The 72,089-nt window shown below is 41.0% G+C and overlaps 3 protein-coding genes across 3 annotated transcripts; all 3 read right to left on the minus strand.

The window, feature by feature from the left end:
* Window positions 1–2,043: 2,043 nt before the first annotated feature.
* On the minus strand, window positions 2,044–2,397 carry LOC135711423 (uncharacterized protein K02A2.6-like). Its single transcript, XM_065234295.1, has one exon. The coding sequence runs from the start codon at window positions 2,395–2,397 to the stop codon at window positions 2,044–2,046; it is 354 nt and encodes a 117-aa protein (XP_065090367.1).
* A 1,379-nt stretch (window positions 2,398–3,776) lies between these two features.
* LOC135711425 (uncharacterized protein K02A2.6-like) lies at window positions 3,777–4,448 on the minus strand. Its single transcript, XM_065234296.1, has one exon. It carries the CDS (start codon window positions 4,446–4,448, stop codon window positions 3,777–3,779), a length of 672 nt encoding a protein of 223 aa, XP_065090368.1.
* A 12,319-nt stretch (window positions 4,449–16,767) lies between these two features.
* On the minus strand, window positions 16,768–29,931 carry LOC135711426 (trypsin-1-like). Its single transcript, XM_065234297.1, has 3 exons — window positions 29,874–29,931; window positions 17,117–17,607; window positions 16,768–17,055 (listed from the first exon to the last, which is right to left on the minus strand). The coding sequence occupies exons 1-3, from the start codon at window positions 29,929–29,931 to the stop codon at window positions 16,768–16,770; spliced, it is 837 nt and encodes a 278-aa protein (XP_065090369.1).
* Window positions 29,932–72,089: the final 42,158 nt, after the last annotated feature.

Genomic DNA, 72,089 nt, shown 5'->3' on the forward strand with positions numbered 1-72,089 from the left:
AGGCATACTCTGTGTTGGTGGCCGGCTGAAGAGCGCTGCTGTATCGGAGCGTCGGAAACATCCCTACATCCTGGATCATCAGCATCCCTTCGCTCGAGCAATTGTAGCTTACTATCATCAGAAGCATTTCCATGTCGGTTAGCAACAAGTAGTTTCCAGCGTCCGAGAGCAGTTCTGACTTACAAGCATCAGGAAACTGACTAGACAAGTCATCCACGAGTGTGTCAAGTGCTGTTCGCGTGAAACCTAAAATCCAGGAGCAATTAATGGCAGACCTACCTCCCGAGCGAGTAACGCCATGCTTCCCATTCCAGAAGGTTGATGGGTCGATAGGTAGGGTCCAGGTGTGGGAGCTGCCTCCCTGGTGTCGGTAGCATTGGTGCTCAGCACGTAAAACAAGATCGACGGAAAACAAATCAAGGAAAAAAAAAATAGCCAAAGCACGGTTAAACCGGTTAGCCAGCAACTCCTGCACGATGGGACGCACTGTATTCGGGGGATCCCCAGCTGCCGTTTCACAACTCAAACAATATGCGGCTTGGGTTCATACCACTCTCGGTTGGCGAGACGTCTCCGTACAGCGATGTTTGGAAGCTCAACATCAACCACCGCCAGGCGATCGGACGCTTGGTCCACAACTGGAAGATCGATATTGCTGGAACCCTTCTCCATCAAACGAAATGCAGCACGAATTGTGGCTTGCATAATCATTAAATCGAACGGCAAAGTGCCTGCTGCAGCCATAATCGCTGGAATCGTACTGGTAACGTACGCCCCTGAGGCGAACCGGGCCATCCGGTTGTAGATGGGTGCAAGAGTCTGCACCACCGAATCCTTCGCTCTACTGACGAGTCCGATACCGTAGATAGGTCGCGACGTGACGATTGCTGATCCGATACACAACAGAGAATCACGTTGCCCTCGCGGAAATTTAGTCAAGATTCGCAGCCTAGAGTCACACGTAGTTTTGACTATCTTGCAATGGTATTTGAAGGACAGCGACCGCCAACAACTTTCAGTTGATTCGTCCTCGGTACAGTACGGTCGATTTTATGATTTCAGGCCTCGCGTGGTGGCTGAACTCGCGGACGCGAATACTGGGCGTGAAACCACAAATCACTCGGAATTAAACGAATTAAAACGCGCGTCTTAACGATAAAACGACATGGTTTATTACTATCTTTTCAACAATAACAAACATAAAACAAGTTGAATCGACATTTGGTTGCAGGTATGCACAGTAACGGTAGCATCATAGTGTGATAGCTCTCGCTGTCAACTCGAGCCCAGCGGCGTGTGGACTTTGTAGGGGCACTCCGCTTATTCCATTTCGCACTCCAACATCCCCCTCGTTTAATACAGACGGTACGGGTCGAACCAACGTGGCGGCCTTCGAAGTCTTCAAGAGCGACGTGGCAGTACCTGTATCGGCGTAGCAGGTCCACTGCTGGCTGATTCAAACTCTAGAGATGCTGTGGACGTTGATGTGGATGAAGACAACACTGGCGTAGACAATCTTGGGCTACGAGCTGACTGAGCAGGAACCGACTGTTCTCCAGAAGGTTCTAGAGGTGACGATTCTTCGGGAGACACACATGGATCCGGCACTGGCATTGGCGGTTGCCTCGGTGTTGACGTTTCCGGAGCCGACGAGTACTTCGGTAGATCCCAGAAGTCCAGCAGAATCTCAAGTGGTAGCTTTGTTTTGTCAGGTCCTTGATTATTTGCAGGTTTCGTTTCAGTTACATTGGAGCGGCTGCGTAATTGATTCACGTGTGCTCGTATCAACCGACGATCCTCAACCCACACCGTGTACATGACATGGCCGATTCGATCGCATACCACGCCCGGGGCCCAGCGCCACTTGTTGTTGTTGTAGATCTTCGCATACACAAGATCGTGTGTAGCTAAGCATCGCTTATTCTGGTCTTCTTTTTGCTTGGTTTGAACGGTTGATGAAACAGGCGGTGGACGAAGCAGATCCAAATTTGTTTGGATACGGCGCCCAAACATTGCTTCTAATGGAGACTTTCCATCGTCTACTTACCGATTTGACGTTGTGCGGTAGACCAACAGGAACACGTCCAATGCTTCTTGTAGCGTATTCTTCCCCTCTTGAATTTTCTTCACCGTTCTCTTGAAAGTATCCACGAACCTCTCCGCTTGTCCGTTGGATTGTGGATGAAACGGATCCGTGGTTACATGTTGAATTCCATTGTCAGCACAGAAATTCTGGAATTCCGCGCTCGTGAACTGGGTGCCATTGCCACTAACAACCACCTCTGGCATTCCAAGGCGGGCGAAAAGGCTTCTCAGGATGCTGATCGTTGCTGCTGATGTAATACGTCGCGTTTGAACAATTTCCGGCCATTTGGAGTACGCATCGACGGCTAGCATCCTCCGTCGATCGGTCCTGCGTAATCGATATGAAGCCGCTTCCATGGACCCGTTGGTTTTGGCCACGGATCTGGCGGTGAGTGGGGCGGTGACTTTGCCACAGATGCACAATGCTTACAGGAATTGACGTATGCAACGATCTCATCGTCTAGGGAAGGCCAGTACACAAAAAACTCTTAGCGATGGCGTTCATTCGCTGAATGCCCGGATGTTCCTGGTGAAGCTGTCGCAGGCATCGACCTCGATGTTTCTCAGGGATCACAAGACGTTCTTCGAACAAGATGCACCCGTCTACCGTACTTAGTGACTCCTGACAACCATGGTATCGCAAAAGCTCTGCATCCGCAATGGTAGATTTTTGCGGCCAACCATCTTGGAGGTAACGGTAAACCTTTCGAAGCTTTGGGTCGGATTGCGAGTTTCTTTCAACGACCCTGAAACTGAGCGGGAGAACGTTAATAACTTCATTCGCTACTGACCTAGGATTACGCAGGCGATGACATAATCTTCCTCGGGCTTAGCGTGATTGTCTATCAACCTTGAAAGCACATCAGCATGACCGAATTTGTGTGTGGGAACATGCTCGATGACGAAGTCGTATAGCAGTAGCGTTAGCGCCCACCGTTGCAGCCGGTTCGCTGTGTATACCGGGATTCCTTTCCTTGAACCGAAAATTCTTAAAAGGGGCGCGTGATCCGTCTGTAAGCGGAACTTCCGACCGAAGATCATTTTATGAAATTTGGTCACAGCAAAAATGATTGCCAACCCTTCACGATCCGGTTGGCTATAACCCTGTACCGCTTTCGTTAGCGCCCTGGCCGCATGCTGCACAACTTTTATAGAACCATCAGGAAATTTATGGCTTATCGTGGCGCCTACTCCAACCGACGATGCATCCGCAGACACAATGATCTCGCGATTCGGATCGTAATGGGTCAACAGTAGATCCGAGGTCAAAATCTGCTTAAAGCGGTCGAACGATTGCTGGCACTCTGGTGTCCAACGAAATTTTGCACCTACTTTTAGCAACTCGTCGTTCGGGAACGCCAGCGATCGCATTTTTGGGACGAACTTACCGTAATAGTTGATGGCTCCCAAATACGACCGAACACCACTGACATCCGTAGGCACTGGAAGCTTCACAATGGTTTCGATCTTCGCTGGATCCGGTCTGAGCCCGTGGCGGTCCAGTAGATGTTCCAAATACCGGATATGCCCTTGCCCAAACGTACACTTCTCCACACGCACATTGTATCCAAATTCCTTCATCCTCTGGAACATGGCATCCAAATTCTTCTTGTATCATCAGCTCCACCGACAACTACATCATCCAGGTACCCGCAAACACCTCGTAGCCCAGCGAGCATCGTGTCGATGATCTATTGAAATGCTCCTGGTGCTACTTTCACACCCGGTGAGAGACGGTTATATTGGTAGCCACGATGCGTGTTGATGGTTAGCAGTTGACGTGACCGTTCGTCAATCTCCATCTGCAGAAAAGCGTCTGTCAGATCGATCTGGCTAAAAACAGTGCAATTAGCCAAACTGGTAAAAATGTCTTGCGGCAGGGGAAGCGGGTACTGATTGGGTCGCAGCGCATCGTTCAGACCCGTCGAATAATCACCACAGATACGTATCGATCCGCTCGCTTTCCAAACCACGACGATCGGAGCCGCCCACTCCGAGTAGTCCACAGGTGAGATGATTTGGTCTTGTTCCAGCCGATACAGTTCGTCATCCACAGCACGGTACATAGCGTATGCTACTGGACGTTTCAGACGAAACACAGGACTCTTTCCAGCCTTCAGCTCCAATTTGACTTTCGCCTTCGTGCAGAGACCTAACTGCTCTGAAAACACTTCCGGGAACTTCGTTTTCAGCGCGTTCACACTCACCGAACCACTGCCAACCTTGTTGCAGATCGTGTCGAAGGGTACCGTCACAGACGACGGATTCATTTGAAAGCTTCCAATCTTCCTCCACGTTCCAGTTGATATTATGGTGACGTCAGAACCGGTGTCCAGCTGCATTCGTGCCACACTTCCATTCATTTCAACTGGTATAAACTTCCGATGCCCACGAACACTGCATGCATTCACCGTCACCACCTTCGCAGAAACATTCGCCTTACGCCGACCAAATCTTCCGAAATTCACTTTCTCGGCGCTCCGGCAGTAGCCCTCTTTATGGCCGGTCTTGCCACAATCGCCGCACTTATGGTTCCTATATGAGCATTCCTATGCGAGGGAATGCTCATATGCATCGTTCCACACACCAAAAAATTATGAATTCTAATGGTGATATAAATATCCATGCATGCTAAACTTGAAGCATGTAAAATTCCTTTTCACGTAAACTACCAACTTGCAAGAAATATTGCTTACAAAGATGGATGGTTGCATACAATATTTAGAACATTTCATTCAATGACTCATAAATTTACACGATCTGTAATGTGAATTTGTATGATATGTGACGCTCCAGTTATGTGCATCATAATGACAAAAATATACACTACTTTTTCGAACTGTGCACATAACCAGCACGCTACTTCCGAACTACCCCTGTTGCTCCCGAACTTTTGCTTTCCGGTACTGGAACCCGACTTGAACTCCGACGAATTTATTCTGAACTGCTGCTTCCTCAATCTTATAGCGTTCACTGATGCTGGGTTCTCAATCATTTCCGTGTCGTGCCGTAAGTTGATGAGCCTCTGGCACTCCTCGGAAAGTTGCTCCAACGTAAAGGGTGATACGGTCAAAATTTGGTCAAGGGAAAACGCGTGTAAATCGGTGAAATCGTTTATTTAAAAATCAAATTAAATTTCTTTTTCAAGTTCAATTAGTATAAAATTCAGGAAAAATATTCAGTTAGGCTTCCGCTTTTCCAAATCCGAATTGCCGGGCCTTACGCTTGACCCCTGCCATCAGATTTTGTACAGCCACCTTGTCCACCTTCTTCGCCGCAGAAAGCCAGTTTGCCTTGAACTGCTGCTCGCCCTTAGCAGTTTTTTTGGTCTTCTTTAGGTTCCGCTTGACAATAGCCCAGTATTTCTCAATTGGGCGGAGCTCTGGCGTGTTGGGAGGGTTCTTGTCCTTGGGAACCACCTGCACGTTGTTGGCGGCGTACCACTCCATGGCCTTTTTACCGTAATGGCAAGATGCCAAATCCGGCCAAAACAGTACGGAACAACCGTGTTTCTTCAGGAAAGGCAGCAGACGTTTATTCAAACACTCTTTCACGTAAATTTCTTGGTTGACAGTCCCGGAAGCTATGAAAATGCTGCTTTTCAAGCCACAGGTACAGATGGCTTGCCAAACCAGATATTTCTTTGCGAACTTTGACAGTTTCATGTGCTTGAAAACATCTGCTACCTTTCCCCTTCCTTTTGCCGTATAAAACTCCTGTCCCGGAAGCTGCTTGTAGTCGGCTTTGACGTAGGTTTCGTCGTCCATTACCACGCAGTCAAACTTCGTCAGCATCGTCGTGTACAGCCTCCGGGATCGCGCTTTGGCCGTCGTATTTTGTTTATCATCGCGATTTGGAGTCACTACCTTCTTGTAAGTCGATAGTCCGGCTCGTTTTTTGGCTCGATGCACGGTTGTAGACGATACACCCAGCTTATTTGCGGCATCTCGGAGAGAGAGGTTAGGGTTTCGCTTGAAACTACCGGCAACTCTCTTTGTCGTCTCAGCGGCTTCCGGTTTTCGATTTCCCCCCGATCCAGACTTCCTGGCTGTCGACAAACGTTCCCCAAACACTTTAATTACATTTGTAACGGTTGATTTGGCAACTTTTAGCGATTTTGCCAACTTTGCGTGCGAGTAGTTCGGATTTTCGCGATGCGCGAGCAAAATTTTGATACGCTGCTCTTCTTGCTTGGACGGCATTTTGACAACTGAAGAGTGAATTCCAAAATCAAAATAGGAGCAACATTCTACACACACACACCTTCAAAATGAGGGGTGTTCAGGTTTTTTAAATGCAAAATTGAAAGAAATACGTCAAGTTGATATTGACCAAATTTTGACCGTATCACCCTTTAACATCACTGCGCTCTTCGATGCGACTCAGCAATCGGGTCCTCACTTCAGCATCCTTGTCCGACTTCAGCCCACAGACGAAAACTAAACATTTGAACTGCTCTTCGGTTAGTTGTTTCGTCAGCTCGAATTCAACGCACGACTTGTTGATGCGACAAGCGTACGTGACGAAATCCTCAGTGGGCTGCTTCGCTATTTGTAAACAGCGATATCTCCGGCTGATCACGGTTTCTGAAGCACCGAATAGCGAACTGAGCTTAATCACCGTTTCCGTAAATAGAAAATCCCTCGGTGATTTTGGCAGTATGAAGCTCACATATCACTCATGTTCGGACCTTCCCAGCTTCCTCATTATTTGACCACTATCCCCACTTTTATGATTTCAGACCCTGCGTGGTGGCCGAACTCGCGGACGCGAATACTGGTACCCATTTTAGCAACCGATTAGCACTTGTGTTTATGTCAGTTACTGTGAGGACGTAAATTGTATAATTCGACAATAAGCTTGCATAAGGGCAATGATCGATTCTCTTCATCGATTTTTTCTATAAATTGCTACAGTTAAACGGAAAATAATTCTGAAATTTGACTAGGATAGATGGACCAGTTATAGCTACTAGGTGGGGTGAAAAGTAACCTCCTTGGGAATGACTTTTTTATTTAATTTTATTATTCAATATAGTCCCCTTTTAGCCCGATACACTTATTCCAGTGATTTTCCAACTTCATGATCCCATCCGAAAAGCAATTTTCCGGAAGGTCTGCAAAATACTCCTCCGCGGCGTCGATGATTTCCTCACGTGAGCTGAATTTTTTATTGATGAGCTATCTTTTGAGGTTTGGGAAGAGATATTTAATAATCAGAGGGAGCCAAATCGGGCGAATACGGTGGATGCGGAAGTAATTGGCACCATAACCTTTTTTGCAGTAGCAGCGCATTCTGGCGGTCAAGGAGGTTACTTTTCACCCCACCTAGTATAGTTCCAATTATGGCTATAGTGAAGACATTTTACTAATTATCTGAAGAAAAAAAACTGCATATGATCAATCGACTAATACTTACAAATATATGTTCAGTCATATGTTCGGACTTTAATTGTGTAAAAATATAAATAATGCACATTACAACCCGATTAAAACGTGTTTGAAAATATACTTGCTTGCAGAACTAATTTTTGTTAGCCCAGCCATGACTAAGAAACGTGATTAAAATATTGTTTTTTCTTAAACAATAAGCATTTTTTACCATTTTTCAAGAGCAGACTTTGCATGCACGTGATCGTTATCAAGTGGGCGACACATCTAAATCTCAATTCCAGATGCTCAAAAAATCTCACACTAGCAAATCAATTTTTGAAAAATCAGTGCCAACATTTCAAAGGGGCGTAATTGCTTTTGTAAACAATGGCTTTAGACGTCGATTTATTGCAAATGAAACCCCACACCTCCAAATTACAAATGCTAGCTGATACAGGAAACATTCCTCTGCGTGCTGGTGTCATTTATTTTCATGAGTGAGCTTTCATTCGCGAGAAATCGACGACTAAAGCCATTGTTTACAAATGCAATTACGCCCCTTTGAAATGTTGGCACTGAAATCTTCTTTTATTTTTCGCATCTACTTGCATAGCTCATAAACTTTTTGCAAGAAATCTTCAAAATCGTCATCAATCTTCTTTCTATGTACTCAGCGTGCGCGCAGCTAGCCACAGCAAAATACAATATTTCCTGCATTGTAGATAGAGTTGCCCCCTCGATCGCTGCTGAAATTTTCGCTCCACAGTGCTCTCAAACGGTTTCAAATCAGGTCCTGATTAGCCTCCCAAAATTTAAACTCATTTGGTAAGAAACTGACTTGGCACAAACTATTCGAAGTTTATATGGAAATTACAATGCAAAAACCAAACTTTTTGTTCATTATCTTCTACCCATTTTCCATATTGCTTTTTCGAAAATTTCTATAACTATTCTTACGGGAAAATTTCTAAGCTACAACTTTGCGAAAAATAGTTTTTCAGCGAAATGTCAAATTAAATTGTTATCAATTGTTAATCTTATGGCATGATCAATCAGCTGTTCTGTGGGCATCATTGCATTCTGCAGTGTGACATAGTAGCCATGATATTTGTGCTCTTTTTTTTTGAACCAGAAACACCAATGTTGCCTGCTCAACGCAGCATAATCATAAGACATCAGTGACTTGAATCATTAATAACTTTTGTTCCTTACATTTGATTGAAAAGTGGTTTTCAACAAAGTTGTAGCTGAACAATTTTGCTGCAATCACTGCTATAAGCTAAAAGCATAGTGATTTGGTGAATTGTTAGATAAATATGAACAAAAACATAAGTTTTCCCATAGTAATTCCCATATAAACTTGAAATGGTTTGTGCCAAGTCAGTTTCTTGCTTAAGTAGTTCAAATTTTGGGAGGCTAAGTAGGACCCAATTTGGAACCGTTTAAGCACTGTGGAGCGATAATTTCAAATTTTGCATCAGTCTATCAGTCATCAGAAAAAAATAAATTTTGTCGATGAAATATAATTTTCAAGTATAACCATAATAGGTACCGAAAGCGAAAGTACCTGTAGCGATCTGTCACTTTAAGCTATAGCTCCATGTTTACATGATCATTGTACTAGACAAGGTTAACGTTTAGTTGAATTTTAAGCGATTTCGGATTTTTTGTACAGATTTTTTCCTCTCAGGTATTAATAAACATTGATTTTTCACCCTAATGAGCATAATTACCTACAGACAACTGTATTTTTTGTATCATATATAAAATGGCGAAAAAATCAGGGGAAACATGTCAGAAGGGTTTAACTGGAAACATAGACAATGACTGGATCGTCGGTTTCTTACGAATGCTTCTTACGCTCAAACTAACTAAATCATCTGACAGAGAAATGTTTGTTCTATGAGCTTGTGTAGTCAGATTCCGAGGGTGTATGGTCATTAGAGTGGGTCATCGTTATATGGAAAAACGCAAACTTTACCCCACCAATCGAGAACAACCCTTTTTTGGTTCCATTTGGAGTCCCAAACAACTGTGTAAAATTCGAGGACGATTGATTGTAACTCGGCTTATGGCATGGAAACTAGTATGGGAAAACCAAAACTTTTTTGTATTTTTATCCCTAGAGAACACAAGTACAGTTCTAGAATGTATCTAAAAAAGTTGTAACTATTCAAATCTTATCTTGCCGATTTGGTTTGTTCAGATGAATTATTCAAAAACAATTGATCTATCTCGAATGTGTAGTTGGTAATATACTAAGCCCCTCACACATATCAATAGAAGTAAAGTTTCAAACTGAAATACTTCGGAGTTTCTTATCTTATCGATTTGTTATGTTCAGGATGGATTATTCCAAAACATTAGCTCAATCTGATCAGCGTAGTTAGAGAGCAGGACGAGGGGGGTATACTATATGCAGTTTTTAAAACGAAAATTTTTGTAGTGTAAATATTTAATATCCAGGAGCAGGCATGGAAAATCATTTGCATTCATTTCGTACATTCATTTACATTAATTTGCCTCTAAATTTTTTATTCAACAGCATTCCGCAAAATGATGTAAAGAAATTTTGTAAATTTTGATATAAGCTTCAACTTTTGTAAACAAGTCAAATCTGTTTCTCTTATGCATGACGAAGCAGAGCGAACAGAATCCACTACTGTTTTTCAGTGAATGTATTTTACATTCACTGAAAAACTGTAACAAGTTCTGCCCGCTCTAGTTCGTGATGCATAAGAGATACAGATTTGAGTTATGAACAAAACTTGTAGTTTATTATAAAATCTATAAAAGCTCTATACATCATTTTGCGGAATGCTGTTGAAGAAAAAAGTTAGAGGCAAATGAATGTAAATGAATGTATGAAATGAATGCAAATGATTTTCCATGCCTGTCCAGGAGATGTTATTTGAATTATTTGTCCAACTGCTACATTATTTCTATATAAAGCTTTTATTTGAAATATTAAACTGTCATTAGGGACACCCGCATATAGAAAACACAGAAGTAGTCGTACGTCTAAAACCAAAAACAGGAGAAAACGAAAACTGTCTTCACCCGTTTCGTCTCAGACACAGGTACAGCCGAATTTCGCTTGTTGGGCCAACTTTAAGTGGGCTACGTTTCAGTTGGGCTCCCAAGTCAAACGTCATTTCTATCAGTACTGATTCCTCATCGAAATTTCGACCGGCTTCATGCAAAAACCGGAAAACAAGTGGAGTAATGATACAGATTATTTCAATGCGATACAACGAGTTGCTTCCTTGATGGTTGTCAACTATAGCTGAATGAGGCATAAAACTAATTTCTGACTTATCAAGAAATCTACCCGAAACCTAGTTCAACAGCAATATTTGCTTCAGCATCGAAAAGAGTACCCTGAGAAATTGTAGAATATTTTAAAATTAAATATAATCATTACAATCCAATGACGTTTGTGTGAATATATCTGACATTGTAGGGGAAATGTAGGTAATGTCGGCCTACATGTCCCTAATTTGGGCCCATCGCTAAAAGTATGCTATTTATCAATTTTATCTAGATGAACGCGTTATTGGGATGTTACTAATGGATATTTTTGGTTGCTATTAAAAATTTAGTTGATTGTAGAATTTATGTATGGGCCCAAATTAGGGACACTTAAGCCGATATTACCTGCATTCAGGGTTGCTTCCACTCACTTGCTATAAAAAATGATTTCCTGAATTTTGAAATCATCAGATGTTATAATGATATTTTGTACTTGTTAGATACAAGAAGAGGTTGAAAGCCAAGTGTTTGACTCATCAAATCTGTCAATTTCGCTACCAGAGTGATGACTATCTGAAAGCAAATTTGTCAGGTTTCATGTGTCAAGCACTTGCCTTTCAGCCTCTTCTTAACTCTAACAAGTACAAAATATGATTATAACATCTAATGATTTCAAAATTCAGAAAATCATGTTTTTATAGCAAGTGAGTGGAAGCAAGCCTGCCTGCATTTCCCCTATATTACACCAAAAGAGTAGGGAAGGGAATGGAGGTACTCGCTTTACAACTGCTCTTATAAGATTGAGCAAATATTTTTGAATAACCCATCCGAACAACTCGAGAGATGGGAAACTCCGAAGTTATTTTATTAAAGACTAAATTGATATAATTGAGGACCGGAAAGCATACAGTAAGCCTCCCCATATCTAACAACGCTTATTAAATGGAGCACATGTTTTTGAATACATCTGAACATAGCAACTTGACAACATCAGAAACACCGAAGTTATTGCAATTTGAAGCTCTACTTCCATTTATATGAGTGAGGAACGCGAGATGAGATTGAAAAATTGTTTGTGAATAATTCATCTGAACATACCAAATCGATAAGATAAGAAACTCCGAAGTTATTTCAGTTTGGAGTCTGACTTTCATTGGTACACCGGCAGTGTCGAAACATTGATCTTTGAACAGCTATAACTTTTTTTAGGGACATTCTAGCAAAACACATCCTTGGGCAAAGTTGTTAGGCACTTCCTGGACCATACTTAGACGTAGATGCGTGGTTTTCCCATACAAATTTCAAATATAATGCGGAAAGGCGGGCTACAACCTTTCGTCCCCAAATTTTGCACATTTGTTTAAGACCCCAAATGGAACCCAAAAAAAAAACATTGTTTTGAAAAAATGATCATGATGACCCATCCTAATGGTCATTCAAGAGAAATCGACATTCAAAGTAATTGTTTACGTTTCGAGATATACCCTTCTGACATGTTTCTCCTGAAATCATCATACAAACAATACTCCGAAGAGACTATCACATCATGCATTCGAAGTATAAAAGCAGGAAAATCGGTATATGCAGGATGCAAACAATTCGGGATACCCATCTCCACCATTCGATATACACACTTAGTTTTTTCTACCGAGCTCGGCTGTGCAAATCTCGCAAAAAAAAGTTTTACTGAGATCTCAACAAAAGTGACATTTGATTGCTGAGTCTCGGATAATGCTTAGCTGAATCTCAGCAAACAAATCAAATGTTTGCTGAGATCTCAGTAAAACTTTTTTTGACGATCTTCGCACAGCCGAGCTCGGTAGACAAAAATAAGTGTGTAGGCTAAGCGGACATGGCAACAAAAAATTAATCGTGGTCCACACTCGGTTTAAACAACAAAATAAGAAAATAAAGCACTGATCTTCAACAGCACAGAAATTGTGTCCGTGAAGTTGCATGAGAATAATCGACCAGGTATAATTTTATTATTAGACCAGTGATTACCAAAATGTGAAATTTTCAATGTTGCAGGACGAAATGGCTTTTTTTGCGATGCAATCCTGGATTTTCTCTCCTAACACCGGAACAAGTGTCATCAACAACTGGGCGAGTAACCGAAAATGATAATCGGTGTTGGTGTGAGTCAGTGGACAATTGATGGTTGATGAAGAATAACTTGTGTGAAGTACTGGAGGATCCGACACCAGTAATTGAAAACAACATTTCACCTAAATGCACATTTTAAATAATTATTAGCGCTCTTGAAATGTGTAATGAAGTCGCGTTTATCGAAAAGTTGAAAATATGTATTTTTATGTTTATAGCGCACCATTATTGTATTTTTAAATTTGTCTATTTTAATTGTTTCATAAATTGCAGCTTTCAGTAATCTCTATAACAAGATATAGAAACGTATGTAAATTAATAATCATTATCATTTAACCAAACTAATTCAATGTTTTGGTCATAAATCAGCTTCGTTTGCTATTCAGAATGACTATTTTCAATGTACAACCTCAGTATAACCATATTAGGATCACACGTGAAGCGAATAAAGGAACCATATGGCTATAATAGGTACCCTGAAGAAGTATAATTATCTTTATTATAAGTCAGTTTTATCCATCAATCCTTTATATTAGATAGGTTTATTGAGACATTCAGCTTCACTTATTAGTATGATGTATGAAGTCTTACAAATTAATGCAATAGATTGGTCTAATTATTTGATTTTGACTGGCATACTATAGCCATAATCATGCTTGGCATACACAGTTGTAAACACCAACTGCTCATTTATTAATAACTTTTCTCTCAGTTGTTGAAATTTGTGTTTCTTTAAAGTAATTGGTAGATTAGGATCATAGTTAACTATAAATATGCAAAGAGCAGGTAAATCTTAACATTTGAATCAACGCCAATGATTTTTTACATGTAAAGTACGAGATGTGCAGCGAGCATTTCTCACTTCATTTTTACAACGCAAAAACAAATACAGTTTATTACTAGAATCAAAATCTACTTGTTTTTACGTATCTATAACAAACTTAAACTCTATTCTATCTACTGCTTCAAAAATAACTATGTTACGTCAACTGTGTGCAAAGTTATCAGCAAATGAGCAGTTGGTGAGTGCTAGAAATACTCAGAGGGAGAGATGGGTGCAGAGAATGTTTTGAGCCAAATGAACTGTCAAAATCTGAGCCAATCGAACATTCCAATTAGAATTTTCCTAGGATTTCTTATTCTTACTAAAATAAATTTGAGAGTATTGCAATCGAACAGAAATTCAATCACGTTTATGTTTTGTGTGCTTCTCAAATTCAACTAGTTTTTGGAACTAAAAACAATATTCTAACTCTATTGTTTAATTGATATTCGTTAGTTAATTCATGGCATCAAGAAATGTGCAAAATATTGCGATTCAATCAATTATTATTTTGCAAGTTAATCGAATCAAAAATAAAAGTCATTTGAAATGCCAGCCTCTAGCAAGGGTTACAAGATAATTTAGGAATAAATCCCTGCTGCCGAATTGTATTTTGTTTTCTCCGCCTATCTCTCCCTCTGAGTATTTCTACCTAAAAGTAAAATAGTTGTAATCGGTTAGGGGAAAAGTTGGCTTCGGCAATACCTTAACCTATTATCTTCAGGGGGTAAACAACGTCCTTGAGAGCTCAATTTTGGCATGTGAATACATTGTGTTTCAGAGCAACTATTGGCCAAATTTGAGTGCTCTAAGACTTTGTTTACCCCCTGACGATAATAGGTTAAGGTATTGCCGAAGCCAACATTTCCCCAATATCATGCCGATATAAGAATTAACTTCTCCAAAGGATCATCACCCGTCGTTTCAAACCTGTTCTGCACTCTCATTGGTGGAAAAATAACAGCACAGTGAACAACAAATAATCAATTAGCTGTTATCGAGTAATTAAAAAATGTGTTACCTCTGATTTTGGTATGATTGTTTTGATAAAAAAAAGCGCAAAATTTCAACTCTACCGAAAGAGCACCATAATCACAAAAACACCTAGCATACGAGCATACGAGGGTATTCATTGTATGATAGGGACCGAAAAAGAGGACACTAAAATCCGTTTCATCTTAGTATTCTTCTTTCAGTTTAGTGCAAAAGGGATCATTTACCAACCAATATGCCATACCAAATCTGAATAATTTGCTTCAGTGGATAAAGCAACCACATTTTACCGTCATAGGTAGTGCTATGTAAACAATGCCTTCTCTCGGTGATTTCTAGAAAGTTAAGGCTCGCCCACGCAAATCAACATCATCATGGCTTTAGAGGAAGATTTCCCCTACCCGATGGTTATGATGATTTGCGTGGACGTGCCTTGAATTCTTAGAAATCACCGAGAGAAGTCATTGTTTACAAAAGCTGTTTCGCCCTAATTCCAGCTCTATCTAGAATTCACAGTGACTGTGATCTCTATCGGTGGAATACATGTGATAATAAATATAGATCGGCTAGTATCTAATTATCAACTTAATCCACTACCATAATCGCTTTTCCTCGGCAGATACTCGTGCTGATTAGTGCAATGACAACAATGCCCCTTTCCAGAAGAATGAAACAGAACAAAACCGTAACCACACCATACCCACTCACACTCATCTTGACCGCAAGCAACTCAAATCATTATCGATCTCACTCTTCCACACTCACTCACCTAATTGTTTCTCAGCCGAAGAGTGTGTACACTCGTCGTATCACTTCACATCCCTATGGCCACCAATTGGAAGAGAACCCCGCCAACCATGACCATCGGCAACATAAAATCGCGAGCGCAGGGGCCAATTTCGACATCACTCGCTGGGGTGGCAAGCCTAGGGCAGCAGAACTGCAGTGAGGTAGCGTCCGTCCGTCGGTACAACGGTACCGTAAAACATCAAACAGATCTGCGCGCAACCTGTTTTCTCTCTTTCAAACGAAATGAACTGGCAAAGAACAGGATGGCATGGCAAGCGTGGAGGTCTGCCATCCGTACGTTTGCTGCTACCAGGTCTTTGAACTCGAGCGGCTGCCAGGCAAGAAACGCTTCCTACGATGTCTGCTCTTTTGCTAATCGTCCCCGGTTCGCGAAGTTCAAGTAGAAGAGTTTCGTCGGTTTCGGCCGAGAAATTACCGGAAGTCGAGCTGGTGTAGAGCTGTATCATGAATGGCGTCCTTAAGTCGGTTTGTTGACCCTTGGCTGCGGTCGACGCGACGGCAAAACGTCTTTTGAGAAAGAGAGAAGTGAAATTCATCCCCTCCAGATTGTAACAGAGCGTCAGAAGTGCGTGCAGGTTGGTGGTCATCTCGAATTTCGGGGTTCGTTCGCGTTCGGTGCTTTTGAACTCAGAGTGGCGTGCTACGATGGTAGTCTTCTCGAAAATGAGCGTTATCGGTGGCAGCCACCCATGAACCTGAGAAGGTATCCCTGGGCAACGCACTGGGCTACCGTGAGTTACGACACCATGCTTCCCAGTGTCCATCGTATGGTGATTGTGGTCTGCTAAGAACTTTTAACGTGGAAGGCCCCCTCCTGAGACGAAAAGTCTCGCAGAAGAGTGGTCCCCTTGAGCGACTTGATTGGACGCCGCCTACTACTAGAGCGAGTACGCACATGAAACCAACAAAGTAGGATTGCCGCTGGTTCGATAGCCATTCCCGAAAGATCCCATCGCTTCGTGGGATGATTCATTTTCCAGCAAATTTAAAATCGATACACCAAGAACCAAGAACGCCGTGCAGGTGGAATTTCATGGACGGATTCTAAAACTGAAGACTGGCTAGTTGGTGATATCGAAGCGGAACCGAAACCGTTGCTGTGGTAGAAGAAAATAATGGGAAGTTTGTTTTGCTGTTCTTTTATCGGTGACCTTCTATTTTGTTAATTGTGTGTACCTCTACCTACCTCTGAGAATGAATGGATTTCGCACGGTTGGTTGTAAAAGAGTGTTTTGAATTTACTTGGTAGGCAGAATTTTAATTTTGATTTCAAACGGGTGTGTTGTAGTTGTGAACTAGCCATTAAAAAACGTTTAAAATTTCAGATTATCTCATATTCTCCTTGATCCAATCGACATAGCTGGCCACATTTGTAAAAATGGCCGGTTTCTCCTCCATTCCGCAAGGAACCGCTCCCCACGAAGCCACACCAACTAGCACCGGATTTCCGCCTTCCTCATCGAACTTGACAAGTGGGCCACCGGAATCTCCAGAGCACACGCTTCGAGATCCATCCCGCGGTCCAGCACAGATATTGGACAGGGCGTCTGGATCACCTTCCTGAAACCAGTATTTGTAGCACGTTCGGAAATCCACTATTGGGAGCACTGCTTTCTGGAAAGAGCAAAAAAAAACCTCACAATCTCAGTCTACCAGAAACTTCCCAACAACTCACCATCAACCGTTTCGGATACATTGGCCTTTCGGTCGTCGAGATAGAACCCCACCCGCTAGCAACGCAATCTCCGGAGAACTTCTCGTACTGCTTAGGAAGCTTAATCGGGACAATGAATCGATTCAACTCGAACGGTTTGTCAACCAGAATCAATCCGATGTCGAACGGGCAGACTCCACCGCAGTAACTGCGATGATTGGTATACTTGGTGACACGTCTCCGCTGTTCGTCACCATCGTTCACCGTAGTGTCGTGCTCCCCGGCGACGACCTCGATCCAGCCACGTTTGGTGTACCGGACGCGACAGTGAGCCGCCGTAAGGACCCAGTTCCGGTTCAGCAGAGATCCTCCGCAGAAATGGATCGGAGCACGGGGGTGGTTCGGTCCCAGGTTCCACTGGAGGGACATTTGGTACGGGAACTCGTAACGGTTGGCTTCCAGTCCGCCGATGATTTTATCGATGGTTGAATTTTTACCGGGATCAGAGCATGCTGGGAAATATACAAAGCCCATTATTCGTCGTTTTACGCGTTATTCAGTTATTCAGTCAAGAAAGCTGCTTTTAGTAAATCAATATATTTTGGTTAAAAATATGACATGTAACGGATATATTCTGGTTTTTCGGATTGATCATGGCTACCAGTCAGTGTAAGAAATATTGATCTGGATCATTATAATTTCGTTCAATGCTATATTTGCATAACGGCCGTTTGAAAGGATGTATGCAAACATATCGGAAAGACTAAAATCATGATACGGCCACTTAAGGGACACCAATTATAGGATTATTATTGAAAAATAATTTAGCTGTTTTTTGGATTTTATTCGCTCCCTGCGCCGCACCGAGTGTATCGCTCATTGTGTGGATCGATTTCTCTAAGATAAGTTGTAAAAGAGTGTGCGAAGCAATTTGGAGAACCAGACACTCTTGGTCGAGTGTTGTGCGATGCATGCCCAAAATTGCTTTGCAAACACTCTGAGACGCTCTCCAGCGCTGGCTATAAGTATTCAACCTAAATGATTAATTGAAGAAAATGCTATTAAGTTACGTGACCCAAATTGATAAGGAATACCTACTTTGTGAATTTAAAACCAGTTTTCTCAACAATTGTGCGTGTTTTAAAAAATCTCACTAGACGTATGGATTCAGGAAGCTCTATTCAACAAAATTCAAGCCTAGTATTCAAAGGAAGGAGCCAAAATCCATCTTGGCTGAACATAAAAACCAAACTTGCTTAAAGAAATAATCATCACGTATGGATTCAGCAAAAAGTCCATTCAATGAAATACAACATTATTTTTTAAATATATGAGCCGAAATGCAATTTGGCAGAACTGAAAAACCAAATTTCTATAAAAATACGTATGGATTCAGCAATTCTATGAAATCTACGCCTATTTGTCAAGGAAGGAGCCAAAATTTAACTTGGGTGATTAAGAAACCCAAAATTTCTTTAAAAATACGTATTTTTATGGGTGTAAACCCAATTTTCTCAACAAATGTGCTTGCTTAAAAAAATCTACCATCAGGTATGAACACACGAAGATCCATTATATAAAATCTCAGCGTAATTTTCAAAGGATGTGAATCTCACAAGAACGAGGAAGGGGTCTAGGGGAGCGGAATCTACGTTAAAAGTCAGTTAAATCACTTCAGTATAGCCTAGGCAACCCGGCAGCACCAGCAAATCAGCCAAGCAACTAACCGACCCAACGACGAGCAAGCAAGCCCTCTCCTTCTTCTGGAAGTGAGAGTCCCCAAGCAAGCCCTCTGTCGACGGTAACCAAGGCAACCACCGAGTACCGATCAGCAAACACCATCAGCCTACTACTTGGCACGGAAAGTCCTCTTATTTGAATAAGTAGTGCAATCCAGCCAAATCTCGAGTAGGATGATGCTCAGTTACGACAAGTAGCACTGCAGCAGATTTGAAAGTTAAGAAATTTAGATCGAATGCGAAAATCGGGCGACTACTGTGGGCTGAGCACATCGTAAACCTGTCGGATAACGACCCAATGAAAACGGTTCTTGGTAGCGACCCGACTGGAACAAGACGAAGATGTGCGCAGCGAAGGGGATCGATCAGATTGAAGGCGACTTACCTAGTGAGTTGCAAAATAAGATTAGGAATGATGTTCGATAAGATCCGTTTTCACCAACTGAACCGATTTCAAGGACCTGACATGCCGTACCGGTCTAGTACCAATTTATGTAAAAAATCTATAAAAGAACAAGGTGATATTCTACAACATAATAAGCAAAGCGAGTATCCATCCCCGAAGGCATTAGCGATACTCTATAGCAAAGGAACGATCCTGTTTTTACGATGGGAGGCAAAATCGGAGCAGCTCTAGGAGTCCGTGATGTTCCGTGATATTATTATACGATGCTTTCCGAACGCGAATATTGTTCTACCCGACTTAGTTACAAATAAAATAAAAAAAACAATTTATCACAATTCAGGGTAAACATGTCAGAAGGGTCTAACTCGAAACGTAAACAATGACTTGGATCGTCGATTTCTTAAGAATGACTACATACCCACTCAAAGTAACTAAATCATCTGACAGAAATATATTTGTTCAGATTCCGTGGGTGCAAGAGAAATCGACGTTCAAAGTCATTGTTTACGTTTCGAGTTATACCCTTCTTCTTTTTCATTTATTTAACGTCGGTCTCTGTTCCGCAATCTAGTGCAAATCCCCGAGGGTCATCAATTACCATCCATTGACGGCAATCGAATGTGCAGGAAGGCAGCTTCCACACCTGCGTAGGATATCGCACCCATTCAACATACATGGGCCGGGACCAACGGCTTTATTTTGTTCCGAAGGAAGACGTGACCAGAGATTTTTATGCCCCAGAAAAATCCCACCGACCTCGGCTGGGATTGAACCCAGACCCATTGGGGTGACAAAGCAGTCACGCTTACCACTACACCACCGGCGCCGGCTATTTCGAGTTATACCCTTCTGACATGTTTCCCCTGAATTGAATCTACACTTCACGGCGAATGAGAACGACTCAAATTTGAGTTTAGTTCACTCATAATCGCCAAAAGTGCAGGAACGCAGCGATGAGTTAAATTTGTCTTATGGTTTCCTGTGGAAAACCTAAAAAATCTGCCGGAAAATGAGGAAATTGACGAAAATTTTATTCAGTCTCGGAGTAGTACCAATAGACTGAGTGAATCCAATCTTTACTTTTCTCACCTTCTAGCATAGAGGTAACTCTAAGACTAGAAGGTCCCGAAATAACGTGCTCAACTTTTTGGCTCAGCTCTGGTACTCTCTTCGGTCCCAAGCTAATCGATTCACCCCTCGAAACATAGGAAAAACCAATAACCCCTCATTTTATCTGTCAAACTTTCATAGCGAATCAAAACAAACATAGTGTAGTAATAGAATTTCAACTAGAATAGGGTACGTTAATCGTTTGCTTGGGACCAATAGGCTACTAAAGTGGTGAGCCAATTTAAAATCGTAGTTTCGTATTGATTGTTGCTTGAACTCTTCAGCTAGCTCTTTTATCGGTCATTTGTGGTCCTGAAAGAACCGATGGCTTGGAAGCTTGGAAACCAGTTTAGAACAATGCTATGGAATTTTTTTCCTCAATGTTCTTGGATATGATAGCGGTGCGGAAATGAAATATGTGTTAGGGAAAACACATCAATCACAGAAACTGAGCATGTACCGTCCGGTTCATGCTTTTTATGCAAATTTTAAGCCTCTTCTATTAAGAGAATTCGACAAGAGGGCTTAAAATTTGCATCAAAAGCCATAAAGATAGGTACCGTCTGGCATGTTCAGTGCTCGGTATCAATATTCAGCGACTGTGTTAGGGAAAACACCAATGCACAGTGGTCCAGAATGCAGATTTAGGTGGAATGATATGTTTTGAGCCTGAAATTGAAACTTTAGACTAAAAGTCTCTTCTACAAAGTTGTTCCTTATAGTTAGGCCCTCATTTTTATGACAATGAATTCTAGGGTGGTTCCTATTATCATTAAAATAAAAAATCTAACTTTTTTGTTTGAATAAATTAAGGTATACATTCTTCGGCAAAGTTATAGCTGAGCTAATTTCAAGCAACTTTGTAGAAAATTACTTTTTTGTATCTCTTAAATTGGCCGATTAAGAGCTATTTTCTTGAATTGAGTTAGGGTGGCTCTTAAAAAAACAGTTTTTTTTGCTCTATTTTTCTTATTTCGAATTTCTCAGCAAAGGTGTCTTCAGATAACTTTTAGATCTTAAGAAGGCGCAGATTTTTGCTGCACAAAGCTTGTCAATATCTTTCGCCGATCAAGAGTTATTGACGTTTTTATACTAAAAATATGCACTTTTCAAATGTTAATATCTCTGTTTGGGACAAACAAAAAAAAAGTTTTTTTGCAGCATTTGAAAGGGCGTATGTTATTCTCAATAATATGAAAAAATTGGAGGTATGTTATTTTTTTAAACTCGTATAAAATCAATTTGAATTTATTCATATTTTTTACTATATTTGAGTATATCTTTTTTGTTAGAAAAGATACGGGCAACAAATCCAGCTATAAAACATTCGTCTTAAAGAGTTTTAAAAGTCTTTAGAAGATGACTTTCATGATAAATTTCAAATAAAAAAGTTATTGGCAAAAGATGGATTTCATAGGACCACTCTAATGACAAATTTGTATAAAATGTGCTAGTACATTTGTTTCAATATTTGGACATTTAGTGTCTTCGAAGAAGTTTTTGTTCTTAAAAATTCCCTTCTTTTGGTGTTTGCAAATGTCAGGGTGGTCCTCAAACTAGAGAATTTTTAAAACTAACTTTTTTGTTTTACAAAATAAAAACATGTACTGTTTGAAAAAGTTGTAGCTAAATTAATTGCAAGCAACTTTGTCGAAGAAAATTTTTTTCTATCTCTTATCGTTCTCATTTTAGAGTATTTTTTCGGAGTTGACTTAGGGTGTTCCTGGAAAAAATAGTTTTTTAGTAATAACTTTTTTATTTATAATTTCTCATGAAAGTTATCTTCTAGAGACTTTTAAAACTCGTTTAGACGAATGTTTTATACCTGAATTTGTTGCCTGTATCTCTTCTAATAAAAAAGATATACCCAAATATAGTAAAAAATATGACTAAATTCAAATTGATTTTATACGAGTTTAAAAAATAACATACCTCCAATTTTGTCATAATGTTGAGAAATACATACGCTCTTTCAAATGCCGTAAAAAAACTTTTTTTTTTGTTTGCCCCAACCAGAGATATTAACATTTGAAAAGTGCATATTTTTAGTATAAAAACGTCAATAACTCTTTATCGGCGAAAGATGTTGACAAGCTTTGTGCGGCGAAAACTTGCGCCTTCTTAAGATCTAAAAGTTATCTCAAGACACCTTTGCTGAGAAATTTGAAATAAGAAAACTAGAGCAAAAAAACTGTTTTTTCAAGAGCCACCCTAACTCAATTCAAGAAAATAGCTCTAAATCGGCCAATTTAAGAGATACAAAAAAGTAATTTTCTACAAAGTTGCTTGAAATTAGCTCAGCTATAACTTTGTCAAAGAATGTATACCTTAATTTATTCAAACAAAAAAGTTAGATATTTGATTTTAATCATAATAGGAACCACCCTAGAATTCATTGTCATAAAAATGAGGGCCTAACTATAAGGAACAACTTTGTAGAAAAGACTTTTACTCTAAAGTTTCAATTTCAGGCTCAAAACATATCATTCCACCTAAATCTGCATTCTGGACCACTGTGCAATGTCTCGTGACAAAACGCACGGAATTTTTGGCTTATTCAATTGATAATAAAAAGCAAAAATTGTTTGAATTTCTTTGCTAATTTTTTTCATCGCGAGATATTCGCGATCAACCATATAAATTCGTAAATCTGTGTCTGGAATGCGCTGTTCTCAGTCAATCGGTGATAATGTTCAGTATTATAGCAACAATTGCACATTCGTGCAATTTTCGATGGTGACCTTTTGAATATTGATAAAGTGTTTATTTTAGCAGAATCGTAGATGACAGTCCAATCGATTAACTTGTTTAAAATTAATATCCATCTGCTATTGACAGAATTATAAGTGGTCAAACCATGACCACTTTTCGTAACGCGGTCGATTTTGGTTTTTTGAAATTGCACCCCCAATACGTTGCCGAAAGACGTAATCCTACGTCTAAAAATATTAATTCAAATTAAAATCATTCATGTAGCATCAGCACAATTAATTACCAAAAATTCGGGGAGCTCTGACATCTTTTGTTACAGATTTACCACTTTTACGGATATTCTTAATATTCCGGAGGCCAGCAAAGTGCGCATGCTAGTTCTAGATCGAAACTTATTCATGCAACATCACAACGAGTGCATTAAAAAAACAAAAGCTTTAGAATATTTTTAACGAATTGCCCACTTTTAAGGATATTCCAGATCGTCCGGACGACCGTTCCGTGGCCAGCAGAGTGCACATGCTGGTCTCAAATCCAAATTCATTCATATAGCTTCACAACACATGATTTAAAAAAAAATCGCGGAGGTCTAAAATATTTGTTACGAATTGACCAATTTTACGGATGTTCTGGATCTCATAATTACGATAATCACGAAGCTCTGCGATCAGTTTTAGCTCGAAGTTCGATGATAGATTTAGCAACTAGTGGTCTAAAAGTGCCAAAACGTGCGTTTTTTAGTTTATGTAAAAACGGTCCATTTAAGCCATAAAGTGTCTTCGGAGAAGTTTGTGCACTAAAAAGCCCCTTCTTTTGAGCTTAGCCATTTCAATATTAATCCACCTAGCAAAGAGATGAAATATTTATCTTTTTTGTTTTTTTTTTTAATATTCCATGTATTTGTCAAGGCTCAAATGCGTTAGCTTTGCGGAGCCGAATATTTTTTACATTATTGTGTGTGAATATCATTTTCTTACAACTAATGTTAGTAGAACGGGGGCCGATAACACGCGGTTTACTCGAGATTAGGGATTAAATTTATTGATCATTTGGAGGGAGGACAAGGGAAAGCATTTTGAACTAATTTAAAACTTAAACGTAAAGGATGACTAAAACACAAAACATTAAACACATACATCAACAGCTTTAAGAAAGTCGTAAATAAGCTTCATAATGTCGATATCACGGCAAGCCAAGACGCCTCTAATTGGCTTAAAGGGTTGTTTTCCTCGGACCCTAAGGGAATCACACAGAACGGATCTCGCCTCATGATGCAAGGAGCAGGACCAAACAACATGCTCGATGTCGTGATAACCGTTTCCACAGGTGCACAAGTTGCTGTCGGCAAGCGTAATACGGAAGAGGTGGGCGTTTAACGAACGGTGATTGGACATGAGCCTGGACATTACACGAATAAAATCACGACTCATATCCAACCCTTTGAACCAGGGTTTGATCGACACCTGTGGGACAATAGAATGTAGCCATCTTCCCAGATCACCATCATTCCACTTTTGTTGCCAGTTGGCGAGGACTTGCTGACGAGAAATCGTGAAAAATTCGTGGTAGGCGATTTGTCGCTCGTAAATATCGCCTTCCATAGCACCCACCTTGGCCAGCGAGTCCGCTTTCTCATTGCCCGGGATAGAGCAATGAGAAGGGACCCATACCAAGGTGATGACATGCGAGCTGTTTGATAAAGCACTCAATGACGATCGTATTTCCTGGAGGAAATACGCCGAGTGCTTTATCGGCCTCATTGAACGCATAGCCTCCAGGGAGCTTAGGCTATCCGTAAAAATGAAATAATGGTCAGGTGGAAGTGAGGCAATACGCTCTAATGTGTACGATATAGCTTCTAGTTCAGCAACGTATACCGAATACTCCAAAACCAGTGGATGCATTTATCACCGACCCATCTGTGAAAAATCTCTTCTTGGTGGGGACGTGGCGGTATTTGTTCGCAAAAAAAGTTGGGACAATCAGGGAACGGTGAGGCTCTGGAATTCCTTGAATCTCCTGCCTCATTGTGAGATCGAATCTCACGGAAGAACAACTGAAATGATGGGAGACAGCGCGATTGGGGTTGAACGAGGAGGGGCCGATGTCCAGAGTCATGTACTCGTAGTACAAGCTCATGAATCGTGTTTGAGGATTCCGCTCTAGCAGCTTCTCAAAGTTTTCGATCACCAGCGGGTTCATGACTTCACAGCGGATGAGGAACCGGAACGATAAATCCGCAAAACGATTTGTTAAGGGGAGGACGCCCGCAAGAACTTCAAGACTCATGGTATGCGTCGATTGCATACAACCTAGCGCGATTCAAATGCAACGATATTGAATCCTTTGGAGCTTCAATATGTGCGTCCCCGCCGCCGATTGAAAGCAAAAGCTACCGTACTCCAAAATCGAGAGAATGGTGGTCTTGTAGAGTCTTATCAGATCTTCCGGATGGGCTCCCCATGAAGTGCCGGTAATGGAACGAAGGAAATTGATTCGCTGTTGGCATCTCTGCCTCAGATACGCTATGTGTTTTCCCCAAATGCACTTGGAATCGAACCAGACACCTAAATACTTAAACGACATGCTGTGAGTGATTGTTCTACCCATAAGTTGAAGCTGAAACTGTGCTGGATAAAGCTTACTAGAAAAAAACAATCATCTCTGTTTTCTCCGGAGAGAATTCGATACCCAGATTTATTGCCCAAGTAGACAAATTATCCAAGGTATCTTGCAATGGTCCTTGCAGGTCCGGTGCTGTTGGTCAAACCATGGAAACCACGCCGTCATCTGCAAGCTGCCTTAGCGTGCAATTTTCGACCAGACATTCATCAATGTCTTTGACATAGAAATTGTACAGGAGGGGACTTAAACATGAGCCTTGTGGAAGACCCATGTTGCTGATTCGTACAATTTCCGTGTTGCCATGAAAGAAGCTCATTCGTTTCTCGGACAACAAATTAAACAGGAAATTGTTGATAATCGGAGAAAGCCCACTCGCATGGAGTTTGTCCGAAAGGATGTCGATGCAAACAGAATCAAACGCCCCTCTAATGTCGAAGAAAACTGAACCCATCTGCTGTTTTTTAGCATAGGCTAATTGGATTTCAGTTGAAAGCAACGCAAGGCAGTCGTTCGTCCCTTTGCCCCTACGGAATCCAAATTGCGTATTTGAGAGTAAGCCATTCGCCTCGACCCACTTGTCCAGACGAAGAAGAATCATTTTTTCTAACAGCTTCCGAATACACGACAGCATCGCGATGAGACGGTACGAATTATGATCCGACGCGGGTTTACCGGGCTTCTGGATGGCGATAACTCTCACTTGTCTCCAATCATCCGGAACAACGTTGAGCTCAAGGAATCGATTGAACAAGTTCAACAATCGCCTCTTTGTGACTTCTGGGAGGTTCTTGAGCAGGTTGAACCTTTTTTGTTAGTCGAGATAGCAAAATGGTGTCTTGAGCAAAGTTTTAGACAATATTAAAACAAACATTTTTGCTAAATACGTCAACCCTATATCTCTTATGTTTACAGAAATATGTCATTTTTTGGTATGAGCCTTCCGAAAAGCATTTTTTGCAAATAACTTTTCAGGAAGTAATTTTTTGACATTAGTATGTTCTACACTTATGTTTATGTTTTTTTTTTTTAAATACGCCATTTTGTCTTGGGAAGCAAGTCCCTATCTTCAATCCAGTATTTTAGGATCGTTTATGGCCGCCACTATCTGGCTGATTTTCTGGTAGGGAACATAAGATTTGAAGTTTGGGTTGTGTCGTTTGACGTGTAAACGATCAAATTTAAACGTTTACACGTCAAACGACACAACCCAAACGTCAAATCATATGTTCCATACCAAAAACTCAGCCAGATTGTGGCGGCCATAAGCGCTCGTAAAATGCTGGATATTTCTTGAGATATACAAGGTTTTGATTCAACATTAGCACTATTTGCAAGGCCAATAGCTCGAAGTCGGGCAAAATTGGGCAAACCAGGTTGATTACATTTGAAAGTATACTTAAAATGCTGCCCAATGCATACCAAATCATTAGTATTCTTTAGTATTCTCTGCTGATCTGCCTATTACCAAACTATAGTAAACCGTGTACAGATAATCGTTTTCTTGCATTTATACATAGAGGCTCCTTCATACGTCACTTACTATTGGTGTTGAAGGAAGAAAATTAGAATTCGGTTAAATCGAAGTACGTGCAAAAAAGAGCAGGCGTGTGGTAAAAGTTTTGATACCAAATTCTAAATTGTAGTGAGCGGTTGACAGGACAAGGAAGTGATTCTTAGTGTCTATTGTAGTGATTGGTTGACTGAATAAACAGTGGTTCTTGTGGCAGGTGAGTCCCTGAGTCTATTGTAGTGCTAAAAAATTACTGTACTACGATTGGTGATTCACAGTGTCGGTAGTTGTGACCGATTGATTGAACGAACAGTGGTCCTTGTTCTTCCCGTAATGTGCTTTTCGGTGTTGGTTGTAGTAACCGGTTAACTGAATGAACATTGGTCCTTGTTCCTCCCACTATTTGAGTCCCGGTGTCTGTAGCAATGTGTCATTTTCTTTCGAACGTGACCGGTTGTATATAATTACGACAATGAGCTCTGGAATATCTTTTTTGGTTGCTTCAGGTAAGTGCAATTTGTTTTGATCACTATTTGGAACGTTTGAAAATATGTGTTTTACTTTAAATATTTAGAAACTATTGACAAACGTGAGTTGTTTAATATTTGGAGGAGAACCGTAGGGAACCAAAATAAAAATTGGGTTGCGTAGCTTCTAGTTCCATCTACCGATGCACGATCCGATGGTGAAACAGAAGTAAGCGACAATTCTGAAAGTGACGAGGAAATGGGTAACGATAAAAAATTTTTCTTTGATATCATATGGAACGGTTGATGAAATATAACTATATTCTGATATAGTTAGTAATTATTTGAAGTAGTAATATTGTTTTTAATGTTCATAAAAAACAACAGTAGCACAACTATACGGGAAGTCGTGACCCTATAGTTTGGTAATAAGCAGATTGGCAGAGAATACTAAAGAAGGCTAATGATTGGGTATGCATTGGGCTGCATTTTAAGTATACTTTCAAATGTAATCAACCTGGTTTACCCAATTTTGCCCAACTTCGAGCTATTGACCTTAGAAATAGTGCTAATTTTGGATCAAAACCTTGAATATCTCAAGAAATATTGAAGATAGGGACATGTTTCCCAAGAGAAAATGGCGTATTTAAAAAAAAAACATTGCTTCCTGAAAAGTTATTTGCAAAAATTTATTTTCTGAAGGCTCTTACCAAAAAAATTACATATCTCTGTAAACATAAGAGATAGAGGGTTGACGTCTTCAGCAAAAATGATTGTTTTAATATTTTCTAAAACTTTGTTCAAGACACCATTTTGTATACAGCTTTCCCCCGGAGAACGCGTTACCCACTGAGTTGCACCCACCGCTTTTTCTCGGCGGGGTTTCAACCAGTCGGGCTGATTTTTTGCATGTGGGTAGGGTCAATCGAGAACTAGTCACTCGCAGAAAATCAGTGCGCTTGGTTGAAAACGCACCGAGACAAAGCGGTGGGTAGAACTCAGTGGGTAACGCGTTCTTCGGGGGAAAGCTGTATACTTATTTTTCAAGCACTGGGTGTTGCGCCGCTTAAGCAGTGCTCCCTCGCCCGTTCCTTTAGACCACCCGATCGTTGCGTTACTATTCAGGTATCTCAGTATTCAGTATCTCGACAAATAAAAAAAGTAAATTTTTCATCTCCCTGCTAGGTGGATTAATCATGAAATAGCTAAGCTCAAAATAAGGGGTTTTTTAAGTGCACAAACTTCTCCGAAGACACTGTATGGCTTAAATGGACAGTTTTCGCACATAACTAAAAAAACGTACGTTTTGCCACTTTTAGACCACTGTGTACCGGTGCGAAAGTTAAAACATAAATTAACAAATGGTGATAGTTGCTAACTAAAATAGCAACGGCTAAAGTTGTCAAACTAGCAACCTGAATAGCAACGCAACGATCGGGTGGTCTAAAGGAACTGGCGAGTGCTTGAAAAATAAGTATACAGCTTTCCCCCGAAGAACGCGTTACCCGCTGAGTTCTACCCACCGCTTTGTCACGGTGTCACTTGTTACGTAGCATCAAATTTCACTCTCACCATAAACAGAACCATTCCTTAACAATCCATAAATTAAACGGTTATGTTTATCACCCAAATTTTTAACCTACTGAAGACTGCTCAGTCGGCACCCGAAACCTTTTCCTCGTTTAGTAACCTCCTTTAATTGTTTTCGTATGTACACTTCACGCATATTCAACCTAAGTAAAATAAACACAACTCGCTGTGTCGCTTTGACCTCAATAGCCTTCTCCAAAATAAAGACACATTCAATGTTCAACCGTAGAACGTTTAAGATGATTATCCGAAGTCCACATGCCACAGCTTACAGTAACAATTTAAGCTGACCAGTAAGAACAGATGCTGATTATTGGTTAACACCAGGCTGAACATAAAGTTGATTAGTAGTGCATAAAGCGAATTGTATCCCCATAATTCAACCTCAATAAGTTAGCTGATCTAAAGACAGAACAATACTACTCCACAAATCAGAAATTGTACCTTTATTGACTAGACTAGCGGATTTGATTTGGAGGGTTAAGCAGAATTTACTGAGAAGTTTAAGCACAATTGAATTAATAGAATAATAAGTAATTTTGAATGATGACTAGCAATTCCTTCGTATTCCACATTTTTAATAAACTAAATTGCTGCTACTTTTAACTTTGCTCCTTACCACCACTAGATATCCATAACGTCAAACAGCAAACCGCTATCCAATGGATCGATGCCATATTATGCAATATTCAGCGAACCACAACCACAATCCGATTCTGCTCCTTTCCAACTCAAACCTTTACCGATGAACTGCCCCGTTAGCTCCGGATCAGGTCCTATTTATAAGCTATCCTAGTTCCTATCTGCCACTCCGTACAGAAACCAGTAATGCACACAGCCAATTATCTTCATTGATAAATTATTAGCCAACCGTGACCCTAACCTGTTCAATAAGTTCTTAACCCGTCTTCTGTGAACCTACCGCGGCCACCTAACGGAAACTTTTCCCGGTCTCATCCAATCCACTCAGGACGACCAACCCAACTCTCACTATTTCGTTCTCCTCCGATGACTAGGCTGCAATGATTTCTTTGGGAATTTTCTCCGTCCACAAGAGGACCGTTTTGCCACTAGAAAAAGAAAATCGCGAATGAAGCATCTTTCGCCGTTCCCCTCTCAACTGCTGTGGAGACCTACTACTAGACCGCCAATTTAACCGCCTCCAAGTTGTACCTCCCATCAGGCATGTGCCTTTGATAGCGGCGTGAGCCGTAAAACCGCACCGGTCTTATGCGCGGTCACGGCAAGAAGACGAAACGAAAGTGTTCTACAACCCTTTACAGGAAGCTGCTCTCTCGTGAATGACCAACGGATTAAGCCGGTTCCGAGTAGCTTCACTGCGTTAGCGACCACCTCTTGACGACCATGGCGCGCTGCTACTCGGGGACGATTTACGAAATCTCGAGAAAAAGAACTTCCCCACCGTGGAGAGGGAGCTGTCGGCATCATTGGCCTTCGGACCCGCGTGGCTGGGGATTATCCCCCCTAAATCCAATTGAATGTTCATGATTGTTTCAGTAACGAGTAGTTCCCCTTTGGGAAAAGAGATGAAAAATGATGGATTGGTACGATTGGTGTTTTGTGAATGAGGAATAAAAAAACCACGTTGTTATGATTTGCCTGGGTGCATTTTTATACGCGATATGATATGGTTTCAGTTTTCTACATTTTCTTCAAAAATTTAACCGTGCTTCACAGGAATGGATGAGCGCGAAGGAGCAAACGGTGAACGGTGGCAGATGGTTGCTGCCATCCACGCGGGACTGCACGCCACGGATGGGAAACCTATGCGGTGGCTGGGCTGTGATGAGCGCAGGTGCAGCAGCGAAAACATCCGACACGTGGTGGTGAAGATGGTTCTTTCTACCTCTATTCATAGGTTGAGGTGGAAATGGAAAGAGTGAGCGATACTGCGAAGATGCTATGCTGTTCGCTTTGGAGCATATCTAAAAGGCATCGTACAGCCTCGTTAGGCAATTGCAAAGCTGAACTATAGTTTAAATTTTACTGGATTTCCACTTCATATAACTATTTGAATTGGTTCTAAAGGACTTGATTTTTTTCATTAATTTTTATTATAGAATGCTTACATTAAATCCAGCTGAATTTTCAGTTAACCCATTGTAAAGTAGATAGTTTATTGCTATTGATCTCCCTATCCAAACGCAAAATTTCCGCACCGCACCTTGTAATGGACTGTTGAGTAAAACTTTCACGAGATGATTTTCTAGATGCAATGCATTTGGGGAAAAACATTGTTCGAAAAATTAGCTAAGGATAAAACTACAAAACCATGTTAAAAACCTTCCGGCGACCACAAGTGTAATAGAATCTTACATTTCCCGGTTGGCTGCATGATAGTGTGTATAATGCAATTCTTCTTTAAAAAACATTTTTTGTAATTTGCCCAAAAGTGCTTGGTTCCTTCTGAGGCCATACCTCAAATCCCTTCATCCATCAATGGACTGAGCTAGGTAAAGGAGCGTGTATTTGATTAGCACTGTTGCTTTACTAGACCTTCGCTCAATTTCAACTTCTGTTCAATTTTCGCACAGAACATTCTCTAGCTAATAAATTATCGCACTAAATTTTTATGTTTATTTTATTTTTATTTTTATTTTTATTTAATACATCCATCTGACAATAAGTCTTAATGAACCAGAAGCCATAACAAATACTAAATGTATCTGGAGTTAATAATACGTCTCTGGAATTGAGCAGCAGGTTCCCTAAACTCGAACAACTCTTCAACTGTAGAAAACGTGCGAATCAGACTCGTAACAGGTTCATGTTGTCCAAAAGAAGAGCGGTGTGAGTCTTGACGCAATAGGAACGTTGAGCGTAGAAATCTGCTTGGCGCACGAAAGTTCAAGCAAGAGAGTAAGTGGGTAGAGTCAATTTCACCACTTAATAACTTCGCGACGAATGTTGCCTGTTGAATTTGTCGCCGTCGTTGTAACGTGTCCATGCTTAGCAAGCGACATCATTCAGCATACGAAGGTAAGTTTAGTGGATCTCTCCAAGGAAGTTGTCTTAATGCTCGACGAATGAATGTTTTTTGGATACGTTCTATTCTGATGTTCCAGGAAAGTTGGTAAGGAGTCCAAACAACAGATGCAGTCTCGATAATCGGACGAACGAGTGAACAGTACAGTGCTTTTAAACAGTACGGATCCGAAAAATCTCTTGAGATTCTTGATATAAAACCAAGCTGACGATTAGCCTTAGTGATTACCATTGAACGGTGTAAGTCAAACTCGCTTACTTGATCTACTCTTTCTAGTACAAATCCATCAATTGAGTAATCGAATACGATTGGCGTTCTTGTGCGATTAAATGTCATGACCACACATTTTGATATACTGACGGAAAGCTTGTTTAAGCGGCACCAATCAACAAATTGGTCTAACATTGCTTGGAGCTGACGGCAATCCTCGACGTTCTTGACAACAATGTATAGTTTGAGATAATCGGCGTATATGAGCACACAACCACTCGGCAAGAGGAGCGTCACATCGTTGAAGAAGATTGTGAACAGCAATGGTCCTAAATTGCTGCCCTGGGGAACACCGGAGGTTGCAGCAAATGGTGATGAAGTGCACGAACCCAGCTTGACACGAAGTGTTCTGTTGGAAAGATATGATTTCAGTCAATCAACCAAACCATCCGAAATTCCCAGGCGAGACATTTTCCGAAGAAGAATACCATGATCGATGCAATCGAATGCCGCTTTCAGATCGGTATAAACGGTATCTACTTGAGCCCTATTTTCCAAGTGATTTATACATGTTGAGGTGAACTCCAGCAAATTTGATGTAACTGAGCGTCCTGGCATAAATCCGTGTTGCGTTGCTGAAATGTAGCTCTTGACATGAAAGAAGATAGCATCGTTCACAATGATCTCGAATAACTTTGAAGCTGCAGATAGACTTGTTATGCCACGATAATTTGTCACGTCACGTTTGTCGCCCTTCTTATAGACAGCGAACATAAAGGAATGTCTCCATATTTCGGGGAAAACTCCTTGGTGCAACGAAGCGGTAAAGATGCGAGCTAGGGGATCAGCTAAAACAGCAACACAGCGGCAAAAAATGATTGCAGGTACACCATCAGGACCCGGTGAAACAGATTTCTTCAACTTCCTAACAGCTTTAACGACATACATATTGCTAACCACAAATGTACGCAAATCGATGAGACCCTCAGGAACATTGCAAGCCGCTCTTTCTACTTCATCTGCGTTGGCGGCTGAATCCGAAAAAACAGAACTGAAGTGGCGGGAAAATAGATCACACGATTCGAGCATAGAAGTAGACTCCAAATCGCCAAAAAATACGGATGAAGGAATATTCGACGATTTTCGCTTGGAGTTCACAAACTTCCAGAAGCTCTTGGGATTTCTATGTAAATTGGTCTGGACACGCAAGACATATGACTTGTATAGGGTTGAATTAAGCTTACGATAGGCGTTGCAAGCGCGATGAAAGTTGCGTTTCGTTTCAGAAGTTCGATGTCGGCGAAGTTTACGCTGCCAGGAATTTTTATCGCGTTTCAAAAGCCGCAGGAGAGGAGAACTCCAAGCAGGAGATATAGGAGGTTTTCGTCTTGGAGTGTTATCGGTGAACCAATTGCAAATTATGAAGCAAAATTGTGCTGCCATATCGTTGACGTCATTTGTTGCCAGAATACTGCTCCAATCACAGCTCATCAGGAACTCGTTGAGCATGACGAAGTCGATTTTTGAGTAGTCGAGCGTATGTTCACCAGCATCAATGGATTCCACACGGTCAACACAATCGGATTGAGTTGGTAAGGAGAATAAAATCGGTGGATGATGCAAATCAATAGCCAGCAATGGGGACACCGCTTCGTTAACTACAATGTTGCAATCGGAATCACAGAAAACCAAATCTAGGATGCACCCCAGGTGATTGCGAATAGAGTTGTATTGCCGGATATTCAGGAAGCTCGTTCCATCCATCAGAGCAGCACTGGCAGCAGACGTCGTGGAAGGATCAAGGTTTAAGATTCCATCATCAAGACAATCCCATGCTATGTGTGGTTGATTGTAGTCACCACAAGCAAGCAAAAGGTCACCATCTGGAGTTGCATCACGTAATTCACGAAGAGTAGCTAAATGGGCATCGATAACACCTACGTCCCGACTACGATCTGGAGGAATGTATACAGCGCAAAGCACGAACCGCTTTCCGCGAATACAGGCAGACACACTTACTTGTTCCAGGTTGATCTTAGTATAGCGTTTTCATCCAACTCTGCAAACCTTTAAAAGGGCAGTTGCTGGTTGCACACTTAACTTATTTTACCAGTATTTTTTACTGGGTTTTTTACTTGCGGAAAAGTCGGTAACACTTCAAATTACCGTTATTCGCTAATAAGTCAAAAACTGAAAAACTGAAATATTTTACTTTTTATCAACAAATGGTGTCAACAGAATTCATCGTGTAAAATTTCGGAAATAATTATCCAATTTTTGATTTTTTTTAAAGATTTTCAAAATTTTACCGAACAACTGGGTATAAACAGTTAGTACAATAACACAGTAGACATCATACGAAAGAGACAGACTAAAAAGGTACAAATTAAGAAAAAAATAAATAGATACTAAAAACCTAAATAAACTAAAAACCAATAACAAAAACATAGCTCCACTGTAGGAAATTCGCCGCCTTGAAAAAGCCGGGGCCTCCCTTAGCTCAGTCGTTAAAGGCGCAGCTACAAAGCAAGACCATGCTGGAGGTGGCTGGGTTCGATTCCCGGTTCGTCTAGGAATTTTTTGGGTTGGAAAATTTCTCGACTTCCCTGGGCATAGAAGTATGATTGGACTTCCCACACAATCATATCAATGCAAAAATGGTGCAGGCATCGAAAGCTCTCAATTAATAACTGTGGAAGTGCATCTAGAACACTAAGTTGAGAGCACGCAATAAGCTAATATACAATATGGATTAAGCTTGAAATGCGAAGAAGAAGAAGAAGAAGAATCCTTTAAAAAGCGCAGTACTGCTGCTTGGGTTGAGGTGAGGGCACATCTCCTAGCATGTCTCGTACGCTGGCGGGCAGACCGTGGAGGCAACGAAGATGCTCGAGTTGTGGGCATACGCATAACACGTGCTCCACCGTCGAAGGAATATGGCAAATTTCACAGGTCTTCCTGAAGGGTCCTCCGCTGAAATCCCGTGAGATTAGGCCGTCTCGCAGGTTCGCAAGGTCCGTCCACTTTCCGATGTCGCACGCTATGTCTGAAGGCGCTTTTTTTGCAACATTCATGTACCTCAGATTTTCCTTGACAGGATGTTAGTATTGATCCTAACAATCAAATCTGTGATGGTTTTAAAATATTTCATCTTGGGTTTTTTGAGAAAAAGTGTTTTGAAGTTTACAAAGCCGATTATGAAGGCGTATATGGACTATTGACGATACAAAACTATTACGAATTGAACAAATGCAGTTAAACAATGTTCAAATGATGATTGAATTAATCTAAATGGCATTAAAGAGTTCTCTTTGACTCTCAAGTAAGATCCTTATTGATTATGTTGACTTTGACCAAAATCAATTAATAATTGTTGCTAGAACAACTTTTTAATTAATTTCTTTTCCCTCATAAGAGTAGAAGAGAAAGAAACGAGCAGGACAGTCTGAGGCAGCCACGTAATCATAGTAGGCATTGATTTTCGTCCTGTTTCGAGTGTTTTTATTTTTATTGGAGATATCGTGTAGAAAATCTGGAAAAATAAAAAAAAAACTTCATGAAGAAAATAGAGAGTTTTCTTGTTGTGCTTCGAAAAAGCGACTCTGTAAAAAAAAATCAAGCCACTTTAGAAGCGACGATCGTTGAAAGATTTTTACTCCATGGAGTTCAATAAAGGAGATTGTAGGTATCCAAAAGTGTTGTGCCCCGTACTCAGCAGGTGGTGAAGGTGGCATTTGCCACCAAAACATCCTGACAATTTGATTGGATTTAAAAAAAATAGATATGTTTGACTCAATGGCGAGATCGAAAATAAATTCTGGCAACCATGACGAATTGGTTTGAAAATCGTCCAACCGATAATACAGGAATGAAACTCACATGAGGTTAGCTACTTTTGCCCAGTGAGTTTAGGTAGTCCTAACCTTGAATTACTACAGAATTGCTAGAGCTTCATTGCAATTCCCATATTTTGAATAAGAAAACATTCAGGAAGGTTCAGCGACTTTCTAGGAAATTATGCGAACTATAGGGAACTGTAGTGATTTTTTTTTAAAGTTCGGCAAACTATAAATAAGTTCCTCCAAAGAAACAGAGAAATTCAACAACTTTCAGAGAGTTTATTGAACTTCAAGAAAGACTTCAGGAAAATTCTTCAAACTTTAAAGGTGTGCTTCGCTCTCCAGATCTGTCAACTTCAGGGATATTTTGTGAGCTTCAGGGGAGTTCAATGCTATCCTGGTAAGTTCTACGAACTTCAAGAGAGTTCTGTGAACTATAGCAACATTATATGAATTTCAATGATGTGCTGCAAACAGTTCTTTAAACGTGAGGAAATTTTTGCAACCTTTAGGATGATCTGTGAACCTCAGGAAAATTTAATAACATTAGGAAAGTACTATGAATTTTGAAAAATATCTGAGCATTTCAGGAAAAAAAAAACAAGAACATTAAAGAACATCATGAAAGTTTGAAGAATTTTATCGAAGTTCAACGAAATCAAGGAAAAACATATGAACAGGGATTTGAATTTGAATGTTACTTCTATAAGCTGTCTCATCGGGTCGTTGGTGGAACAACTCCCACTCCATGTCTTAGAAAACAGGTATAATATTGAGAATTTGTTGCAATATCTCTTTCTCTTTTACGCTTCCTTTATAAAATGTGATCGAGGGCATGAGCAGAGTGAAAGGGCGTAAAAATGAGAGTTTGCCACCTAAAAAAATCGTGAGTATGGCTGACGCATGTTACATTGCCGTTTAACGGTATAATAAAAAGGGAGCAGTTTATGAAAATTGAGGTTCATAAATATCCAGAAGACCAAACTCGACAGTCAAAGTTGTGCGGGTGTGTAGATATTTGTAAGAAAAAAACACCACAGAAAAAAAAATCATAAAAAATTTCAAATTATGTCGAACGCAGGTTTCAGAATTCAGACTTCAGAATCTCTCCAAATTGACAGATGAATGTAAGCATCATTTTGTTGCCAAAAGCATTAGATAGTTAGCAGGCAAAAAACTAGTCTAGGTTAGTTTTTCAAACGTCGCAGCAAGACCAATGCGTTTAAATTTGAAACAGTCAGGAAACAAATCTAAGATTTCTCACGAAGATTTACTCAGTTTTAAGAAAGATCTTAAGCTGAGTGTTAATAAGGTCAGTATGTAACAGTTATCTTTATAACTTTATATTTTACATGACTTTAAACTATACTTTTGTTATATTACAGACGCTAAAATTGGCCTCAAATCAGCTATGAGGAAAGACAACGCGGCCAAGAATGATCCCAATAACGCAATATGGTGGCTGCAGCAAATGCAACTCAGCATACGCAATTTGGATTCACTGGTCGCCATTGTAGGTGCTTGATAAACGCCATTGCCTGATTGATAATCGTGCAGTTTTTGAAGGATGAAATTGTAATGAGCAGCTAATAAAAAACAACACATCGCTGATTTTTCGATATGTTGTGTAAAATAGTCTAAATTTTTTAAGAAAAATATAAAAACACCCTCCATCTACAAACCATGAAAACCATACTAAACGAATACAATCAATGTTTTCAGATATAAAATCCCAATTTTTTAAAATCATTATATTGCATCGTTACAAGTACTTTTAATTACCATACATTTGATATTTTGATCTTTAAAATTGGCCCAGTTGTTCAAAAGCTATAAATTAAAAAAAAAAATTCATTTCTGAAAAAAATAAAAAATAAAAGTTTTTTAGGACTAGCCTAACGTTGAAATAGTCACCCTAATGACAAAATGAAAAAAATATTCTACGATAAGGCTCAAAACTACCATTTCCTACCAAATTCTGAGAACCACTATATCGTTTTGCAATGGAATGGCTCAATAATAATAAATTTAGAGACTAAACCATTGTTTTAATTATTTTATTAATTTAAACATTCTGAGATCATGACATTGTTAGGATATCTGACGGTACCGGAGAGGGAATCTTACTGTATCATTGAAACTTAGTGTTTTGACAACTTTAATCCCCTTTTGAATCATTTTTAGCTGAATTTGTTTCGATCCGTAACAGTTTTGTATCATCAATAGTCCGTATACGCCTTTGTGAACAGCTAAGTAAACTTCAAAACACTTTTTCTCAAAAAACCCAAGATGAAATATTTTAAAATCTTCGCAGATTTGATTGTTGGGATCAATACTAACTTCATGTGAAGATAAAACTGAGGTACATGAATGTTGCAAAAAAAGCGCCTTCAAACATAGCGTGTGTCGCCTTTGATTTTCCTAATGAAAGGAAGTCTGGCGCTGGACCATTCCGTTGCCCACGCTGTCTGCACTCTGCAAAAGATCCATCTCTTCACGTCCTGAAACGGCACCTTGTGCGAGTACCGAGGATCGGATGGATCTGACCCAGCTAGGTTGTCCGCCTCGATGTTCCCCGGGAATCCATGTGTAGGTTGTGTTTGGAGGCACAACCTTTAGGATGCCCTGAATCCAGGGGTGAACCGGGACCTCCGACGAAAGGGCCTGAATAACACTGTGAGAATCCGACAGGATCAGGATGGGACATCCGCAGGAACCGGGACCGCATGAAGAATAGCTGCTGCTTCTGCCGAGAACACCGAACATTGTTTTGGCAGACTTCTGCTCGTTGGGGAAATGTCACCCCACAGTACGAAAATGACATGTAAATTTCAGTGCCCTGAGACTGACACATGCAAGCGGCCCTTTTGACATAAGAATCAGTTGAAAAGGACGAGAAAATCAATGCAATCAAACACACTTTTCGTCGAGTTGCATATGTTTCAGTTTCAGCACACTTAATTTTACATGCCATGTTTGTTTGCGTTCCATGATTTACGTCAAAGCTGAATTACGACTCGTGTAAAAATAATAATTTCTAAGTGTGCAGCGATTCCCATTCCAACTCCAGCTATCGATCTTGACCCGTCTGTGTAGCGATGTATGTAGTTGGGGTACGATCCGGTCAGCTCTGCTACCGATCTCCAAAGGGCTACGGAATTGTCCCCGGCTCTGAACTTCTCCTTTATCCGGCTGTCGATGTTAGATGCGGGAGAATGCCAACTCTTATCTCCGTACCAGTGAATATTGGACACTGGGGGGAGCACTGCGTTGGCGATTGTACGGAGTACTCTGTCCCCCTCGCTGAGGAGGCAGATTCTGTGGTTTCCGGCGGTATTTGCTGAAAATTCATTAGCTTTGTTGGCAATGGCTGGGTAGATGCGGTACCGGAAAGGGAGAGTACCGACTTCGACACAGCTGGCATCGGCTGGCGTCGAGGGCACAAGACCGGACATTATGCGCATGTGGTGTGTGGTCATGCAGGTCAGCTCGAGCCCGTACATCAGCCGGCTGTCTACGATGGCCCGAGCAGCACGGAAACGTACTTATCTGTTGTTGGAACGGTGGGGACGGGGGATTGTGTGGATGAGGTTGATCCTTCTGCGACAGCTGGCCTTGACCCCTTGAAAAAGCTGTACAAAACTCAGCGACCGGTCAATGACAACCCCCAGCAGTTTCACAGTTTTCTTCAGTGGGATGGCTTGATCACCTATCTTTATGGAAGGTCCGCAGACCCGATGTCGGTACTGGCAAACGTGGCACCTAACGCTCTTTCCAGCAGACAGCTGAAAACCTTTCAAAGCGGCCCATCTGGCCACGGCGGAAAACCCTGCTTGGGCCCTGATCCTCGTTCGTTCTGGAGTCTGACCTGTGGTTACGAGGGCACTGTTCATGGCTACCAGGAACAAGGTGACAGCGATCACTGAACCAGTTCCTATTACCTACACAGACTCGGAAGGATCTGCCAGTCATGAAATTTCGGATATGACCGCTAAGACCCCAGCTGACGGGTTGCTTCAGTACCGAGGGCGTCCATGTACGGTTGAAAGCTTTCGCAATGTCCAGGGAAACCAGCTCCGTATGAAGACCGTTATCCTTGGCGTCCTTGAGAAGCTCTCCTAGCGTCGCAAAATACGTGGATGTACCGTGGCCTTGCCGGAATGCGTGTTGTCGATGGTCTAGAAGGCCGCCAGCCTCGAGAAACTGCTTCAGGCGTCGGTTGACCATGCGCTCCAACACCTTTGCCATGCAGCAGGTGAGCGCAGGCTTCCAAATAGTACAGCCTTCTCGCGACAGTTGGTTTCTACCTGTATTGACTGATGCTTTGTGTGCTTTACTACCGCTTGCTACAGTACGTTCAGATCTGAATTCGAAGTGTATCGGCAACAGCGCACGCACGAAAGATTGAAAGCTGTATGTATTAGAACAGTGGCATCTATACCCGCTTTGCAAAAATCATCGTGCTTGCAACGTAGTGAACCGACCATGTTTTCAATGTTTCTGTCGTCGTGACAGCCTTTACAAACCGACGACATCCCTTAGCTGTCTCGAAAAGGCTGTCACGAGACATTATAATCAATTCTAGATAGAGCTGGAATTAGGGCGTAACAGACTTTGTAAACAATGACTTCTATCGATGATTTCTAGGAACTCAATGCACGCCCAATCAAACCAACATAACCGTCGGGTAGGGGAACTTTCCCCCTACCCGATGGTGCTGTTGATTTGCGTTGGCAAGCCTTAACTTTCTATAAATCATCAAAAGAAGTCATTGTTTACAAAAGCTGTTACGCCCTAATTCCACCTCTATCTAGAATTGATATACGGCAGTGGAGTATGGAAGAAACCCAGAAGAATGATCCCAAACAGACATGTCGGCCCGATGTCGGATCAATGTAAGGTCAATTTATGATCGACGTCAGCCAAATATCGGGTCAATGTCGGGTCAATTCTGTGTTTATGTCGGGTCAATGTCGGGCCAACATCGGGTTGGGGTTTGGTAGAAGTCAGGTTGGTGTCGGGTAGGCTTATATTTTTCGCTGGAATGTCGGAATGTCTGATCTGCTCAAGACGCGCGTTTTCAAAAAAATATCGGATGCAAATTTTGCCATGGGGCAGCAAGAACGTGATAGCAACCGAACGAGCTTCGGCGTCACACTGGTAGTGTAGTAGCAGTCTTAAGCAAACCCCACACGCATCAATATATTGACGCGAAGGGGAATTATTGACAATAATATTGATGATGTGAATTCAGAAATATTGTCAACCTCGATATATTGACGTCAATATAGCATGTATTGACAATACGATTATTGTCAATAAAAGCAATCGTGTAGGGTTCACTTTAGACATACAAACAAAATTTCAAAGACAGCAGCAACGAATCGGCAGTTTGACGGACTGCTTGTTGTATGTACGAGGAACGTTACGACAGACCATCCGAGGCTGTCATAGCCGTACGAACAAAATAACATGACTAAGAACGAGCTGTCGTGTACTGCACAAGACGGCAACGTTGCATGTCGTATAACAGCCTCACTGTGGGCTGTCGCTTATAGCTCAATCTCAAGGCTGTCGTAGGAAAAAGAAAGCGACAGCCGTTGAAATACTGTCATGAGGCGGTACCTTTGGTATGCCTGGGTGAGCGCAATGGGCCGGAACTTCGCCACGTCCCATGTTGGCTCGTTTGCTTTGGAAATGGGAACAACCAAGTTCTCCCTCAAATGCTCTGGATACGCCAAAGCTGGTTGAAGAGTTCCAGTATTTTTACTTTACCCGGAGTAGGTAGGTTCTTGAGCAGCGGGAGCCAATCATGCCAGGTGAAATCCTGGTTGATCTTCAGGTTGTTCGTGTCCGGAGAAACGCGAAAACTGCTTACGGATGAAGTTGATGGGTTTGCTAGTCCATCCAACTGGATCGTTCGGCATCTCAGACCAATTGGCGACACTGGTTGTGCCGTTCTCGATAGGTACAGAGGGCGTTTTCCCTATCCGGATCATCGATGGGAAGGTTTGACTCGCCGAAGGGTTTTTCGCCGGGCCTCGACTGCCTTCTTTGTTTCCTCGTTCCACCATATGAGGGCTTTACGCCTCGGAATGCTGTTGGTTTTCGGGACGGTTGCTGACGCAGCGTTTATTGCTTCAGTGAAAATCTCAATGCTGTTGAAGGAGGGACTGGAAGGTTTCATCGTAGCTCTCCCAATCGGCTTCGTCATAGCGCCACCAAGGTCTACGCGTTGCTTCCGGTATGGCGGCGGCAAAGAGCTGCACCTGAACCGGGTAATGATCGCTACCGTAGAGGTCCGGATTGACGCTCCACTGCATCATTTCAGTTGCATTACTAATAGGAGGAATTCATATTAAAGGTTTTCATATTCAAGCTCTGTCAATTTACAGAGGATTACATTTACAGGAGGATCGCAAAAGAGTTGAAAATGACCAAAACCACCGTCTATGCAGTGCTGAAACGTTTCAAAGAATGTTTCTTTGCTTCCCGGAAGGAGGAATCAAGATGATGATGGTCCCACCTCTTACTCCTACGATTTATCTTTAAGATGATTAAGTAGTTAATTACTTTTCCTGGTCCGACATTCCTCAGGATTGCACCTGCGTCACAATGTTTTGCCAACTAACTCGGTTCGTGGCTGCTTGTCTTCGATTTATTGTCCGTCCCGCACTTCCTAGATCTTGCTAAACTGCTCTAGATGACCTGAGATGCAGTAGCTACAACATTTGCGGGTAGATTTTACCACGACGGTCCTGGTTGGTGTAGCACCAGAAGTAGTAGCAGCCGCCGCCATGGATGTCTTAAAGCAGTTCCAATAGGCGAGGTCGGACGGAATAGTTTTTGCTTGGTTGTTGACTTTCCGACTGCTTGTCGTGAGCGGACCGAGATCTCCAGCTTCGGCCACGGCTTCACAAATAAGCTATGCAGCTCCCACGACTGCTTCCAAAGTTGCAGATGTTCTTGCGGCTGTTGCTTTAGTTGCTGCTGCTGTTGCTTTTGTTGCTGCTGGTCCGTCAAAATAATGTTGAATGAGACGGACCAGGAGCAACAAAAGCAATAGCAGCAGCATTTTTTGAAGCAGCCGTGGAGGCTGGAAACCTTGATCCGGTCACGACATCACTGTCAGCTGTTCTTTGTCTTCTGTTCATCTAATGAACGGGTAGAGTTAAGATATGAAGAAATGAAGACGGGGCCGACGACGGGACTGGCATTATTGGAAGCAGCCGTGGAGGCTGGAAACCTTGATCCGGTCACGACATCACTGTCAGCTGTTCTTTGTCTTCTATTCATCTAATGAACGGGTAGATTTAAGATATGAGGAAATGAAGACGGGGCCGACGACGGGTCTGGCATCACGGTAGTCTGTGTGATGATTTTGATAATGGAGCTGGAGGATATCATGAACCCGGGGGGATGAAAACTTTGGGTGATAAAGATGAGCCCTGATTTCTTCATGCTGGGTGGTCGGAATGATTGTATGCAGTCCGGCGCGAAATGATGAACCTACTTCTTGGATAGGCATCAGGATGTGTGCTGACAATTCGATTCAGGAGTATCCATGGCGAAACTTGGCATTTTCTTATGACAAACATCAATAACACATTTTGACACATGCACACTGCGCAGGCGCATAAAAAGTTCAGTGTTGCCAGTAACTTTAAAGACCAGAAAATTTTTAACCATGGGTGCCAAACAGTGACAATGACTGTGCCCAGGTGTGCCCAAGCTTGTTTTTGGCACACTGTGCGGAGTGATCAAACTATACCTTCATTATCTCTATAAACTGAAGTCATGGCAACTTGGTATTAGTTTTCTGAAGTTCAGTTGCACCTTGAGAAAAACTTAAGGTGCATATTCCAAAAGATGCGAAAAATAAAATTATGAGTATCTTCTGAACACACTTAGGCTGTGAACCATTTGCCTAGTTAAATTTAACTCGTGGTTGAAAGTGACAGTTCGAAAATTATTTTCTATGTTCGAAAATCTCTGTGCTGTCGATCGATCGGTTTTCGAGAAGAACTTAGCCAAGGTTATCAAAATTTAACTTCTTGTCTGTCAGAAGTAACCGTGCTCAGATAGCAGGGTTAATAGATAACTTTCCATCTGTCAAATTTTAACCAAAAGTCAAAATAATTCGCCAAATGGTTCAGAGCCTTAAACGACAAAGTGTACGCATACGTCAGAAATCAATAAAGATCACGAATATTCACTTTTAAACGTGCTCCAGTTTGGCATTGTAAATTATAAAATATGTGTATCTGTGCTGTGTAGGAGTCACCAGTTATCCAAACCAAATTCAAATTGAGTCTCGTTCTTTGCAAAATGCAGCTTTCAAATTAACAGTCGATCGAAGAACAATAATTCAAATCAATCCAAGGAGCTTTAAAGCTTCAGTAAGCTGGAGATCGTAAAGACAAAAAGCAGCAAAGGACAAACGCTTGAATGATTGATGTAATTCTTCACGGAATGGCAAAATCCTGAATCGATGCATTTCACCTCTTTTCATCATTTCTACCAGTTCAATCTAATGCAACCAGTTCGACACGGAGCAACGGCTGCCCGGCTAGGGCAAAACTAGCTGCATACCATTGGGAAAACTCACCCGTTATCTATAGGTGCCTCGGCTGTGATCGAACACCACCGTGGATGGATGGAGTCTGTGCGAAAAAAGCAAACCAAGAGAAAATTGCATCCATTTGAAGAGCCCACACCACCTTCCTCCGTCGGGTGCAATCCATCGAACTGACCAAACTAGTTGAAATTGCATCTCGAGCTGGCTTTGGTATATCTTCTCTTCCTCCTTCTAGCCTTATCAAATGTTTTCCCCACTCGGGTATTGGCCGGCACAATCCACGGCAGCACAGCCAGTCAGCCGTCTCGGGTGGATATGCACCACCAAGCGCGCGGAGCATATTTTCGGCCCGGCAGATGAGCAAACGATGGCGTTCGTGCCTACCTAGCTATATGAGAAAATGAAAAATCCATCTAACCGCAACCGGAAAGTGTTCCGCTTTGGCGCACTATGTCGAGGAAGTGGCTGGCGAGCGGCAAGTGGCCAAGAAAAGGCAAACTCAAAAAGGCCATTTTCGAACCCGCGGCATGCTCTCTTGATACAATTTCAGAAAATGTGCAGCTGAAATAAACAACAGATGTTGTTTCGCTTTGATCGAGCTCGAAGCGAAACCGAAAGAGAGCATCCGGACTTGAATCCTATATTTAAGACTGGCTCATCACGGCCTTCGAGAGAGTGCAGCAAAAAATCATCGCGAAAGAAGGAAGACGAACGGGCAAGAACTAGTCGTGTAGCTTTGCAGAATGGTACCGCATAAGGGGGATGCAAAAGTGGCGTATGGGATTTTTTGAAAATTGGCAATAGATGTTGAGAATTGAAGAATGTTAGCTCTATAGAATCCATAGTATGAATTTCATAACAGGATATATGGCAGAATCCATACGGAGGAGTTCCGTCACTTTCGATTCAAGTGATGCAGCAGCAGTTGTATAACCTGCTATCGAGAAAGAGATAAAGCTTGAAATCATCCCATTTGGATGCATCCCAATACTATAGTGCTACCTCTCATGGGTGACGACGAACAAACGAACGAACGAACGAACGAATGCGAGACAACGATAGCCATAAACGGGCTCGCTGGTTGACCGCGTGGAAGAAAACGGAACGGAGCTGCGCTGCAGAGAGCTGTTGTGCTGTTTTGTTTTGCTGCTTTGTTCTGTAGCTGAGGCAGCTCATAGTACTCATAGTAGGTCAGTTACAAGTTACAACTGCGAGAGTTGTCTTGACGGCGAGGCTGACTTCGTTATCAGAACAGTATTGCCACTAGCAGTGCGTTTATTTGTTACTGCAATCGATGAGTCATCGCTGAAGGTTTAAGGGCTACAGCGGAGTACACAGATAACAAAATTTTATAATTTTCATGTACCAACTAAAGCAGGGTTTCTAATATAAAATTACACGTTTAACGATCTGCAACTCAATTAGTTAATGCTGAAATTTACACGTTCATGGAAAATTAAACCGAGCTTTACATAGAGTTGATATCTCCGGTCTACGGTAACTATTATGATTTCGAACAATTTTTCCTAGTTTCTCACTTTCCGGCAGGCGCTTCCAAAAATTTGGTATTAATCGTTAAATTGAACATATTTGTAGTTCTGTGGTGAAAGCTTTAGCTCAATTGATCTTAAGCGAACATAGTTACAACATGTCAAAGTTGTCAATTTTGTATGAAAATTGGCATGCAGTGATGTTATATCGAACAACACTGTACATCGGAGCCATTTCCCCTATTAAGTATTTTTAGAAACCATCACAATCGAAAATCGAATAATCAGAATATTTTAACGAACTAGCAAGCATGGGTGGGGAGTTGAGAGTAGATGGGCTGAAAACCGCCTGAATTCGATAGGCCTACATACTGGACCGCGTTGAGTCATTGATAGCACGATTTAAAAAAACCAATAAGGTATGAAATCAGCATTTGATTCACATAGTTTAATCCAATAGCAAACTAACTTAAACTACATCCTACCCTTCATACTGTTTCACTCGTTCGCGGAGCAAAACAGGGACGACTCTTTTGCCTCCCGTGCACACTAGCAGTCGATTCCTTCGGCCCTTTTGAGATTGTGACGAGAATTCTTCCGTCGTCGTCGTCGTCGTCGTTTTCTTGTTATCGCCCTTATTCGGATCATCGTCGTCGTCGGAAAGAAAAGGAGAACCTCACGACGATCGACCGAGGCAACCGACGATAGCGACGGCGAAGACGAAGACGAGCATTTCCATTTTCTGCTCTTTTCAATAGTTTTGTTCCCAAGGAAGCATGCGAGTTCTCGAGGAATTCTGGTGCAATCGTGCAATCTGCTACAAAGCAGACGTTGCAGTTCCTGTTGGCGCAGTTGGTTGCAGGATGATAATTTCTGAAAGAAGAAAGAGAGCAGCAATGTGAAAACCTACATCAGTTTTTGCTGCTTGCTTTTGTTGTTCTTGTGAGATGGTGGCACAGGAAAGAGGAGAAGATAGTTTCGATGCGGATGGAAATAGTGATGAACCACGTGGCACGAAGAGCATGGTATGAGCTCTAAGTAGTCCTAGACATACAGCATTACATACTATGGTTTACGGTGTTCATAAAATTGAACTTAGAACATGAGAAATTTATTACGAATATGAAACTAAAATTGACACCTCAGTTTGAATCAAATTTCAATGTCACTTTGTTGTTCCATACAAATTATCACAATTTCAAAATATTGATAATTTTTAACAGAGGGTCCTTCGTTTAGCATGAGATCATTGTACGTCATATATCTTATTTTACAGAAGCATTGTTCACGATATTTCAATTTCCGAAAATTCCACACTTGGAATAATTCATGAAAATTTAGGTGCTCTGAGACTGACATATACGAGCGTCAATTTTGACATAAAATTGAGCCATTAAAGACGCAAAATACAACTCAATCAAGCGTACTTTTCGTCGAGTAATGAACTGTTCAGTCTCGGAGCACTTAATTATATCTTTTTTTTTTCTCTTTGATTTTTTTTCCGTCGATCTTGTTTTCCGTGCTGAGCACCAATGCTACCGACGCCGGGGAGGCAGCTCCAACACCTGGACCCTACCTATCGACCCATCAACTCATGAACCGGGGACCAACGGCTTTACTCCGAAGGAAGGCGTGATCAGAGATGTTATGCCTCAGAACCAGTGCTGCAATATTTCGACAATCCAAACCGACTATCAAAAATGGAAACATTTCAATCACCTGCTTAACTTGTTTTCTTCACAATGATTCTTGACAGCATCGCATTTGACATTTGTAAATATGTATCTCTTTTACAAGACCATAAATAAATGTCATACGTTTCTCTCACTCACTACTGTTGCATCTCAGTTTTTCCTTTCTCATTTTGTCACTGACATAATAATGCTTTGAAACTCATTTTCATCATTGCCAATTTCGTTGCCTTGTTTTGTCATTTGTTGGTCATTTACTAAAACCTACTCAAGGAATCGAAGTGATAAAAAAATGGATGTACCAACAACGTCTACTGGAAAATCGCGGAAGCGCAAAGTAGACAAACCCTCGTTGACTGATATTGCTGCCAAGTTCATAGTTCGAGACAACAACAAGGCCATTTGCCGAATCGATGTAGACAGTAGGTGTAATTACACCCAAAATACATTCGATATTGGTAATTTTATCAGACACTTTCGAGCCCGACACTCCGAGGTGGCTAAAACAAAACATCTATTCCTGGACCCGGCAAGCACCGTCAGGAAGCCTCGGAACGTATCAAAACGACCATTTCCTATCGACAAGCAGCTGTATGTTGATTCTGCAGTTAAGCTAGTTACTTACCATAACCTACCGCTTAGTTGTTTCGAGTGGGAAGGTTTGAAACAGTTATTCGATCCTATCGAGTCATAAAGGATCACCTGAAAAGTGTTGCGGACAAAATTCGACTCTTCTTGACTGAAGAAATGAGAGGAAGATTGATTTGTCTAAAGGTTGATTCCGCCTCAAGGTTCAATCGAAAGGTTTTGGGGATAAATTCGCAGTATGAAGTGGACGAGAAGGTTGTCATCCGCACTCTCGGTACGTATAAATTAAAAAAAAAGTGTTTAAAATTCGTATTTATCATCTGTTCTTTTCTTCATAATCAGGCATGCTGGAAGTTAATCAACGACAGACGGCGAAAATGCTGAAGGGAAAAATTCTGGAGGTCATAAGCAGTTACGGGTTAACCCTTGACCAAATATTTGCAATAACCGTGGATAACGGAGCGAATATGGTTTCAGCGGTTAAGGAACTGAAAAAGGAGTTGGAGAAAATTTTTATAACTGGTGAGACCGAAGATTATGAGGACCATTATGCGACCGAGCAAAAGCTGACCTATCAGAGGAATTCCAAAACCAGATAAATCTAGTCAGATGTGCAGCCCTACATTGCAGCTCGCCATACATGATGTTGTGAACAAATCGGACAAGAACGTGAAAGAAATCACTGAGACCGCTAAGCGCTGCAAGAACATCAAATATAAAATCTCTTTTGAATTTCACGGTGCCGCATTTCCACCCATCTGGAGTCAAACTCGTTGGGCTGGAATCTATAAAATGATTGACAGCATTAAAAATCAAGAAATTTTCTTCAAAAACTTGGCTGAAGAGTTCCCTGAGTTGGGTAGGATTCCTTAAATGTATTAGATAAGCAGAAACTGATTTTTTTTATTTATATTATTACAGATCTCTCAAATAATTGGACATTCATCAACGATTACCACGCGGCTTTTGGGCCTCTGTACGTTTTCACAAAAGATTTGCAAGCTGCCCATATGTCACTGTCGGAATTTTATATCCGAGGGCTAAAGGTCATTAGTGATATAAAAAGACAAGTCTCGAAACCATTCATACACGAATTAACACAATCGTTGACTAAAAGGTTGACTGGATTAAGAGAATTTCGAGCATTTAAAATGTCTCTTTATCTCGATCCCAGATTTACATACCTCAACAGCAAAATATTTAATGCCGAGGAAAAGGATCAAATACAGGTAATAACTTCATGTTTAACACAATAAATACAACTTTATTCTGATTCACCTATTCATTTAACACTTTTATGTTTGAATTTATCATAAGTGAATTGATTGTACTGTCTTTCTTTTTGTTAAAAATAATTTATTTTCGTCTATAAATTCTGGATACTTGGTCAAGAATCTGGCAACTGAATCAACCCGAGCCGATCGAGAAACCGATCGAACAGGTGATGAACACAAGTCACGAATTTGATGATTTCCTGACCGAAATGTATGGTGGCTCAGTGTCTAATAATGAGACGGAGAACAGGTCGTTCATTCAACAGCTGAAGGCGTTGGATTCCGAGCCTCGACAGTCTCACGATTACAATGTCTGGCAACACTGGCTTGAACGTAAAAACACACATCCAGAGCTTTACGGTGTAGCAATGGTGGTCCTCTCAACTCCATCTACACAAGTCTCGGTTGAGAGAAGTTTCAGCGCTCTTGCCCTTGTTCTTTCTGACCGTCGAGTATCACTTGGAGAAGGGACACTAGATAACACCTTGCTTATCAAACTCAATAAGGAACTACTCGAGCGAGCGATGGTTGTTTTGTATGGCTGCAAGGATAACCCGTCGGTGACCGTTGGACCTATTATTTGAACATTCTTACCTATTCGAAATTTTCCATTGAATCTTCCTTTTGAATATTACTTTCTATTTCAAAAACAAAAATTTAATCAATTGAACGATTAATTTCAAGAAAACAATTTCCAAACAGATCTCAACATAATATTTAACTTTTTAGAAACTGAGAGCAAGGGTTCATCACTTTGAGTTCAATCCTTTCAAAGCTTTGCTTTCCTGACTAGGAGTGAATGTAGCATTTCTTCGTCATATGTAACTCATTTCTGTCATGCGCCTCGCAAATAATGAAGGCAAACAACTACATTGTACATATCTGCATCAAATTCTTCGCTTATGAGCTAAATTACGATTGATGTAAATTCTGGCAAGCAGTTAAATTCACAATTGAGAGGTGTGCCAAAAGTAAAGCTCATGACGAATAAGTGCCACACCCTTTTACTCAGGATTTATTCTCAATAGATTGGACATGGAATCGTAGGTTCATATGTATGTTTTTTGTATTACAATATAGTGAATGATGAACAATGAATCAAATTAATATTACAACAAGGAACAACTTTCTCATGCAGGCGTACAAAACTGTACTAAAATGCATCTTCCATGATATGTATCAACATGTGTGTAGACACAACTAGTTTCACTACTAACTAGGATGAGCTATGTCCTATGTATGATCTTTTTATTGTTTTGTCAATGAGCCAAATGTAAATACTGACATCAAACGTTTATTTCTCACGAATCACAAGACACCCACGCAATCCAACTACACTTTATGATAGGGCAAGCGTCCTCTCCCAGATGTTGCTGTTGGATTGCGGTTTGTGCATTGGTTGGTGTTTTGTGATTTGTGAAAAATCGACGTTTAAGTCATTGTTCACACTTGGCTTAATGACCTTTTTCACTTGTTTGTCGAGAATGGTAATCCGGTTTGGTTTTCCCCTGATTTGCACAGCTCACGAATATGGTCACATGGTAGATGCATGCAGATGATAGAAGAAACTGCAACTGTAAATAAAAGGAAAATATGTATAAGGGTACAATTCAAGCAGAATATTTCCAGGTTTATGCTTTCTTAGGAAAGATCTGATACATAATTTCCACACAAACTTCCAATTTGCGTACTTCCTCGCAAATCGCGATTCACAGTGCCTTCTCAAGCCATCCCCCGAGGTGACATTTTGGTAACGATGTGCAGGTAGAAGGGCTAAATTCGCCGTACATTTCGTCGTCCAGCGAGGAGGACGAAGGTGTCTGGAATCCAACCGTGTCTCCAGCTGAAGCACAGGTTTTAATGTCGTTCGGTATGTACTCGGACGTCAAATGTCGATTGTTAAATTATTACATGGATTATTCTATGAATAATCATGGCCTTTGGAACAAGAAAGACGTTTGAGGAATGTGGATTAGTTGCTCATTCGAATCCTTACTTACATTGAAATTACGTCCGGTTCGGTTTTCCTTATTATTTCGTGGAAAATTGTATAATGGAGGTGTACCCTACCAGATGGTTACCGACATTATTTAGACTCGGCCGAATAACAGCGTTGAATTACAAAACTTGGCCGGGTTTCCCGCAGTAGAACCAGGACATGTCCGCTGTGTTGAACGGGACTCCGCTTGGCGTTGATGTTATTTGCGATGGGCATGAACTCTGTCGGCCTTAAATAATATATAACCGGCACCGGAAAAAATCACTTTATTCATCAGCGTTCGAAAAAATTCCTTGCCTGCTAGATGATTTGTAACACACACTGTTGACGCAGTTGCTTATCAACGCTGAACACTGTTGCCTTTTCGTTGGAATATTTCGTATTTTTTCGTTCAATGTTTACTGTTTCTTATTGATGTTTATACCTTACACGCTATTTCTAAACTACCCAAATTTGAGTAGCATCACCTCATATCCATCAAAAGTAGCGCTACCCAAAATTAAAGAAACAAAGTTGGACTGACAAGATGATGAATGGACAATATCGACCTGAATCCAAATGATGTTGTTAATTCTTCATGTTGCCAGTTCCAACTTTGTTTACTCAACTTAATGTAGCCCTACTTTAGACGGATATGAGTAGATCCTTCTCAAATTTGGGTTGTTTATAAATAGTGTGTGCATGATAGTTTTATCATTTTTTAACCTTCTTTCGGGTATAAAGGGTGATACGGTCAAAATTTGGTCAATATCAACTTGACGTATTTCTTTCAATTTTGCATTTAAAAAACCTGAACACCCCTCATTTTGAAGGTGTGTGTGTGTGTAGAATGTTGCTCCTATTTTGATTTTGGAATTCACTCTTCAGTTGTCAAAATGCCGTCCAAGCAAGAAGAGCAGCGTATCAAAATTTTGCTCGCGCATCGCGAAAATCCGAGCTACTCGCACGCAAAGTTGGCAAAATCGCTAAAAGATGCCAAATCAACCGTTACAAATGTAATTAAAGTGTTTGGGGAACGTTTGTCGACAGCCAGGAAGTCTGGATCGGGGGGAAATCGAAAACCGGAAGCCGCTGAGACGACAAAGAGAGTTGCCGGTAGTTTCAAGCGAAACCCTAACCTCTCTCTCCGAGATGCCGCAAATAAGCTGGGTGTATCGTCTACAACCGTGCATCGAGCCAAAAAACGAGCCGGACTATCGACTTACAAGAAGGTAGTGACTCCAAATCGCGATGATAAACAAAATACGACGGCCAAAGCGCGATCCCGGAGGCTGTACACGACGATGCTGACGAAGTTTGACTGCGTGGTAATGGACGACGAAACCTACGTCAAAGCCGACTACAAGCAGCTTCCGGGACAGGAGTTTTATACGGCAAAAGGAAGGGGAAAGGTAGCAGATGTTTTCAAGCACATGAAACTGTCAAAGTTCACAAAGAAATATCTGGTTTGGCAAGCCATCTGTACCTGTGGCTTGAAAAGCAGCATTTTCATAGCTTCCGGGACTGTCAACCAAGAAATTTACGTGAAAGAGTGTTTGAATAAACGTCTGCTGCCTTTCCTGAAGAAACACGGTTGTTCCGTACTGTTTTGGCCGGATTTGGCATCTTGCCATTACGGTAAAAAGGCCATGGAGTGGTACGCCGCCAACAACGTGCAGGTGGTTCCCAAGGACAAGAACCCTCCCAACACGCCAGAGCTCCGCCCAATTGAGAAATACTGGGCTATTGTCAAGCGGAACCTAAAGAAGACCAAAAAAACTGCTAAGGGCGAGCAGCAGTTCAAGGCAAACTGGCTTTCTGCGGCGAAGAAGGTGGACAAGGTGGCTGTACAAAATCTGATGGCAGGGGTCAAGCGTAAGGCCCGGCAATTCGGATTTGGAAAAGCGGAAGCCTAACTGAATATTTTTCCTGAATTTTATACTAATTGAACTTGAAAAAGAAATTTAATTTGATTTTTTAAATAAACGATTTCACCGATTTACACGCGTTTTCTCTTGACCAAATTTTGACCGTATCACCCTTTAGATCAGTGCACGGTCCCTAACCTCACTTTTTGCTTCCTATCATTTTGTTTCTGAGTAAAAGAGACGGCAACGAATGGGAGTCAAAACAAACCACCCAAAACTGTCAAAATTTACGGATGAGATTAGAGTGCGGCAAATCTTCGCGAACTGATCAATAAAACAAATGAGTGCATGGGACGGCACAATCGTTGTTGTCGTATACCCGGTGTGCGAAAGAAAGAAACAAAATATTCATCACCAGTATCACCAACGAACACTCTTAGCTACGATTACCTAAAATTATCGGTATTTTTTACCGATAAAAATCGTTACTTTTTACTTTAAATATGCTATTTTTTACTATACATTAGGTAATTTTAAACGTTAATTATTGGTAATCCATGATTACCGATAATTTAGGCATGTGCACTTTCTTCGATTATCAGTAATTTTTATCGATATCTAGGTAATCTTTACCGACTTTAAGGTATGTGCATCTTAGCGTGAAGATAACTGATGCCTGAGTCCAACGTTAAAACGAGTGTCAAACGCATATACAAAATCAACAAGTGAAAGATTTCAATATCGGTAACGAATGAGTTCTTTACGCTGGTAGAGCTTAGTCATTCACGACTGACGAAAACTGTTTTGTCAAAGATATTTTTGTTATTCTAAGATCGAGGGAAGTAGTGTTGTTTGATATGTGACAGTAAATGTTCGTCATTGTCGTTAATATTGAGGCCTGCTGGGGTGAGAGGTAATCACCCTTACCACTACACCACCGGCGCCGCTACACTTAATTTTACATAACATGATTGTTTACGTCTCATCCTTTGTGTTAAAGATGGATTCCGTCACGTGTAAAATCAGGTATTTCTAAGTGTGATCGGTTAAGTCATCGTAGCAAATTTTCTCATTTTATGCTATGTCTAGACCAACAATTGAAATAGGCGGAACAACTGAACGTAAACGCAATTTTCTCAAGAATCAAACCACACCCACGCACAGTGGTTGAAAAGTCCATTTTGACGCTCTTAATCAATAGCACCATGGAGAGTAGATTTAGAGTAATGACTTCTTGAGCAAAGTTGATGAATATGACATGCTTCATCTTTTGAACGCATGGGTTTTGTGAATAATGTAAAAAAGTGAAATGAAAAATTGCACAATATCGAGATAAGATATTGACTTCTTCAGCAAAGTTGTAGCAAAAATGGTTACAAACAACTTTGCTGAAGACATAAACTTCGTTAATTCCACTCAAATCGAGGTTGAGAGCGTTGTTTGACTCCGAAAAATACATTTTTCATCAAAACACATATTTTTTTAAATTTTAGGTCTTCACTATGTTCACCAAAGTTGATTGGTATACTAAAATACACATCTTTCTAGAACATACTATACCTGCATTATTTTAATAGGATGAGTTAATCATAAATTTCATCTTCTATTTTCCTCATATTTTGGACTTGTGTATCTTTCTTAGGTGCAAGAAGATGCAGATGAGGTCAAATGCATCTAAAACCGTTCACGACCGTCAGCTGGAGAGTTGTGATCAAAACAAACACCCGTTGATAGGCTTTATAGAAGTAATGTAAACAACAAAGGGATACAAAGTAATACAAACAACAAGGCGATACTGTGTTTTATACCGCGTAATAAATTCATTTCCATAGTAACTGGCTCCATAAACAAACTTCCCACTTCTCAGAGCTTGTAAAATTCAAGAACCGCACATTTTCTTTTCAAACGGTTCCCAGAAGGCAAAACTGAAGCATCAATAACGAAAAAAATCTGTCAAATTCAGTAAAACTTGTGAGTCGATAAGTGTTTTTCCATAGTGCTCATCACTGTTTTTCATCAAGCGTGAAGCAATTAACCACTTTATTCGAGCACAAATGACGTTTACTACCACTCGAACTTTGGAATAAAACATTATTTTGAGATGTTTTCTTCTAGAACCTCGGGAAAAGAAGCCAACATTTGTGCGTTTCATAAAAAAATAGAAATTATTTGGTCCAGTTTTGTGAAATCGCTGGTAGAAAGTCACGCCAAAACTGCTTGACAAAGGGGTCAATTGTGAAAGTTAAGCTAGATTCAAAGTAAATCTGGACGCACGGTTTAATACACCACCCCGCCCCTGGTGGTTGGAACAAAAAACGTTTGACAGGCATTTGTTGATGTTTCATTGGCGAAGAAATTGGTGAAAAAAAACTTTGATTGATCGACGCATCCCGAAATTACGGATCATGGAACATGAGAAAAGAAAATTATTTGTGCACAAGCATCTAGAGAACCCTTCGTGGTCTGCCTCAAAAATAGCAAAAGTGTCAAAATTCCCAAAGTCAACGCTGAGTCTTGTAATCAAACGTTACAAGGATACTCTGAGTGTGGATAGAGCACAGCGCATCTATTATAAAAGTGGCACTAGCGACAAAGAGCTGAGGAGAAAGGTGTTGAATTACGTGAAAAGCAACCCAGGTGTCTCCATACGTGATTTGGCAAAGAAATACGATTTCAACTTTTCCACCGTGCGTAACATCCTTTCAAGAGAAGGATATAAGTCTTTTTGTGCCAGTAAACATCCGAATCGATCCCTGAAACAAAATTTAGTGGCCAAAAAGCGAGCACGATTACTATACGAACGAGTTTGATGAAATTTGATGGCTATATTTTAATGGATGATGAAACATATGTCAAAATGGATTATAAACAAATCCCCGGACGAAAATTGTACCTGGCAACTCGTCGTGGGGTTGTCCCTTCCGGGTATAAATTTGTTTTTGCTGATAAGTTTGCTCGGTAACTAATGATTTGGCAAGGAATCTGCAGTTGTGGCGTTAAAACCAAGGTTTTCATCACATCTCACACAATGACGTCGAAGGTTTACATTAAAGAGTGTCTGAAAAAGCGGATTTTACCCTTCATTCGGCAACACAAGACCAACGTTATGTTTTGGCCGGATCTAGCCAGCTGCCACTACTCTAAGGAGGTACTAGAATGGTATGCTGCAAACAATGTTAATTTCGTCGCCAAAGAGATTTATCCTCCGAATTGCCCTGAGTTCAGACTGATCGAAAAATATTGGGCAATTGTCAAGCGAAAACTTCGAGGGTGCGGTAAAGAAGTGACAAATGCACAACAAATGCGTTTAAAGTGGAATAAGTTCGCCGGTACAGTGTCACCAGCGACTGTGCAGATCATGATGGCATCGATCACAAGTAAAGTGCGACAGTTCTTTCGAAACGGTGAAATGTAATAACTTTTTTTTTCTTGATTTGTTTTCCGTCGATCTTGTTTTCCGTGCTGAGTACCAATGCTACCGACGCCAGGAAGGCAGCTCCCACACCTGGACCCTACCTATCGACCCATCAACGCATGAACCGTGGACCAACAACTTTACTTCCCTTGATCAGAGATGTTATGCCTCAGAACATCTCGGTGGCGCCGACTGGGATTGAACTCAGGACTGCTGGGGTGAGAGGTAATCACGCTTACCACTACACCACCGGCGCCCGTTGATGGGCATTATCGATCCAAAGATTAATGATCCAAGCAACTACGGCCCCATGATTCAACTGTCCTGCAGGCAACACTGGTGTTTCAGGCGCGTAGAATAGAGCACAAAATCATGGCTACTATGTCACACTGCAGAACACAGTGTCGCGCACAAAATAGCAGCCCCATGCCACAAGACTATCAATCCCTATATTCTGCAAAGTTGTAGCTGATAAAATTCTCCACAAGAACAGTTACAGAACTTTTGAACAGTGCAACACGGAAAAGGCCAGAAGGCAATGAACAAGAAGTCCGGAAACCCCACAGCAATCCCCATACAATCCTCCAACGGCCTGCGCCAAGGCAGTTCCTCACTAAACGAGTCCAAACCCCAGGAGGCCAATCAGGACCCGACTCGGGACCGTCCGAACACTGTGGAGCAAAAATGTCAAACCCATCATGCAGAAAGAGCTGCGATCCAAAATCTTAGCGATGCACTCTCCGAAAGATAGTGAATATGCTGTTGAGTTTGATGTGCTGGTGGTTAGATAGAGATGTATCCTCATTCGTCATCTGTTTCAGATTCGGGCAAATTGTATATTTCTTTGAGTTTCGTATCCAATTTCTCTTTGTCGTCTGCCAATTCGTACCATTCCTCAACTGGTATGTTCTCAAATCTCCACATACTCTGAGCAATCGTATTCCACCAAGTAAAAGCAGGTCTACCTCTCTTAGTAAATAGATAAATTTTCTTCATGTACAAAATGTAAAGTCTTTGGAGTATTGAGAACACCTTGGCTGAAGACCGGATGTGAATCTGAGTCTACCCCGAAAAGCTATTAGCGTTTCAAATGAATACCACCTGCCAAGAGGCAAGTCAGCTGAACTCAGAGCAAATAGTTTCGCAGCGAGTAGATTTGAGCAACTCATAATTACTCAAAACTGATCAAAGTAGTCTCGCTTTGTTCAGCATATACAAACCTTTAATGAAAAATCGAAACAGACGTCATCTATCTACTCGAGATTTTATTTATTTGCGTTGAAATCATGCATTTGTAAAAATTTAGTGACCGATAAAATTGTATGAGATCACGTGCAGGACGGCTCATATCTGATAACATATTGATCGGTGCTATGTGACATCAATCCGCATTAATCGTCAAGATATCGTAAACAGGGATTTGATTCTTATAAAAATACAGGATTTATCATAGCTAAAGCATTTTTTATAGGCGATGACGGAGTAATCTACCATCGACTCGTGAACCTCAGCTGGTGTATTCGTTTCTGTCTGGATGCACAACCAGGTACAAACCATACGATATCTACTGAAATCTTATATTAATGGGCTGGTTACCACTTATTACGACAGGAAGACGTATGCGGCGAAAAAGTTCCTTATATCTAGAAAGTAATAATTGAGAAGGAATGTTATTTGATCGTTAAAATGATCAGCGGTTTTCCAAAACTAGTCGCGACCATCGGAAGAACAAGACCGGGGACGCCATCAAGAATGGGTTGGCGAGATGTCGTCAAAAGGAGATTGGCAGGAAGTGTAATATTGTGCTAGAAGTGGTAGAATACGTACGATATTTAGACCAGAACGGGTTTGCTTGCGGCAGGACTCATGTTTTTCGCTGAAAGTGATATAACTATAGATATGGTTTGCATTATTGTACTATATAAACAAATACCAACTTTCCAAAAATTATTAACCCAATTGTGTTTTTAATTTTATTAAATACTCCAATTAACAAAATTGTAGAAATTATTTCTTGAGTTCCTGTATTTTGTTACAGGAGCTACATAGGCGGACGCGATTCCACTCAGACGATATCCCATAAGCCATAGAAGGTGTTACTTGCAGCGCTCCTCTAACCTGGAAATCCCTTAGGACGGATTGTTGGTTGGCAGTAGTTTGAAAGTGACAAACATCTCATCGATAGTAGCCTTTTGAACACCTGGAACTTGAAGTGATCGCTCAGACAGAGAGTTTTGATTCTCCTCGGGGACTGCTGTTGTGAAGTGATGGCCATGTAAATCAAATGGGAATCACTTCACCGTTAATGATAATTTGTCACTTCACCGTGAAGTGACATCGGTAATAAGGGCCATGGTCATTGTTTTTCTGAGTGATATTCGCAACGCCGTTTCCATCTTAAGCAGTCTTAATAAGACTTCTATTTGTATTGATGAAGATAGTTCAAATATTTATTGCACCAAGGCCTTGCTCAGATTGTACCCGGAGATATTCGATTTGTGGCAGTTGGGGACAATCTTAGCCCTTCTTAATTAAATCATGACGTTTTTGTTGCTCCTACTTCGTGGCGATATTCCTAGTACTTGTGGATGCTGTTAGCTTGAACAACAGTTTCAGACAATTTCATTTTCAATAGCTGGACAGACTTGTTGATGGATACCATCATGCTACTCATGGAAATTCAGCAAAATGCTAAATACTGGGAGAAAGAAAAACAAATGGCGCCACAAGCCGCAATCTCAAAACAGCTTAAATTTTTTCTGGAAATATATCCTTCCGATCGGTGATGGTATCCGTTCACTCAAGCCTGGTGGTCGTCTTGAATCATCGTTACAATCCGTGCATTCTGTAACACCGGACAGAATTATACAATTCAGTAAGTCCAGCATCACTAGTATCTCATCCGCAAGAACTTCAGCACCAGTTTTCAGTTGCGTACGAAATTATTGCAGAAAAATATGTCAATCGGTTTCAGTCCACCGATGATGACATATTGCAACACAAAAATCAGATTGCATTGTTTATTTGATGTTGATCAACGCGAGTTACTCAGAGCGGCTCAGAGTTACTCAACATTAACTCCGATTTTACTCATGATCAAAAGCTGTCTTGCCTCTTGCCACCTGCTTTACTTTAGGTGAGGAACAGGCATACGAATAGCAATGTTTGCTATACCCACTTTCCTACTTTCTTGTTTAATAATGCAAATGGCTGAAATATTAACAGTAAGTGAAAATTGGAACAGATTGCTTCTGGTTTTATTCCGGATTTCCGAAAGGCTATTGGGGGAGAGAAAAGGTCTAGAACAAGGTGATGCTGGAAAACCACAGGGTAGTGCTGATTAATATTTTAACGAAACCAACCTTCAACCTGGTTCTGATTGTCCACCGGAAAAATCATCCGATATTGTTGATCAAAGTATGCCTCGATTATTCTCTGCAGCTATATGAAATGAAGTAAAACGGTGATTTTTGATATATAAGCTGATCATGCTGATCAAAAAACTGTGTAAATTTAATCAAAGTATGCCTTGATTTTTATCTGCAACTATATGGAATGAAGTAAAGTTATTATTTTTGACATTTAAGCTGGTCATTGGCTCCCAGTGGTCACTAAATGGTCCACCAGAAGATTTAGAACATCTGTAAAATTGGTTGCTGCGTAAATTTAATCTGTTCGGCTACTATATGGAATTTAGTAAAATGGTGATTTATAAAATATATTAGCCAGTCATTGCTTCAAAGTGGCCGCCAGATGGTCCACCGGAAAATTTGGAACATCCGTAAAATTTTGTAACGAGGTTACAAAAGTATCCCACCTATCCTTTATATAATCTGGCATCACTTATTTTAAAAAACCGTTCTTGGTCACTGAGTTCAGTTGCGGTTGGTAACTCACGGCAGATCTGTCAAACAGATTAAAAATGGGAGTTTGTTTAGCCCACCGGAAAAATACGTCCGAGTCCGAGCCGAACCAACGAATGCCCGGGTATTGTAGCTCCCTAGAGGGTAGAGCCATGATTGTTCCAGATGTGTTCTTAAAAAGCTTTCCAACCACGAGACAGTGAACAAGGTGAACATAGGACATAGTAGATCAATAGTAAGGTGGCAAGTAGGGAAGGTATAAGTTAACGAATAAAATTAACGGTCAGACAGTGAGACATACCAGGCAGTTAAAGTGACGTAAAAAGCATACACGGAGGTTTGTAACATTTAATGTGAAGTTAGACAAGGACAGTAACAGTGATATTAATTACAGAGCGATATATATACATATAACTTCAGGAATACTAGCACCTTCGTTGTTTAGTGTACCACCATACTCCAGGTAATAACAGTCAGTAAAAAACACATAATATGTAACACTAACACGCTAAAATTCGCTTGAAGGAAAATCCTTCAAACGAAGGTCCTACCCTTAGGCCGTAAAACCCTACCGTCTACCCTCGGTGGAAAGTTGTGTGTTGCACGTGTCGACTTCCGACGTGCAACCCCGCTCGACAGCGCTCTGTCGGCATAGCTGGTCGAATCCCGTCGTGCACGAGCCTAAAACCCTGCCACCTCGTTGTCACCGCGCCAAGTCGGCATATTTAGAAAAAAAGCTCCCTGCTGCGAGCCATCCATCGACTAACATCAGTCTCGCCATCTTGTGCTATCCCACAAATAAAAGCAAGTTAAAAAGGTATTTGCTACACCTACCTGTCACCATCATCGCAGACACCAACCAACATGCAACAACGCGCGCAACGAACATCACCCAGCAACATTGAACAGTGCCATATCCAGTAAGTGAAGCCCACTAACCCTAGCTAGGAAGCAATAAATAAATGTTGAAACGAATTCGTTAATTTAAACTGCATGTCCTTAGTAAACCGCGGAATCTGTGTAGTGCGAGGCTGGATTTGAGACACATTTGGAACAAATAGTTTTTTTTCCGTTAGTAGATCCCTGTAGGTAATGTGGGGAAAACCATCATAGGAAACCCCGCTTACCGATGATTTTGTCTTCTCCCTGTAGGTAATTTATTCGTTTGTTGGGTTCAGTGCAATTCTTGCCGCCATTTGTAGGATTTTTGATAAACCTGCCCTGAGGTCTCTAGCCGGAACGGGATTCGGTTTCTGAGAACTTGCCCCTTCACGGTAACCTAGTGTTACCTGGCGCTTAAGTGAAGGCCGTGATTTTCCTCTTTCGCTAAAACACTCCCGACCCGTTACATTTTGGCGCCCAACTAACGGTATTTTTGATCGAATGGAGTTGAAGTTATTGAAAATTTTAAATTTTGTACAGTAGTTTCTTGAATTAATTTCTAGGTGTAAGTTTGCTGTAGATTTAAGTCTGAATTATGAAAATTGAATTGAATTAGTTAAGTTGAATTGAATTGATTTTGTTGTGAATTTTGATTGAGTTGGTTAGCCTTAGTGCCTAAATTTCGTTCTTAAATTTAAAAACTATTCTATATACATTTATTTGATAAAGAATATTACTAGAATTGTAGCAAGTCGAAGCTTCTTAAAGAATTTTGAACTTAGCAATCTAAAATTTGTTCACATTACATACGTATCGTAGAACGTTGAACAGCAGTAGTTACCTAAAACGAAATAGAATATTAAAATTAAAATGAGCAATCAATCATCAAACATATTCATGTACTTCGTAAACCCTAGTGACTTACTGAATGACGAAGTCGAATATGAACTAAAATTACGATGTTTACCAGTCGACGGATCTTTACAAGGAAAAAGGCAGAGATTGAAAAAAGCGATGTTAGATGAAATTAAAAGACCAAAAGTATTAGTATCAAAAAAATCTATCCACCAAGAGTACCCAGTCGTATCACAAAAAGTGCAAGATTTAAGACATATTTTAGAAACCTGTTGTCCAGAACCGAAACACATTTCAAGGTTACGTCATTGTAGAGCCAGAATTATTAGGACCAACGTAATAACAAGAGAACAACAGCGGGTAAGAAACGAACTGATTGCGGAAATAGAGGGTTTATTAGATCGATATGGAAATCCAGACGACAGAAGAAGCAGCCTCCCTCCAACCAGCTTGAGACTTAGTTGCTCACAGGGTGGGGTACAAGGATTGGAGGAAAGAGTAGATCGTGACCCGAACCTGAATTTCCCAGAACCATTTCCAAGCTTTTCTGAACAAGAATGGTTGGAAACCGCTACGGGACCAATACCACGTCACTCGGAAAACGCTGATGAATGGCCGAGAATTCAAAATTCTCGAAGGGAGGACTACCCATTACTTCAGCGTCGTAATTCGCAGACGAATTGGAACGAGCAGGCGCAAGTGGTAGATCAGTGGAAAACAGAAATAAATCGCTACATCCAAGAAACACTATCGTCCCAGATGACCATGATGATGGAACAACTAAGACAGTTTTCAGTTCAACATCTGCAACAAACTCAACCACCGGGTCCCGCATCCAGCCCTAAACAACCACCTGTACCAGCGACGCCACCAACACCAGGGCGTACACCGAGACCCTTACCTTCTCCGAGACCAATACCTTCACCGAGACCAGCACCACTACCCTCACCACCAATACCGCCACCGTCACCACCATTGCCACCACCGTCACCACCACTACCACCACCACCACCGCTTACTCCACCACCCCCACATCCAGGTCCCAACCTAAGACAACAGCGTGGCCCATACGCCAATTCTGTAGCATCGCACGTGTCATCCATTGACAACATGTTCATGCCACGTCCTTCGAGGCAAAGTACGGAATATCGCTATAGACACACCGTGCCCATAAGTAAATGGAGAATCAACTTCGGAGGAGATACAAGAGGACCAACGGTGACCCAATTCATAAACCGTGTTGAAATTTTGGCTAGGAACAACAACGTGACAGACGAAGAACTACTAAGCCAAGCAAACTTCTTGTTTAGGGAAAATTCAGAAGCAGAAGAATGGTACTACACATTCTGCCATAAGTTCACTAACTGGACCAATTTTAAGTACCAGCTCCGTTTAAGATTTGAACAACCAAACAAGGATGGAGTAATAGAGAGGCAAATTTTGGATCGTAGGCAATTTCCAAATGAAACCTTCAATGCATTTGTGGGAACTATAGAGAAATTAGCCCAACAACTGACAAAACCGATGACTGAAAGCAGAAAACTGGAAATTCTCATGGCGAATATGAGAACCGCGTATAAACCGTTCCTAACGTTCTATAGAATTCAAAGGATTGACGATTTAATAATGGTGTGCCATGGACTGGACAAGTCAATGTACCAGAATTACACGAGCGGAAACCGAAATCGTCATCACCAAGTTAACTACTTAGAAGACACTGAGGGGGATGAAGTGGATGAATCTGAAGAGCAAGAGGCAGAACTGAATGCCATCAATCGAAACGTACCTAGGAAACCCCAGGAGAAACCAAAGGAGACCTCATCCCAACGGAATACAGGAGCTATACCTAAAGAAAACAGGGACGATGAGAGCAATATTCTTTGCTGGAATTGCCGCCAATTCGGCCACTTTTGGAGGAACTGTGAGAGACCGAAGAAAGTATTCTGCCACTTTTGTGGATACATGAATACGATTACTTCTAACTGCCCAAATAATCACATGTTCGCCAACCAGCAGCAAAAAAACGATTCAGCAGAGAGATCGTAGGAAGCAATCTTTCTGGAAATCCAGCAAAGCCTTCCAATCAAGGAGAATCAGAACCTCCGATCCAAACAGAAACGCCTACTTTGCATCACATTAACATTCGACCTAATAGATGTCCGCAAATTAAAGTTAACGTTCTAGGAACAACTATAACTGCCTTGTTAGATTCAGGAGCGAGCGCTACAATAATAAATTCGAGAGAGATTGTCCAAAAACATAGATTTAGGGTACACCCGATAAAAATCAGCATAAAAACAGCAGATGAAACTGCATACGCCTGTGAGGGTATCGTAATGATTCCTTACACGTTTCAGGGGAATACAAACGTAGTACCTACGTTATTAGTTCCTCAAATTTCTAGGACTCTAATACTCGGGATTGATTTTTGGAAGGCATTTAATATAACTCCAGCAATAGTTAGTACAGAATCAGTAAGAAGATTGGAATTTGATGAGTCAGCTCAGAGTGATCAATTAAACGTAATAGAAACCTATTTTGAAGAGCAGGAAGACATTGTATTCACCATAGAATCAGTAGAACCCCGAATAATTCAGGAACTGAATCCAGACGAAGACACTAGCCTTGAACTTCCGTCTATCGAACCACCCGTGAATGAAGATCTCAGTAACATCACTACCGAGCACGAACTATCTGGAAAAGAGAGGACAACATTAGAAAAAATATTAGAGGTGCTCAAAAATACAGATGGAAAATTAGGACGAACGAATTTAATGGTGCATAAAATCGAAATAGTACCAGGAGCTCAACCAAAAAAACCACCACAATATCGATGCTCCCCACACATACAAAAGGAGATCGATAAGGAGATTCACAGAATGATAGAATTGGACGTCATCGAGGAATCTGAGTCAGAATGGTGCAACCCTTTACTACCTGTGAAAAAAGCATCTGGCGAGTGGCGTATTTGTCTTGACTGTAGACGAGTCAACGAAGTAACGAAAAACGAGGCATACCCATTTCCGGACATGATGGGAATTCTAGGTCGAATTGAAAAATCTAATTATTTCTCAGTCATAGATTTATCGAAAGCCTACTGGCAAATACCACTCCACCAAGACAGCAGAGATTATACTTCGTTTAGGGCCGGTAAAAACCTATACAGGTTTAAAGTTATGCCTTTTGGACTGAAAGGTGCACCGATTACACAAACAAAGCTGATGAATAGAGTTTTAGGGTTTGATCTCGAACCGTACGTTTACGTCTATTTAGACGACATAATCATAACGTCTAAAACTCTTGAAGAGCACTTTAGGCTGCTCAAAATAGTTGCAGAGAGACTTAGAAAAGCGGGGTTAACTATAAGCCTAGAAAAATCAAAGTTCTGTCAGAAACAAATAAGTTATCTTGGCTATACTTTGTCAAACCAAGGACTCGCGATCGACAGCACTAAAATTCAACCCATTCTAGACTATGCGACTCCCAAGACCCCTAAGGACATCAGAAGGTTTATTGGAATGGTCAGTTTCTACAAACAATTTGTGGAAAAGTTCAGCGATTTGACTGCACCTATTACTGACCTTTTAAAAAAAGGAAAAGGAAAACTAATATGGACACAACAGGCAGAAGAAGCATTTCTAAGAATTAAATCTACACTTACCTCGTGGAAAGTACTAGCGAATCCGGATTTCACGCTTCCGTTCATTATTGAGTCCGACGCGTCGGACGTAGCTGTTGGAGCTGTTTTAGTGCAAATCCAGGAAGGGATTCGTCGCCCGATTGCCTTTTTCTCCAGGAAATTATCGACCTCACAGAAGAAATATGCGCCCACGGAAAAAGAGTGCCTGGGTGTCCTCATGGCCATAGAGAAATTTCGACACTTCGTGGAGGGCTCCAAGTTTACGGTCATCACGGATGCGCAAAGTCTCATCTGGCTCAGTAGAATCAGTGCCGAGGGTGGGTCAGCGAAGCTCATACGATGGGCCCTAAAATTACAGCAGTACGACTTTAATTTGCAGTACCGGAAGGGTTCACTGAATATAACTGCGGATGCATTATCCAGATCGATTGACAACATCACAATCAAAGACATTGACTATGACGATCTAAAAGATAGCATCTTGAAAAACAGTATCAAATTCAAGGAATTTAAGGTTGTTAATGGAAAAATCTACAAATACGTCTCTTCAAAACTAGGTGATTCCAATTATGAATGGAAGTACATACCTCAGGTTCAGGAACGAATCCATTTGCTTCAGGAAGCGCATGATACAGCACATTTTGGTCAGTTTAAGACACTGAGAAAGCTACAGGAGCGATATTACTGGCCTCAAATGCAGGAGGACGTCCGGAAGTACTGCCTCGGGTGTGACGTCTGCAAGCGCATCAAATACCCAAATTCGAATCGGCAACCACTGATGGGACGGCAAAAGTTGGCATCATTGCCTTGGCAGGTTGTTTCCGTGGATTTTGTTGGTCCTTTTCCTCGATCCAAAAACGGAAACACCATGTTACTAGTTGTTACGGACTGGTTTTCGAAGTTTGTGATTATTCAACCTCTGAGGGAAGCCAAAACTACTCCGATGGTTGCTTTCCTAGAAAATATGATATTTTTATTATTTGGTGTACCAGAGGTAATAATATCGGATAATGGGGTCCAGTTCAAGTCAAAAGAGTTCGAACGACTCCTAAAAAAGTATCATGTAAACCATTGGAGGAACGCGAATTATCATCCAGCGAATAACCCAACTGAAAGGGTAAATAGGGTGATAGTAGCAACAATTCGAGCCCACTTGAACGGAGATCACCGAGAGTGGGATAAGGAAATTCAAAAAGTTGCTATGTCCATCCGAACAGCTGTTCACGAATCGACGAATTTCACCCCATATTTTGTGAACTATGGTAGAAATTACATAAGCTCTGGCGAAGAATACCGCAAAATACGCGAAGCAGGAAACGATGACGAATACGAGCCAGCCGCAATCAATGAAAATCTAAAACAGGTGTTCGAAACGGTAAAAGAAAATCTAAAAAAAGCATACATCAGGTACGCAAAACATTATAATCTACGGTCTAACAAAGATGCACCACTATACGATGTTGGGGAAATTGTAATGAAGAAAAATTTCTTCCTTTCAAATAAACTTAAGAAATTCTCGGCTAAGCTGGCAGACACTTATGCCCCTGCTAGAGTGATAGGAAGAATAGGAAATTCATGTTATGATTTAGAGGATCTAAATGGAAATAAGTTGGGAGTGTTTCATTCATCTGATCTTCAGAAGAAGTGAAAACACGTAAATAATGTTTTCTCAAGCTATGTCGGTTGTCTTAGTACACCGTAACTACGGATTCGTTCCACGAAAATACAAACTATTGGATTCGGTAATAGCACTGGGTGAAATTGTCTCTAATAACGATCTAACTACGAGCAATTGGCACTTTGAGTGAATATTTAGCCTCCAAAACACCCAGATTGATAACCTAATTTGTGGCCAGTTTTGTTGATGGTTTTACAGCTATGTAATATATTCTGTGAAGATATTTTCCGCCTTTTGCATCTCAGCCCGCGTAACTACCCTGGCCCGGAGCTTGCGTAGTCAAGCTAAGAAGGGAATGTAAGACAGAAATCAGTGGGAGTCTGCGGAGGTACAGACATCAGGTTGAGATGTTGAAAACATCTTCACAAGAAATATGTAACAACGTTGATAAACACGAAAACACCCCGCACTGGTCAATGGTTCACTAGAATATTCCGCATGTTAACCCAACAGCCATGATCTGAGTTTTATGTTAGTTGCTCCATTAGCATACTTGTACATAATGTAAATAGTAGGTTAAATCTCATCCTCTGCCATACTTTGTCAGGAATTTCATTGTAAAATTTGAGTAAAAGGAACAGTCTGGCATATATTGTAGATAATAGGTTAAGGAATTTAGGTTTCACATGGTTTTCTTGGAATTTCGTTGCACTCAGAACACCATATCTGAAGAGGAAAACTCATTGAGGCAGGACATTTTCCTACCTTTTTGTAAAAATTTTCCACTAATTTTCACAGAAAAACTCGCGTTTGACTTCCAATTTCCCGATGTGAATGCAAATAGTGTAAGAGTCAGACAACGGAAATAGGTGAAGATTGTTATGACAGTGAGAAATGTCACCGCAGAGATTTTTAGATTTAAAGTAGAGTCCGTTTACTGGGTCCACCTATTTGACAGTTAATCGATAAGAGTCGACCAATAGATGTCGACCGATTGTCGGTACAACTGGATACACACAAGAAAATAATTAATTGAATTTTGTGAGTGTTCTTCGGTTTTCACTGGAAATGAAAATATTTGTTTGACGATTTGGTTGAGTATTTACTTGACAAGTATGTACACAATTTTCTTGATAATGGTCAAGGGAGGTTTGAAGATGGGAGTCGCAGCTAAGTAGTTACTCGGCGTTGATTTATGGCACAATTCATTAGTATGCATTTTTCGCCGTACTGAAAGGCGGTAGCTGTTGATTTATGGCACAATTCATTAGTATGCGTTTTTCGCCTTACTGAAAGGTGGTAGCTAATAATTTGAAAAGCACATTAATGTGTTCGAATAAACAGAAATGAAAGAATATCGGTTTAAGAAAATTAGGGTGGACCAATCAATTCGTATTCACAATTTTTGGAAATTATTTAGGCATGAAAACCAATAGTACAATATTAATCAAAACTGATTTACACTTAAGAATACCGTTAAATTTAGACCTTGGAAGTTATATACACAAGAATTCCAGCTGTGCAAATTTACATGAAAAAAATAAATTCAGCTCCCTTCATTTATTTTTACCAATAGTGGGGGGTAGTGTAACGAGGTTACAAAAGTATCCCACCTATCCTTTATATAATCTGGCATCACTTATTTTAAAAAACCGTTCTTGGTCACTGAGTTCAGTTGCGGTTGGTAACTCACGGCAGATCTGTCAAACAGATTAAAAATGGGAGTTTGTTTAGCCCACCGGAAAAATACGTCCGAGTCCGAGCCGAACCAACGAATGCCCGGGTATTGTAGCTCCCTAGAGGGTAGAGCCATGATTGTTCCAGATGTGTTCTTGAAAAGCTTTCCAACCACGAGACAGTGAACAAGGTGAACATAGGACATAGTAGATCAATAGTAAGGTGGCAAGTAGGGAAGGTATAAGTTAACGAATAAAATTAACGGTCAGACAGTGAGACATACCAGGCAGTTAAAGTGACGTAAAAAGCATACACGGAGGTTTGTAACATTTAATGTGAAGTTAGACAAGGACAGTAACAGTGATATTAATTACAGAGCGATATATATACATATAACTTCAGGAATACTAGCACCTTCGTTGTTTAGTGTACCACCATACTCCAGGTAATAACAGTCAGTAAAAAACACATAATATGTAACACTAACACGCTAAAATTCGCTTGAAGGAAAATCCTTCAAACGAAGGTCCTACCCTTAGGCCGTAAAACCCTACCGTCTACCCTCGGTGGAAAGTTGTGTGTTGCACGTGTCGACTTCCGACGTGCAACCCCGCTCGACAGCGCTCTGTCGGCATAGCTGGTCGAATCCCGTCGTGCACGAGCCTAAAACCCTGCCACCTCGTTGTCACCGCGCCAAGTCGGCATATTTAGAAAAAAAGCTCCCTGCTGCGAGCCATCCATCGACTAACATCAGTCTCGCCATCTTGTGCTATCCCACAAATAAAAGCAAGTTAAAAAGGTATTTGCTACACCTACCTGTCACCATCATCGCAGACACCAACCAACATGCAACAACGCGCGCAACGAACATCACCCAGCAACATTGAACAGTGCCATATCCAGTAAGTGAAGCCCACTAACCCTAGCTAGGAAGCAATAAATAAATGTTGAAACGAATTCGTTAATTTAAACTGCATGTCCTTAGTAAACCGCGGAATCTGTGTAGTGCGAGGCTGGATTTGAGACACATTTGGAACAAATAGTTTTTTTTCCGTTAGTAGATCCCTGTAGGTAATGTGGGGAAAACCATCATAGGAAACCCCGCTTACCGATGATTTTGTCTTCTCCCTGTAGGTAATTTATTCGTTTGTTGGGTTCAGTGCAATTCTTGCCGCCATTTGTAGGATTTTTGATAAACCTGCCCTGAGGTCTCTAGCCGGAACGGGATTCGGTTTCTGAGAACTTGCCCCTTCACGGTAACCTAGTGTTACCTGGCGCTTAAGTGAAGGCCGTGATTTTCCTCTTTCGCTAAAACACTCCCGACCCGTTACAATTTATTATTCGCTGGAATACTTAACAAAAAAATGATGTGCATGTCATCAACTAACGTTTGATCGGATTTTATGAGTTTTGAGCTGTAATGAATCTTTGGCCTTGTTAGTGTGAGTGAATATGCATCAGAATCTCAAGTGTGAGATTTATTTCAAAATTCACAAGGGAGTTTAAGGAGTGCTCAATGAATGCGATTTGAGATTGATTTTCTGAATAACGTAAATTTCTTATATTTAGATTTCACAGCAACATTTATTTCCTTGTTTCTATACAAGAAAATAAGTATTGTCATCGGGTGCAACCCTGCTATGGTTTATGGTAAAACAATTTGCAACTGCATTCATTTGATCATCCGTTTCCGTTTCACGTAGGAACCTTTTCTCAAACAAAACCCGGATCAATTTCATCCTCGCCTGGTCGTATCGGTTGCTGTTAATGGCCATTTTTACTGCTTCAGCTATCATAAAGACAAGGTCACATACCCTGTCGGTATGTGTCGTCTTCTGTTGATGTTGGCCTGCAGTTACATAAATAAAAGTTAAACACAACATCAAATTGACTCTGTAATGAATGAAGGCAGGCAGGCAGCAGCAATAAAAACTGGAGCGAAAAAGCCATTTAGCTGTAATAAAAACACCAGAGAAAGATGCCCCGTTGGAGGTAGTTTGACGTTTGCTAAGCATTTTTGACAGTTACGGGCATCGTCTACCGTGGCCATAGATAAGCGTGACGGAGACGGTTTGCTGCGGTTAAGGGTTTTATGAGCTCATAAAATTTAACAATTGGATGGATCATAAAAGCTCCCATCATCTGGTGAAGCAGTGGTTTGTTTTGGTTGCATTCTAAAACACGTGGAACAGACGGAGAACAAGACATGTCAAGAACATGGGAGGAAAACTCTCACAATGGCGAAGCTCAGAACCACCCTACCACTCTAGCATAACTGATTAATATTCACAAGCACTAGCCATTTCCCACCTTGGACCCAGATTAGAACCAAATTGTTCTCAGTATAGTTCGTGACTGCATT

This window comes from Ochlerotatus camptorhynchus, unplaced genomic scaffold (assembly GCF_037179485.1).
Source record: "Ochlerotatus camptorhynchus isolate MF236.1 unplaced genomic scaffold, CSIRO-AGI_Acam_v1.1 ptg000432l, whole genome shotgun sequence".
Taxonomy (NCBI): Eukaryota; Metazoa; Arthropoda; class Insecta; order Diptera; family Culicidae; genus Ochlerotatus; species Ochlerotatus camptorhynchus.

Excerpts from the sequence above, each read along its gene's own strand:
- LOC135711423 (XM_065234295.1), bottom strand. The coding sequence starts at position 2,397 with ATGCTAGCCGTCGATGCGTACTCCAAATGGCCGGAAATTGTTCAAACG.
- LOC135711425 (XM_065234296.1), bottom strand. The coding sequence starts at position 4,448 with ATGAATGGAAGTGTGGCACGAATGCAGCTGGACACCGGTTCTGACGTC.
- LOC135711426 (XM_065234297.1), bottom strand. The coding sequence starts at position 29,931 with ATGGCATCGATCCATTGGATAGCGGTTTGCTGTTTGACGTTATGGATA. Across the intron at positions 17,608-29,873 it reads GTTATGGATATCTAGTGGTG|CATGCTCTGATCCCGGTAAA; the intron begins GTAAGGAGCAAA and ends TATATTTCCCAG. Across the intron at positions 17,056-17,116 it reads TGTATCCGAAACGGTTGATG|AAAGCAGTGCTCCCAATAGT; the intron begins GTGAGTTGTTGG and ends TGCTCTTTCCAG.